Source organism: Prionailurus bengalensis, chromosome E3, assembly GCF_016509475.1.
Source record: "Prionailurus bengalensis isolate Pbe53 chromosome E3, Fcat_Pben_1.1_paternal_pri, whole genome shotgun sequence".
NCBI classification, from domain to species: Eukaryota; Metazoa; Chordata; class Mammalia; order Carnivora; family Felidae; genus Prionailurus; species Prionailurus bengalensis.
The window spans coordinates 32464179-32523946 of NC_057357.1; the positions used below are offsets into that span (position 1 = coordinate 32464179).

At 58.9% G+C, this 59768-nt stretch overlaps 3 protein-coding genes and 1 long non-coding RNA gene across 4 annotated transcripts; all 4 read left to right on the top strand.

The window, feature by feature from the left end:
• Positions 1-2982: 2982 nt before the first annotated feature.
• On the top strand, positions 2983-4373 carry LOC122471668. The gene is made up of 2 exons (XR_006294233.1): positions 2983-4086; positions 4186-4373. It is a non-coding gene; the product is annotated as an uncharacterized LOC122471668 (long non-coding RNA).
• A 2972-nt stretch (positions 4374-7345) lies between these two features.
• PRM3 (protamine 3) lies at positions 7346-8115 on the top strand. Its single transcript, XM_043559454.1, has one exon. It carries the CDS (start codon positions 7734-7736, stop codon positions 8025-8027), a length of 294 nt encoding a protein of 97 aa, XP_043415389.1. The 5' UTR covers positions 7346-7733; the 3' UTR covers positions 8028-8115.
• Positions 8116-8213: 98 nt separating this feature from the next.
• TNP2 (transition protein 2) lies at positions 8214-12838 on the top strand. Its single transcript, XM_043559455.1, has 3 exons — positions 8214-8218; positions 11443-11843; positions 12674-12838. Exons 2-3 carry the CDS (start codon positions 11501-11503, stop codon positions 12688-12690), a joined length of 360 nt encoding a protein of 119 aa, XP_043415390.1. The 5' UTR covers positions 8214-8218; positions 11443-11500; the 3' UTR covers positions 12691-12838.
• A 10034-nt stretch (positions 12839-22872) lies between these two features.
• Positions 22873-25067, top strand: SOCS1 (suppressor of cytokine signaling 1). The gene is made up of 2 exons (XM_043560527.1): positions 22873-22983; positions 23505-25067. Exon 2 carries the CDS (start codon positions 23555-23557, stop codon positions 24203-24205), a length of 651 nt encoding a protein of 216 aa, XP_043416462.1. The 5' UTR covers positions 22873-22983; positions 23505-23554; the 3' UTR covers positions 24206-25067.
• Positions 25068-59768: the final 34701 nt, after the last annotated feature.

Here is a 59768-nt window from a genome sequence, read left to right on the forward strand (position 1 = left end):
AAAGACTTTTATCCTAAAAGCACCCATTTATCGTTCACTTCTTCAACAAATGTTTGGGTTTCTTCCGTGTGCCCGGTCACTCACAGTAGGAGGCTTGTCACGGTGAACAAAATTCGGTCCCCGACCTCCCGGAACTTGTGTCCTACCTGGAGATAAAGAGCAAACGCGGCGAGTACCGGCTAGCGGCAAGCGCGACGTTCCACAGGGTAACAGCCAGCTGCTCGAACAAACCCCCAACATTTCAGATCCAGAGGAGCCCCAGGGGCCCACCTCCTTTCCCCGGCCTTACGACCTATTTGTACAGTGATCTGATTCACGCAGGGTCTCCGCGGCTAAACCCGAAGGCTTTCTTTCCGTCCCAAGCTTTTCCTGTCCCGCTGCCAGGCCTTCAAACCAGCGGACCCCCCGGTTAAGTCTCCGCTCACACGTCCCCTCCTCAGAGTGGCGCTTCTTAGACCCTGTGCATGAGCTTCCTGCCAGTCACCCTGCCCACCGCCAGCCGCCGCGTCCCTCCAGCCCTGCGACAGAGGGAGAGGGGGACACTAAAGAATCGTCGTCCCCTTCCACTCCCCTTCCTGCAGCAGCCCCCCGACTCAACCCCCAGGCCTGCCTTGCGCCCCACAGGCCACATGGTCAGCTCCCCCATGGCGTGGGGACAGAAGTGGAGGGAGTCACTCCCGGGCCAAGGCAGTTAGAAACAGAGGAGCCTCCTCTACGCTCTCTCCCTGTGTGCGGGGGCCGGACACAGAGGTCAGGACGCCCTCCACGCTGCGTGTCCAAGAAGGCTGAGCTCAGCCCGCAGCCCTGAACTACTGTGTGCTACAGAGCCACCGGCCCCCTCCCCAAAGGGACACCCACACTGCACAGATGTTGGCACAGCTGGTTCCTTATCACTCAGCCCTCGGCTCAAACATCACCTCCTCAAGAGGACTCTCCCAGGGGCGCCTGGGTGGCTCAGTCAGTTAAGCGTCCGACTTCAGCTCAGGTCAGGATCTCGCGGTCCGTGAGTTCGAGTCCCGCGTCAGGCTCTGTGCTGACAGCTCAGAGCCTGGAGCCTGCTTCGGATTCTGTGTCTCCCTCTCTCTCTTTGCCCCTCCCCCACTCCGTCTCTCTCTGTCTCTCAAAAATAAATGTTAAAAATAAATTTTTTAAATCAGATCTATACATGAATCATTGAATGAAACGGTACTGTGAACTCCCTTCGTGCCAGGTGTAGCCCTCTTAGTTATTTGGTGGACTTTAGCTTCTAATTCATGGTTTTCCCTCCTTGTGGGTTGGGGAGTAGGGTTCTGGAAGTTTCTGGCTGCACCCCCTCTGGAGCAAAATGCACTAACTGTCTATCTACTGGCCAGTCTCTCCCTCCGAAGAACCCAGCTTTATCCGCAGGGGCAGGATGCTCTTGAAGTAAGACAAATGATCAGAAGGGAAGTTGCTGGGTGGGGTGTCTGGGAAAGCTCTTTATAGAGTAACGACTCCTTTTGTCCCCCTCCTCTTCTTCCCTCTTGCTTGGACAGTGGATATGGGTGAATTTCCAGCAGGGCTGAGGCTAGCCCTGAGTGTGCTTTTGTTCGAATTAGAAAAAAGACTTCTACTGTGAGCAATTAGAAAACAGCTCCTGTGGGCAGAAGCCTGCCTGTGTGTGGCAGGCAGAGCACGGGCTGGATTTCGGTCCCCATTCAATCCCTTTGAGGGCTTTGAGCAGTACACAAAATGCACAACTGTCCACGGTGGCCCTGGCTTTGGACTAAGAGGCAACCTTGGGAACGGAAAGCACTTGTTGAGGGCAGAGCCAAAGATAAAAGAAGCCCAAGGCCCTTCGGAAAGGGGGAGCCCTTACACCAGCCCTGGAAGGCCTTCCTCCCGGGCCCTCTTCCTTTTGTTTTAAAAAATAGTTTTAGTAATTGATTTTGAAATAATTTCAAAGTTCCAGAAAAGTTGCAAAAACCATACAAAGAACGCCCCTTCACCCAGACTGGTCAAGGGTTAACATTCTATTCCATTTACCCCACTACACGCTCTCCCTCTTTCCCCATGTAGATACCTGTCCATCGCTACTGCTGTTTTTCTGAATCACTTGAGAGCATCTGGCGAAACAGTGCCCCTCATGCCCAAATGTTCCAGTCTGTGAATCCCCAAAACAAGGACACGATCGGCCCAACAACCTCTGACTTTTTTTTTTTTTAATGTTTATTTATTTTTGAGACAGAGAGAGACAGAGCATGAGTGGGGGAGGGTCAGAGAGAGAGAAGGAGACACAGAGTCTAAAGCAGGCTCCAGGCTCTGAGCTGTCAGCACAGAGCCCGACGCGGGGCTCGAACTAACAGACCGCGAGATCATGACCTGAGCCGAAGTCGGGCGCTCAACCGACTGAGCCACCCAGGCGCCCCAGCACTTCTAACTTCTTAAGTAAAATGTAAAACTCACATCCAGAAGTCAGGTACATTGGTTTTCGGTTATAACTAACCAAATTTAATGCTAATGACTACCCTCTTTATCCCTCAAACTCATGCAGGTCGCAGGAAAGATCACACAAAGCTCAGAGTGGGCTGGCCCTGTCTTGCCAACCTCGCCCGCGCTCTCCGCCCCACCCACGGGGGTCTCCTTCAATTCCATACACTTGGCAAGCACCTCTCAGCCTCTGGACTTTCCTTTTTTCAATCGAGGTGAAATTCATGTGCTGTAAAATTCACCACCGTATGTTTTGGTTTGTGTTGTAAGTAGGTTCCACCCCCAGCACGGAGCCCAACGCGGGCTGAACTCATGACCCTGAGATCAAGGCCCCAGCCGAGATCAGGAGTCGGATGTTGAACGGACAGGGCCACCCCGGTGTCCCCAAATTCACCATCTTAAAGTGGCTCAGTGGGGCCTGGCCTGGGTGGCTCAGTCAATTAAGTGTCTGGCTCTTGATCCTGGCTCATGTCATGATCTCATGGTTTCGTGAGCTGGAGCCCTGCATCTGGCTCTGTGCTGATGGCCCGGCGCCTTCTTGGGGTTCTCTCTCCTTCTCTCTCTGTACACCCCCCACCCGTGCTCTCCCTTTCTCTCTCTCTCTCTCTCAACATAAATCAACTCTAAAAAAAGTGATCCAGGGACACTTCGCGTGTTCACACTGTCATGTAACCACCATCACCGAGTTCCAAAACATTTTCGTCACCCAAAAGGAAGCCCTGTGCCCACCAGGCAGCCCTCAATGGTTCCCTGGTGCCAAGTAACCACTGATGGACTTGTGTGTTTATGGATGTCGCTCTTCTGGACCCTTCATATCAATGGAACCCACGCCGTGCGCTGCCTCTGGACCTCACAGCTGCTGTTCCCGCTCCCGACATGCTTTTCCCTCCCCCGACCCTGACTCACCCTTCAGCAATTCGCTTTACCAGCAAACCCCTGGGCAGCTTTCCTATCTCCTCCCTGAGGTCGGCTTCCCCCTAACCTATACCCTTGTAAAAAAAACCCTCGGGTTTCCCTTCTCAGCATTTTCCACAATCTTAATTATTCCGTGCGGTTCCTTCAGGTTGCCCAATTAGAGGATAAAGTCGATTAGGCAGCAACACGTCTGCCTTATTTATCGCGGTATGCCAGGGCCTAGCCCAGAATCGAGCACATACTAGGTGTCCAATAATTTTTTTGGTTGTTGACTGACTGACTGAGTGCCCCCGACAGAGAAGTCCTCTTGTCTCCCCTCGGCCGGTGACCTGGGGTTGGGTCGGGGCGCCGGGCCTGGCCGGGCCCCACCCTGCCCTCACCAAGGGCCTCCCACATGCCCATATATGGACGCGATCAGGACAGCTCAGGCAGGGTCTGTGAGGTCAAGGCCTCTGTGCCCTCACAATGCCCAGGGCCCCCCCCTGTGTCTATAAGAGGCTCACAAGCCAGGCCCCCGGCTCACAGCCCACCAAGTTCCACCTGCTCACAGGTTGGCTGGCTCGACCAAGATAGACCCCCTGCTCTGAGCATCCCGGCCGGATCCATCTAGAGCCATGGCCAGATACAGATGCTGCCGCAGCCACAGCAGGAGCAGGTGCCGTCGCCGCAGACGCCGATGCCGCAGACGAAGGAGGCGATGTTGTAGGAGGCCGAGGAAGAGAGGTGAAGGGGCGCGCCCCGGGGCGGGGTGGGGGGTGAGTGGGGCCGGGCCGGGGGTCCCACCGCCCCGCTGAAACTCCCCCTCCCCGGTTCCCTCCGCAGTGTGTTCCCGCCGCTACAGGGTGGGCAGGTGTAGGAGAAGATGATCCACGCACGGGGTACCGGTCCGCCACTCCTGCCCGGACTTCTACCAGCCAGTCAAGACCGACCTGCCGCCTCTGAACATGCCACCAGCACCATGACCTGAACAGGAGCCTGCTAACGAACAATGCCACCTGTCAATAAATGTTGAAAAAAAAAAAAGAATCGCGCCCTCGTCTCTCTGTCTTGACGGGGGGGGGGAGGCCGGGAAGAGGGGACACGAGCGGCGGTCACTGGATCTGGCTCCAAGCTCTCTGTTCCGCCCCGGTCACCACCATAATCTGCTCCAGCGCCGGCCGGCCCTTTGTGAGTCCCACCGGGGACGGGGACGGGGGCGGGTCCTGCTGGCGTCGGAGGGCCTCTCCCTGGCTCTGGACTTGCTCCCTGCCCCGCCCCCGGACAGCCGGGGAAATGCAGCTCCTGCTCAAGGTTTCACTACACCCCAAGTGCCCAGGTGTCTTCTGTTTGAGAACAATGCTGCCGAGACAGCACTGAATGTCTCCCTAGTTCAGGACACGAGGAATCTTGCCTGGCTCCTCTTGCCCCCTCAACCCACACGATGCACTGGGGGCTTAAAACCCCAGTGAGATGTGGACATTGTTCACGATGGGTTGGGAGACTGAGTCTGCTTGGCTCAGTCAGATCCCGGCAAAGCCCAGGGCATTTCGTCAGTCTCAGGGAGCTCGGTGAGAAAGTGACCGCAGAAATGTCATGGCCGTGACTTCCCTTTATTGAATACCATACATTCATCACGTCTGGGGCTCACACTGCAAGATGGGCATAAATGACCCGGTCTTTTCAGGTAAGGACACAGAATGGGACTGAACCCGCTTGCCTGACCCCGCGTATCTGACTGTATACGGGCAGGATGGCAGGACGGCTGGACGCACAACACCCCCTCACATCCCGGGGCATTTACACTTAGGGCGGCACTAAACAGCATATGAATACTAGGGTGGGATCAAGCCCTCTGTACTGGTTTCCTAAATAGCCGCTGTTAACAAATCCCCACAAACTTCATTGCTTAAAACGCAAATTTATTATCTTGAATTGGGTTTTCTGGAGGCTCCAGGGGAGAAGAACCAGTTCCCTCATCTTTCCCAGCTCCTAGAAGCCACCCGCATTCCCACACGGGACCCAGCCAGAAAGTCCCCCTGCACCTAAGGTGACGTCCACAGGGTTAGAGGTCGGACAGTTGCTCCCACGTTCTGGATTTTACTGGGATCCAAAGGACAGTGAGGCCCAGGAGAAAGGAAGATGGCACAGGCGGAGGGGAGCACCACCTGGGCTGGAGGGGAGCACCGCCTGGGGTGGGAAGGGGGTGGAAGGCCAAGGGCACAGACTGATGCCCAGCCTTGCCCCGTATTTGCAGAGCGACCTAGAGCAAGCCACGTCACCTCTTTATGGGAAGCGGGAATTGGAAAGTAAATGAATGCAGTAACAACCCATACAAAACCCCTGATCGCGGCACAGCCCCAGGGTGGGGAGGAAGCTTCAGGAACGAGTGGGTGAGAATGACACCCAACTGAGATGGATTTGTACAAAATGTTAGCACTGTTCCTGTGGCCTGAGGGACCCACACACATTTTTTAGGCAAGGCAAGGGGGTGGCCCTGCCGGCTGTGAAGGGACTGGCCAGCGTGGGAACAATGGTAGGGTGGGGCCGCCAAGTCATAAAGGGGGGGGCCCTTTATATATAAGCCCGCAAAGAGCGGCCGGCAGACCAGACCAACATTGACGGCAAGAGCAGGCGGGCAGGCCTCAACCCTCCTCCCCTACCCCCAAGGCCAGCCGTGCCCTCAGCCTAAGCCACCTGCCCCGGGACCATGGTCCGATGCTGCAGGAGGAGTCCGAGCGGACACCCACAGCAGGGGCAGGAGCACGGCCAGCATGAGTGCCAGGACAAGGAGCAGGAGCAGGCGGTGAACGCAGAGGACATCCAGGTGGACCAGAGGACCCACAAAGACTCCTGCTACAGACACAGGCGCTCTTCCCAAAGGCGGCGGTACAGGGCCTGCAGGAGGAGGAGACGCTCCTGCCAAAGGAGAAGGCGCCAGCGAGGTGCCTGCAGGTCCAGGACCGGAGGTGTGGCCAGTCTCCGCCCCTGATGCGCCCAGGCTGGCACGGGAACCCCACCCCCGGGAGGCACCCCCCCCCCCCAGCCCCACTCCTGACCCACCCAGGGTGGCCCTGGGACCCCACCCCGTGACACCCGAGTCCTGTCCCCAGAGCCCTGTAACCAGGACTCTTTTCCCAAAGGCCACAGAAGGGTCAGGACAAGGAGGTGCCAGAGGCGACACTAAACCTTCCGGGGTCCATCACACACCCCTGGATGGAAATCAAGGAAAAGTCACCCGCCAAAGAACCACCCGGTGAGACCAAAGCAATCCCCTGACGTTGGATGCTCCTTGCCAGCCCACAACATCTTGACTGAAATGCACCAAAGTCATCTGTCAAATAAAGCTTGAGATAATAAATTTGCTGTCCAGTCTCCCTCAGGCACAGATACAAAAAGTGAACAAAATAAACGGTATCCTCCCATTACCCAGAGTGGGCAAGGGTGTGCTGGGTGGCTGGGGAATGGGAAGCAGGTCTGGCATGCTCCAGCAAGAGGCGCTGGACTGAGGGAGGCCTTGGGGGCCACCGGAAATCTTTTATAATTTTGTGAGAGAGACACAGCACGTGCGGGGGAGGGGCTCGAACTCACTGACCGTGCGATCGTGACCTGAGCCAAAGTCGGATGCTTCACCGACTGAGCCGCCCAGGCGCCCCTTGAACTCTTTGGACATTACCACAAATTTTAAATCCCTGTTGTCAGGGCTGTGCTCCCTCCGGAGCAGAAAAAGGAAAAGTGCTCAGAAATGACTCCTCACCCCCCTCCCTTGCACCCCGTGCTGAAATCGTGCGCTATGGGCACGTGTACAAAGACTTGTGACCACAAACAGGAAAACTTCTAGTCTCCCAGAAGTACAGCTTATACACAGGGCACAGCTTATAAGTACACCCGTGCAGCCCTCCCCGTCGCTCCCCCCCCCTCCGCCTCCACCGCCAGGTCAAGGAACCAGACATTTCCAGCCTCTCTCCTCCCTCATGCCAACTGCCCCCCAAAGGAACCACTACTCTGACCCATCCTCACATAATGTCAACGGCTCTCTGGGGCTGGGTACTTCTGGAATGTGGGGAGGGGAGCCTATGTGTTCTCCTGCTTCTGGAAATTCTATCCCCAACTGTCATCCCAGCTAAAAGGGGGACTTTTGCCAGCACAAATGAGGCAAGGTGGCCGGCCTGGAACTCCGTCCTGGCCTATAGGTGGTGGGACCTCGAGGGGGCTGCTGGTGGCTGAGGTCTGAGACAGGTGTCAGCCCAGACTCGGCTGTCCGAGGGCGGGGGGCAGGGCTCCAGGGGCCCCTTTGTGATGTCAGCGCCCTGCCTACTGTCCTCACAGCCCCTCCACTCCCCCCATCTCCAGTGGCCTTCCCTCCCGGTCTGGAGAGGCAGCCAACGCGGGCAATGGGTTCCCGCTGTGCCAAGCTCAGCACTGGCCACAGCCGGGGCTACGAATCCCCCATGAAGAAGCTCGTGGCCTGCGTGAGTCAGGATAACTTCTCCTTGTCGTCCGAGGGGGAGGGAGAAGAGGGGGGAGAGGAGGAGGACGACGAGGAGGTGGAAGAGGAGGAGGACGAGGAGGAGCTCCCAGTGCAGGGCAAGCTGCTGCTGATAGAGGACGAGCGGCAGGAGAAGGAGGGTGCGGAAGAGGAGCCTGCGGCCCAGCAGAGCCCCGAGCCCAAGCAGACGCACTCCTGACCCACGACGGTGACCCAGGAAGAGGTTCCCACCACTGTTCCGGCGAGAAGAACTTTCCGAAAAGAGTCAATAAAAAGTCTCCCAAGGACTTCGCCTCTCTGGTCTCTCCAACCCCACGCCTGCAGTGCCGTGTGTGTGTGTGTGTGTGTGTGTGTGTGTGTGTGTGTGTGTCTGTGCGAGCGTGTGCCCTTGTGTGCGTGTGGGTAGGGACAGGGAAGAGCAGGGGTCAGGGACCCCTGTTCCTGGTGTCCAGCTGGAAGTTCTCAGGAGGCCCACACCCCCGTGGCTTCTCAACCACCCTCCCCTGCCTCAGCGAGTAGGAAAAGTGGTAGCCAGGACTGGAAGCCGGCCAGGTCTGTCGGAAATGTCGCTGGGGTCACGGTGGCTGCCTCTGGCCACCCTGGCCCCGGTTCTGGGGTCAGAGCACATGGAGGGGCCTCCAGTCCTCAGCCACTGATGCTGCTGAAGTCAGGGTGACCACCTGTGCTCCCCGCCGCCAAAGGCTCACTTCTGCCTTCATCAAGGGGTCCAGCTGCCAATGCTCCCATCACAGCAATGGGCAGTGGGAGCCCAGAGAAGGTGCCAGATCCAGACGCAGACCCGGGCCCTTACTCTGGCCTTCAAGAAGCATTGGAACGCGTCTGTTGCCACTCTTGCCCTGGCTCTCTTAACCCTGCTCTTGCCAAAAGAAATAACCAGTGAGGTCTCACCCCCTTCCCTCGGTCCCCCGAGCACCAGGCTCCTGGGCCCAAGAAGGATCCTGGTGGGGGCTGCTGGAGACAGGGGTGCGAGGCAGACAGTATTTCCAGAAGATTCTCAGTGCGAGGAGAGGCCCTGACTTACTCGAAGGGGAGGCCACCGCTGAGGCCCGGAGCAGGCAGAGGGCATGTGATGTCGGGAGGAAGAGACCCTGCTGTCCAGGGCCCCCAACTCCACGCCCCGACCAAGGAACTCGGTGAGCCGGTTCCGTCCCTCTGTCCACGCCCCATAGGTCCGCCTGCCCAGTCATCTGCCCGCAAACTCCCCATCGAGCCTCTGCTGCATACCAGGCACCATGCCAGGCTTGATGGGCCCTGAGTTGAATAAAACACAGACTCTATCTCACTAAGTACTGGAGGGCCGGGAAGTGGGGAGTCAGCAGTGGAGGGGAGGCAGGAGCGGGGAGGGAAGGGGGGAGGAGAGTGGGGAGGGGGGAGGAGAGTGGGGAGAGGGGAGGATGGGGGAGACAGTCCAGAGACCCACAGCCAGTCTTGACAGAGTGGCCCAGCACTGAGAACCCAACCAGCCCCACTGAGCTCACACAAGCAGAGCCCTCAGGACAGAGAGGGCCATGCGGGCCCTCCGTGACTGAAAGGCAGGACTAGAAGGGGCCAGACCTGGACTGGAATCCTGGCTCGGCCACTGATGAGCTGTGGGACTCTGGGCTGGTCTCTCAACCTCTCTGAGCCCGTTTCCCCTTTGTTAAATATAATAATGAGACACCCACCTTCCAGGGTGCATTAGTTTCTTAGGGCTGCCATAATAAATTATTACGGATTTGGTGGCTTCAGACAATGGAGATTTATTCTCTCATAGTCTGGAGGCCAGAGGCATGAAATTAAGGTGTCAACAAGGTCACACCCCCTCCGGAGGTCCTAGGGGAGAATCCTTCCTGCCTCGTCCGGCACACAGGGGCCCCAGGACTTCCTTGGCTTGTGGTCAAGTACCCTCATGGGCTCTGCCCCCACCTGGTTTTTCTCCCTGTGTCTCGTCTCTCTCATAACGACACTTGTCACTGGATTTGGGGCCCACCTGGATAATCCAGGATGCCCTCAAGATCCTTAATTTACTTACATCTGCAAAGATCCACGACAGGTTCCAGGGGTTAGGACGTAGACATATCTTTGCAGGGGGGCCAGCATTCAGTCTACTGCACAGCGTCCCTGGGAGGCTGGAGGGCAGGGCTGCCTACAGAAAACGTGGGGCCCGGAGGCCAGCCACACAGGAAGCGCTCAGTAGACGAGAGCGGCTTTCGCCACGACTGACGGGACATGCTTAGTAATAACCTGCGACAAAAGCAGGTGGTAGCAAAGCCTCACAACAAGAGGCAAAGCTGTGCATGACCAACAGAGAGAAGCGGGGGTTGGCTGGGGGGGCTGCTGGGGGCGGGGAGGACAGAGCGTGGGGCGTGGCAGCAGGGAATGGGAGCTACAAGCTGAGCGGCCAAGAGCAAAGCCCACGGGCACTGGCCAAGGTGTGGGGAGAGGCAGGCGGCTGCGGACGGAGCATCGAACGGACGAGCGAGCTCCGACGGGGCTGTGTGCAAACGCAGGGACCGGCTTTCCGCTCTAGGAGCTGGGAGGTCTGAGCCGGGCCAGGGTGGTGATTCCAACTGGATGGCGGGGCTCCACCATCGAGGAGGGGAGCAGGGTGAGGAGCAGGGAGTCAGGAGAGGCAGGCTCTCAAGGCGACCCCGCAGTCAGGCTCACAAGAATGCGGCGAAGGAAGGAAAGACATCCCTTTGTTAGATGAGGAAACCGAGCCTTGAAAACCAAAACACGCTACCCAAGATCGGACATAAGCCCAAACCGGCGTTTGAACCAGGTTCTAAATCCCCCGGCTTGAAACATGGCTGGGGAGGTGAGCTCACCAGGCAGACCACCCATCAGTCCGTCCGGTGACTCTTACCCGCCGTGCGGTAAGCCATCCAGTCGACTCGACGTCTGCCCACCCGCCCGTCTGGCTGTGCACTAGTCATCCACCCGATGGGCCGCCCACGAGGCCAGCCAACTGCACCAGGGTCGGAGAGGTGCTCCTGACTTCCACGCTGCGTGGGGGGAATACGGAAGCACACTGGGGATGCTTAGACAGCGGGTATGGAGGTCCTTCTGGGGGCTGGCCCGGAGCCAACCACCGGACGTAGATTCTCTAATTCATCTGACGTCCCGGGAGATCGGTATTCTTCAAAAGCCAGAGGAAAGCAAGCAGGAGACCAGGGATATGGACCCAGCTCCATCCGACCCCAGGGTCCCTACCGCTTTTTTTTGAAATTTTGTTTATTTTTGAGAGAGACGGAGACAGCGTGAGTGGGGGAAGGGCAGAGAGAGAGGGAGGGAGAGAATCCCAAGCAGGCTCCGTGCTGTCAGCGCAGAGCCCCATGTGGGGCTCGACCCCACGGACTGTGAAATCATGACCTGAGCCGAAACCAAGAGTCGGACGCTTAACCGACTGAGCCACCTAGGCGCCCCGAGGGCCCCTACTTTTAGCCAACAGATGGGACTCTCCCAGAGCGCCCCTGAAAGCGACCCCGCCCTGGGGTGAAGGCAAGGGGCAGGGGCTTTGTCCCAGCCTGGCCACATCTGTCACACCCCGGTGGCCTGTGCCATCACAATCAGCCCCAATTATATAAGCAGGGGCTGCCGGGGCCTCTGTAAAGCCGGGCGCGCTGCGAGAGGAGAAGGAGGAGGCCTCTGCCCCTCCAAGCGTGGCCTCCCATGGACACCAAGACGCAGAGCCTTCCCATCACCCACACCCAGCCCCACGGCAACTCTCGGCCCCAAAGCCACACCTGCAGCCAGTGCTGCGGCCGGAGCCGGAGCCGGAGCCGGAGCCGGAGCTCCGGCCACAGCCCAACTGGCCACCAGAGCCAGAGTCCAGACCCCAGCCCACCGCCGAGGCACCAGAAACACAGCATGCGCTCCCACCGCTGCCCCCCGCGACCCACCACTCGTTCCTGCAGCTACCCCAAGAACAGAAGGAATTCGGGAGGAAAGGTGAAAAAGAGGAAGGCGGCCAAGAGGAGCCCGCGGGTGTATAAAACAAAGAGGCGGAACTCAGGTACCTTTCAAGCAGGTGGGGAAGGGCCACAGGACCCTCCCCTCCCCCCTCCCCGACCCCAGACGAGGGAGAGCAGCCCAGCTGGACCTTAGGGGGAGCGAGGTAAAGGCAGCAGCCTCTAAGCCAGAGCACAGAGGAACCACAGGCAAGGGTGGCCAAGGCGAGGAGACTAGGGCGGTCGTACAGGTGACGCGCTCATGGACTAGCTCTTCAAACAGAGTGGGATGATGGGCAGGGGGGCCAGACTGTGGGTTAGCTAGATGGGTGGATGTGAGGCTGGCTGGGTAAACCACTCATTAGAAGGTTGGTCCACAGAGGGTTGGGTGACCAAGGTTAGGTGGCTGAGTGGACGGAGGGAGCGAGGGATAGACGGCACCTCCGTCCCCCCCCCCCGTCCCATGACTGGTGAATGGATGGTGAATGGGTTGGGCGTAGTTCGACAGCTGCGGAAAGAAAGGCGAAATGGTTGATGATGGGCTAGGTGGGTAGACGAGCAGATGAGTGGATGGATAAAAGGGTAGATGAACTGGCTGGTCAACTGGAAGCCTGACTGCACCGTGGGAGGAAGACGTTTGGACAGACAGACTGAATGGGTAGCCTGGATCCAGTTTAGTGAAAGGACGTTGGGTAATAAAGGGACTGGGTGAATTCATGGATGGTTGGGTGATAAGTGGGACAAATGGGCGCATTCACAGAAGGCAAAAGGGGGTTGACAGTCTAATAAGCCCCACCCACACCCCCCGTATTTAGTTGCCGGTGAGCAGTCCAAAATCCAAAGGAGGCGGCGACGCATTCCCAGTTAAAGGTCCTCTCCCCTTCCCGTCCCTCAGGGCAGAAATACAACTGAGACAGCACCCCATGGCTTGTTCCTGCACCGGCTGCACCCAAATGAGAAATGCCATCGCGCACTAGAAGGAAGTCAAACTTTTTGCGGGAACGCACTATTACAGTGATTTCTATGCAACGTTGATTAAAGCTTGTACGCTGGATGACCATTCCTGGAGTTGGCGTCTTGGTTTCACGAGAGGGGGCACGTGGTTGGGGGGGGGGGGCCTGGCTTGGAAGCTCAAAGAAGGAAGAGGCCCTGTAAGGAGCAGGGGCGTGGCTCGCGCCGGGACCTCGCGGAAGTGTGCGAACCAACGCGAGCACAGGAGCAGAAACTAAGGCGGGCTGGACACGCCAGGAAGCTGGGAAGCAGACGGGCGGAGCCCTCCTCGGCCCTGTACCTCCCACCTCGGTGCACACACACCCGAGATGCCCACAGGCCCACATGTTCATGTGACCCACGTGCCGTAGCCAGCACACAAGAGTGGCAGGAGACAGGCGAGGGGAGGGGTCGGGAATGTGCATTTCGAAGTCCAGAGCACCCCGAGTTTGAACCCTGGCTCCCGTTTGCCTGCTGGTGACGCTCCACAACTTAGCTAAGGGCCCAGGTACGTTCTGGGGCTGTGCTGGGCTCTGGGAACACAGAGGACACACAGGGCCCCGTCCAGAACATTCTGGGCCAAAGGAAGAGTGTGTGCAGGTGGTGGGGCAGTGCCAGGTGGGGGCCAGGTCCTGCGGGGGTTTGCACCGGGAGCCTGGCCGTTCAAGTCACAGGAGGGTCTTAACAGGGTCCGGTGCTCGCTGCCATGTGGAGACGGAGCTACAGGGAACAGAAGAGCCGGCACAGAGGGAACAGCCATCTGGAATCAGTCTCCTCCTCTGGAGGTGTCGAGGGTGTGAAGGGGCACGCAGGCCTCACACTTTGCACATAGTTTGCACTGAAGGAGCCTTTGCAAAAGTAATAAGGCAGACGAAGTACCAGATGGTGGGAATGGTTAGGGCCCCATGTAAATGACCACAAGTGGCTTAGGGTCAGACCCAAGTTCCTCCGAGACCACCCCGCTCCACGTCTAACCGGGTAATCATTTCTCCCTTCACAGTCCAGCAGCCCAGTCACTGCCTGGGAAAGTACCCAGCACAGCGCTGGGCACATGGATGCTTGGGATTCCCTTTTGTGTTTCACTTGGCATCTGGGCTAACGGAACCGAGGGGAACATGTGGAGACGGGTCAGGTGTGGAAGTGCTCGGGGGGTCTGCAGTAGACGGAAAGGAACCAGGAGGGGGCCTTACAGCGGTGGCAACTTCATGAAAGTGCCATCACACTGTATGTCAATTACAGCAAGGCTGACTTTTGCGGGACAGTGGCAGGACCCCGAAGGTCCCCCCTCAGATCTCTGCTGTGTGGCTTTAGAGAGTCATTTCCCCTCTCTGTGCCCTGGTCTCATCTCCCGAGGAGTTACCTGGAAGGGGTGGGGATGTTCCCTGAGATAATGCAATACAAGCATCCGGTACAGGGTCAGGTACACAGTGTGTACTTCCTGGGCCCCTGTCCTCCCCACAGCAGGGAGATGTTCCAGGTTGGCACCACGTACCTATGAGAGGATGTGGGGAGGGCCCGGGCGGGCTGGGGAAATTACCATTTACTGAGCACCTATGAGGTGCCAGATGCTTTGACATAAATGTTTCCACTGAATCCACACACCTAAGGCAGGAGACATTACCGCTCCCATGTTACAGATGAAGAAGCTGAGACTCAGAGGTAAAAGGGTTTGATAAGGTCTGCAGGAAGGCAGGTGTGAGATCAGACGCTTATGTTCTGCCCCAAACCACCCGGTTTCCTATTAAAAATGTAAGGCCAGAGGACGCCATGATAGTCACGGACACCTCAGGGCAAAAGAGTTTGGGGAGCCCTTCTGGGGAGCACATTTTAAGGGAGCAGGTGGAGACAGAGGGTCAGAAGATGAGGTCAGGGACTTTAAGTCCCACTCACCAAAGGACCTCCCTATTCCCTGGGCAGTGTCCTTTTATGACATGATCACTGAAGGCAGGAGATCTATTGTGGAGACACAATCTCTGTAATAAGAGAAAGTGAACTGGGAAGCAGACAGACTGGGTCACATGTTCCCATGTTTCCAACACTCAGCAAAAATTTCACAACCACACACACACACACACACACACACACACAGATGACCAGTCACATAGACAAAGGACTCGCCCTTGCGGAGAGAGTTAGGTTTACATGTGAACTCCTCAGCACGCGCGCGCGCGCACACACACACACACACAGACACACACACACACCTCTTCACATGCCGGCAGGCACTCACAGGCACACGGCCCCCCTCTCGCGCAGACACCGATGACAAGAGGAAAAACAGCAAACCACAGGCTCATTCTTTTACTTGCTTGGTTTCGGGTGGGGAGGCAACAGTTCGGGGGCAGGTCCGCTGGAAACCCAAATTCAGGAAACAGAAACAGCCGCTTTGTTCAGCCACTGGGAAGGTCGTGCAGATTCTGAAGGCAACATGTCTTGCCTTTCCGCTTGAGAGATTTCATTTGGGTGGGATATTGGGGGTGCGGGGTAGCCTGAGAAATGCTGGGACACGGCCTCGCCCGTGGTGGGGCTGCCATTCCTACGGGCCCCGGGGGTCGCTCGGGGGACCCGGCAGTCCTGGGGCACATCCTGGGTTGAGACGCCCCGTCTGAGTACAATTCAGGAGGAAAAATACTCAAACTCCGTAGCCGTACAGACCCAGATTCAATTCCCAGCGCCCTCACTCCCTCGCTGGACGACCCTGGGCCTGGCTCTTAACCTCTCTGAGCCTTATTTGCCTCTTGTGCTTTGCTAAGAGGTCCAAGGGGCCCCCTGCTCTTAACTGCTGTATCCCCAGCACCTAGCCCGGGGGCCTATCAGGAGCTCAGTGCACATACGTTGAAAAGGAGCAGGCATTAAGGCAACAGTGAGACGCCACCTGTGTGCCCACTGCATGGGCAAAAATGGCAAAGGATGGGTAATAAGTGCTGGTGAGGGTAAACGAAGCAGGGATGGTTGGCTGTGGCTGCTGAGGGCGTGATGGTGGTCACGCACGCTGGCAGACAAATCAGGCAGCGTCTATTAACCTTTGAAGCGCGCAAGGTGTTTCTCACACGTGTGCCGAGAGGAAGCCCAGGGAGGTCCAGGGTCACATTGGTTTGTAAGAGCCAAAACCTGGCAATAACTCACGGGGCGTCTGGGTGGCTCGGTCGGTTGAGCATCCGGCTCTGGCTCCCGTCATGATCTCATAGTTTGTGAGTTCGAGCCCCGCGTCGGGACTGTGTCTCCTTCTCTCTGCCCCTCCCCAGCTTGTGTGTGCTCTCTCTCTCTCTCTCAAAATAAATAAACTTAATTTTTTAAATGTTAAAAAAAAAAAAGAATGGGGGTTGATCTCTCTATTCGCAGGGCTGGCAGATGTCGTTGGGTGAAAAGAACAAGATGGGGAAAGATCTATCATTTACAGAACAAAGCAGCCTACACAAAACAACACTTTGTTTTTATGGGGCAGGGGGCGGAGGGGAAGCACGACATAAGTGCCCACAAAAAGATCTGAAAGTGCAGAGACCAAGCCGGTGCCTGGGGTTACGTGCGGGGAGGGAAAGTGCTTTAATTATTCTATCCAAGGAAACGGAAGAGTAAGTCGAGGAGAAAAACGAAATGAGCATCGGCGAAGCATCCAGCAGGTGCTCGGCAAAGCTTTGCTGACCTTGAAGGGAGAGGGTACAGGTGCGGCGATTATAAACTGAGCACAGAGAACCCATGATTATAAACTGACGGCTCTCCGGCCCACGTTTCTGGGCTTGGTGGTCCAGCCAAGGGGGCCCAGAAGGCTCTCCCCAGAGGCATTCATCACCGCAGGGCAGGGAAAGGCCAAGGACAGCACACGGCCTTCTCCCAGCCAAGCCTCTGCCTATAAACCCTTCCTGCTTAGCCTCATCTCCTGCCACCTGCCACTCGGGTCCTCAGAGTTTTGTCTCCAGGCCTCTGCCCGTGCCGTGCGCCTCCAGAAGCACACTCCCTTCTTGTCCCTTGGCCACGTCCTCCCTGGTCTTTCAAACTCGGGTCCAGGATCACCTCGTCCCAGAGTCCGCTCGGGGCCCTGCCGGCCTGGCCGGGTGCCTCTTCTGTGCCAGCGGGCACCGGGCCTCCCAGGTCACGGGCCACTGTCGAGCCTCCGGAGACGAGATGCCTCCCGAACCTGAGAACGGGGACCAATTCAAGCCGCGGTACCTGCCGTTGGCAGTAGCTTTCTCACAGTGAGCAGGGGGGTGAGGTGAGGAGTCATCCTTGGCCCCGACTCCCGATGTCCCGGCCGGCTGTGTGTGTTTCCGTGTCTGGTTTCATAGCTTTTACACATTCTCTTTTGCCCTCTGTCCACTGCCAAACGGAACTGCCAGGCCCACCATGCTTGGAGTTCGTGAGGGTTCTTGGGGCCTCTGGATTAAGTCCATTTGCCTGAAGCCATCACACTTACTGGCGGGGGGGGGGGGGAGCTGGGGGAGCTGGGCCTGGAACCAGGTATGTCTGGGCTCCGTGACCAACGCCCTCAGATACCCTCTTTCCTGCCCCTCCTATTTCGGAGTTATTAATACAATAGCCCCTACTTTCTGCCTACACTTCATCTCTGACGTACCTCTTTCCCCACCTGTCGCAGGGGGATAAAGAGACCGCTGGAAGGTTCTCATCAAGTCTCCCCAGGACCAGGGAGGAGCCCTCCTGTTGTCACTTTGGAGTCCAGTCACCACCTCGCGCTACCCCTCCTGGCCTTTCGGCCTCCTCTGCTGTAGAGGAGAGCCTTCTCCTTGGACTCGGGGGTCCCGAGGGGCGCACGCGTTCCCTGGAAGCCGCGATCTTTCCCGCTGTCGGGACCGGCTGGGACCAGGTTCCACGCCCCACAGCGAAGCAGGGGCCTCTCCAGACAGAGGCCTCAGGTGGGGCTCAGCCTCTCCGAAACTCCTGTTCGCGTTCCACCAGCTCGCTGAGTAGCGCTTTTCTCCTCTGGTAAATGAGGGCACCTAATTACTGCCACCTCATAAGACCGTGGGAAAGAGCAAGTAAGACAATATGCCAAAAAGTTGTCACCCGGCCCAGAGCTGGGGGCCCGGTAAACTGTGATTCCTCTCCCCAGGTCTCCCGGGAAGTGAGGGCTGACCCCCCAGGACTCAGGCCTTGGACTCCCCAAGCAGTGTTCTCTCTTACAATGTCCCCCGGCTGTCCTTTGGTACTGGTTTTGCACCCACTTGGGGGAATAGGGTGGTGACACCCTGGCGGGTCAGGGACAGTTGTGAGGTACGTCCCAAGGCCTCTAGTGCAGGTCACTGTGGCTAAAGACCCAGCTGTCTGGAAGGTCAGAAGCCAGAGGGTTCTTTCCATATCCAATCCTACAGTATTTCCTGGGCCTCAAGGACTGGCTCCAGCCGTCAGGGTGACATCCAAGCCCTTCCCACCTCCTAGCCGGGACCCGCCGGACGGACTGGACCCCTGCCAACCCCTGCGCTGAAGCACAGGTGAACCCCTGCGCTCACCCCCCTTGCTGTCTACACCAACACGACGCCCTCTCTCGGGTCCTCACACACGCCTATCATTCCCACCGCAGGGCCTTTGCATGAACTGCTCGATCTCTGTGCCTGGAGTCACCTTCAGCCCACTTTTAGAAACACCTCGACTCCGTCACCATCCAAAAGGCCTTCTCTGCCTGATCTCACTCTTGCCCCAAACCCGCATACCTCTCGTCGCTCCCTGTCCCCATGTTTATTTCCCCCGTGGCACTTAGCACAGCGTGAAATGCTTATGTGAATTCCCTGCCTCCTGTCTGTCTGCCTGAAGACCCCTGAGTTCTGCCAGTGCCTGGCAGACAGCGGGCACTCGACAACTAACCTGCTGAATGAATACCGAAGGAGGGAAATAGATGCGCTCTTACCCCCATCCTGCAGATAGGGAAACGGAGGCACAGAGAAACCAAGAAGCTTGCCCCAGGCCCCATGTTCATTAAGTGACAGGTTTAAACCCAGGCTGATGGTTAGCCGTCTCCACGATATAAGCCACACTGCTCGGGGCTCCCCAGAGGCACCACCTCCCATGGGAACCCGGGCTGCCGCCACAGGCTGGAGGCAGGCGGGATGGAGGAACACCGGGGCAGAGGACAACTTCAGGATCGCAGGCCCTAGCCAGGGACAGCTTTTCCCGGCAGAACTTGGCCAAAGCTGGAAAGAGAAGCTGAAAAACTGAGCCCTGTGGGCCAGGATTTTGATTCCCCACTGCTGCCGGCTGGGGCCCCACATGTCAGGCTGCCGCCCAGCAAGCTGTGGACAGAGGGCTGTCTCAACTGCCCTGTGACAAGAAGTCGCTTGTGCCAAGCACCTTCTCTGCCGGGCACTCTGCTTTGGGCTCGGTGTGCATCGCTGCTCTGCGAGGGCCAGAACTTTCAGGGACTGTTTGCAGACGGGGCAGACAAGGCCAAGAGAAGGCAAGCTGCTTGCCTAAGGTCACACAGCTGGGAAGCAGCAGGCATGGGATCCGAACGCAGCCCTGTCTCGATGTGGAGCCTGAGCTCCTCGGGGCTCCCGCGCTGCCCAGCTTCCTACGAGCCTGGGGCCAGTCCTCCGGGGAGAAATGCCAAGAAGGCAGATGCCTGTCAATCAACCGATTTCTTTTTCCCTTTTGGTATCTGGATTTGGTTTCGTTTTGAAGTCAGGGCTTCAGAAAATGAAACCAAAGCTAGAGTGGCTGTCCTGTTGGCGGTAAGTGTCCTGGCCGTGTGCTCAGTGATTTGAGCCTGAGTCACCACGGCTTTCACAAACAGGATCTGGTCAGGGTGGAGGATGGGGCCGAGCCCACTGTATGGGCAAGAAATTGGCGCTCAAGGATGAATTCAGAGCCACAGAGGGCGAGGTGGAGGCCTAGATGCTGACACCTAGGGCCTCCTCAAGCTCCGAAGTGAGAAGAAAGCTGGCAGAACCGTCCCCACTCCTCCCCAGGCAGGCTCAGGATACAGATGAATCTCTGATTTCTCTGGCATCTACTGTTTTTCTAGCAGGCAGACCAGGATTTGAGATCACCAGGAACTGGGGGAGGGAGCTGACAGCACGGTGGACACGGGTGAAAGCTTTGGGGGGTCTGATATATCCTGCAGCTCTGCCCCTTCTGAGCTGTGTGCCCCAAGGCAAGCGATTCCCCTTCTGAGCCTCAGTTTCTCTGTCTGCAAAATGGGCAGATTAGATTGTTACGCCAATTCAATGATCTAAGGACTGTAAAGCATGTGGCACACAGTCACCTCAGGCCAACACGTCACAGGTATGAGTCAAGGGGATGGAGGAGGGGGGCTTCCTTCACAGGCATGGGTGGGAGTGTGGCAACAAGACGGGGCTGTGAGAAGGGGGCTCCAGACCCCAAGGAAAGGGGTGGCTCTCCCATAGAGCCATCGAAGCTGCCAGTGGGGGTTAAGGGGGCATACGGATCATCAGCTATTTATAGATTTCCCTCTGCCCAGAGGCCTGCTGAGGAGACTGGTGGCAGGAAGGCAGATCATACAGGAGCCAGCCCAGCCTGGCCTTCTCTGGGCCCAGACCACGGCCCCCAGTTCAGGTGAGAGGGAAGCGCTACCCTTTCCCACTGCCAGCATCCAGAGCCCTGGTTTATCCCCACAAAACTCTCTTCCTTCTGCTTCGCCCATGCCTTCTCTGGCCTGTGGCCCTTGGGTTAGGGCTTCTAAAGTGGACACAGGGATGGGGCACTTGGGTGGCTCAGTCGGTTAAGTGACTTCAGCTCAGGTCATAATCTCATGGTTCGTGAGTTCAGGCCCCGTGTGGGGCTCTGTGCTGACAGCTGGGAGCCTGGAGCCTGCTTCGGGTTCTGTGTCTCCCTCTCTGCCCCTCCCCAACTCATGCATGTGCACATGCGCACGCTCTCTCTTTCAAAAATAAATATTAAAAAGGGGCGCCTGGGTGGCTCAGTCGGTTAAGTGTCCAACTTTGGCTCAGGTCATGATCTCGCAGTCCGTGAGTTTGAGCCCCGCGTCGAGCTCTGTGCTGACAGCTCGGAGCCTGGAGCCTGCTTTGGATTCTGTGTCTCCTCCCTCTCCCTCTGCTCCTCAGCCACCTGCGCTCAGTCTCTCACTCTCAAAATTAATTAACATTAAAAACAAATTGAAACGGACATGGCATGAAGCCACGTGGCTACAGGACCTAACACGCTGCCCGCAGGCACCCTCAGAGGAACAGAGCAAGAACGAACGCCTGCTGAATGCTTATTATAATGAGGGATGGCTCTGAGTGTTTGACCCATAATCCCTATAATCCCTGCTGCTAGGAAGGAGGTACTATTTTTGTTTCTGTTTCACGCATGGAGAAACCGAAGCCGAGGGGTTAATTACACGCTCAGAATCACAAGGCTGGAAAGTGGTACAGGTGAACTGGAATCCATGTACTCTGGGTCCAAAGTCAGACTTTTAGCCACTACCTTTTTTTTTTCCACCCCCACCACAGGGCACAGCACCAGCAGGTAGGTCCTCTGGAATGACCACAGCACCTGACCACTGGCACATGCACGTCTCCACACCTTGTCTCCCATGTCCTTGCACACTAACGCACGCACACACACACACACACAAACACACACACACATATATATACACACAACACGGGACAACTACGTTAGTGACGAATACCAGCTCCTGCCAACATGAATTCCGGGAGCTGATGGGGTCCTAAGCAAGGCTGGTTCTGGGCCATCCCCTTGTGTTTAAGAGGAAACGTGGGCAGCCTGGGGCCAGGGAAGGAGAGCACCAAGGGGATGGGCGGGAGGACCTAGAACCCATTAGGGCTTCAAGGAGACGAGAGGGCTGGGCTGCAGTCTGAGAACGGCCTGTAGAGGGCAGTATGTGCCAGCGGGAAGCCACTCGCCAAGCCCCCAGCCAGGTCAGTCTTCTGCGTAACCCCTGAAGAGTCTGGGACTAACCACGCACTAGCCCCGACCCTCATTAGTTCTTTCTTGCCTTCAAAAATACACGTACCAACCAGGCACGTACTCCGTGCTTCTCCACGACAGACAAAGACACCGGATCACGCACACGGATGTACAAAGTATAGCTGGCACCATCAATCCCAAACCAGAGGTATGAGTGCGGGGTGGCGGCAGTAGGGGCAGATGCTTGACCGAGTAGCGGGAGAGGACTCTGTAAAGTAGTAGTTGGGGGAGAGGAGGGCAGGCCAGGAAAACTCAAGGTAGGTTTTTGGAATCATCACATCAATGAACCATCTTTTCATCCGGCTCCAAAGTGCGTCTGGAGGTGCCCAGCTGTTTCTCTCCCCAAAATAAGAGAGGAGGGCATGCTCATCCAGAACCCCACCCCTCATCTGCCAGTCGCTGCAGATCACAACCCCTCCGCGGGGCCTCAGTTTCTCCAGCTGTCCCCTGGCGTGGAAGCGGAGCCAAAGCTGCCCTTAACGGCCCCGCCCGGTTTCCGAGGAACTCGGATCCGCAGTCGAGGCGCCCTTCTCGCGCTTCTGAAGGGTTCCTCTGAAGCCTGTGGTCAGGCCGCCGCTTCCTGGGAAGCCCAAGCCAAGACCAGGGCCAGTGACGGGCTGGGAGGGGTGCGGGGGGACAGCCGCCCGAGGGTTTGGGGCTGCGGGCGGCAGGGGGACGGCGGGAGCAGCCCCAAGGGGTCCGGGGCCGGATCTGCAGGTGGGACCCCAGAATCGGGAGGTGCGGGGAGTGGAGAACAGAGATCTACCGGAGACGGGTGCCGAGATACCTGGTGGGGGGAGGGGAGAGGGGTGTGTCGGAGCCAGTCCAGTGTATACTAAAAGGGCTTGGCTGCAGAAATCTGCGCCCTAGGGCAGTAGTGGGGGCAAAAGTAGGGGCTCCAGGTGCAAAGCGGGCATCGGAATGGCAGGGGGTCCAGAGCCCTTGATGGAGGGGTCCTAGGATGGGTGTGAGGCTGGGTCAGGGGAGGGGGGGGTGCCTCCCCGCGGAGGGTCCCTGATGGCGTGCGAAAGGTCGAGCTCGTGTGGCCCGCGCCTCGCTCCACCGCCGAAAAAGAAACCGAAAGTGGCGCGGAAGGGCGGGGCCTGCGGGGGGTGGAGCCTTAGGGGGCGGGGCCGCCGCCAGCGGGCCCCACCTCCTACCCAGTTTAAAATAAAAGACTGGTGCAGGGGCGGGCGCGGAGCAGAGCGAGCTGCGGCCGTGGCAGCTGCACGGCTCCCGGCCCCGGAGCATGCGCGAGAGCCGCCCCGGAGCCCCCCGCCGCCCCGCCCGCGGCGCCCCGCGCCCCGCCGCCAGGTGAGCCGGGCACTGGGCAAGGAAGCGGGAGGGAGAGGGGAAGACAGGAAAGGACGGCCGGGTGTCAGGCCGGCCTCGGGGGCCGCATGATGGGGTCGCGGCCGCCACACCCCTGGCCCCCGCCGGCCCCACCCTAGCAGCCCCCCGCGCGCGGGGTTCCCGCAGCGCAGCTTCTCTGCCTTGGTCCAAACCGCCCGGACGAGGCACCAGTCCCCGGCCTGGCCAGCAGGCGGCGGCCGCGAGGCGGCGAGCCGAGGGCCAGGTGGCCGCAGTCGGGGCAGGTTGCTCCCCGCACCTCTCTCCACGCCCCCCTCTCTCACCCAAACTCTGAGCGACCTGGCGGCCGGACTCCGCCTCTGCCGGGCCCCCAACCGCCTGGAGGAGCTCCGCGGACGGGGAGGCCCGTTTGCTAGCTGAGCCCCCGGAGGCTCCCGGGGGCCGCGCCGACTCGCTCCTGCGCCCCTCGGCCCTTTCGGACGGGCCCGCCCCGACTCTCGGCTCACCGCCCGTGTCTCCCCCAGCGCACCCCCGGACGCTATGGCCCACCCCTCCGGCCGGCCCCGCGTGTAGGATGGTAGCACACAACCAGGTGGCAGCCGACAATGCAATCTCCACGGCAGCAGAGTCCCGACGGCGGCCAGAGCCTTCCTCGTCCTCGTCCCCGCCCTCGCCCTCGGCGGCGCCCCCGGTCCCCGCGCGCCCGCGGCCCTGCCCGGCGGCCCCGGCCCCGGCCCCCGGCGACACGCACTTCCGCACGTTCCGCTCTCACGCCGAGTACCGGCGCATCACCCGAGCCAGCGCGCTGCTCGACGCCTGCGGCTTCTACTGGGGGCCCCTGAGCGTGCACGGGGCGCACGAGCGGCTGCGCGCCGAGCCCGTGGGCACCTTCCTGGTGCGCGACAGCCGCCAGCGGAACTGCTTCTTCGCCCTCAGCGTGAAGATGGCCTCGGGCCCCACGAGCATCCGCGTGCACTTCCAGGCCGGCCGCTTCCACCTGGACGGCAGCCGCGAGAGCTTCGACTGCCTCTTCGAGCTGCTGGAGCACTACGTGGCGGCGCCGCGCCGCATGCTCGGGGCCCCGCTGCGCCAGCGCCGCGTGCGGCCGCTGCAGGAGCTGTGTCGCCAGCGCATCGTGGCCACCGTGGGCCGCGAGAACCTGGCGCGCATCCCCCTCAACCCCGTCCTCCGCGACTACTTGAGCTCCTTCCCCTTTCAGATCTGACCGGCCTCGCACGCAGCATTAACTCGAGGGCCTTGTTATTATTAATTATTATTTCCCTGGAACCACGTGGGTGCCCTCCCCACCTGGGTTGGAGGGAGCGGGTGTGGGGGCGAGGCGCCTCCCCTTCTCGGCTGGAGACGAGGCCGCAGACCCCTCCCCATGTCTTGGGGGCGGGGGCGCACCCCCCACCCCCCGGTGCTCCCTCTGGATCTCCCTGGTTGTTGCAGCACCTTAACTGTATGTGGGGCCAGGACCTGAATTTACCTCCTACCTCTTCATGTTTACATATACCTAGTATCTTTGCACAAACCAGGGGTTGGGGGAGGGTCTCTGGCTTTATTTTTCTGCTGTGCAGAATCCTATTTTATATTTTTTACAGCCAGTTTAGTTAATAAACTTTATTATGAAAGTTTTTTTTTTTTTAAAGAAAAAAGGTTTCTAGAGCGTGTGCTTTGCTCCCAGGATTTCCCCCGGGTTCTGAACGGGTCCGTGGCAGAGCGGTCCTAAGACTGATGGGTTTGGCTGGAGGTGGAGTGTGACCTGTGCTCTGTGGCCGGGGGACCTGCATGGTTCCAGCCCTCCGGGGGAGAGGAGTAGCTGGTCCAGCGTTGGTGTTTCGTGTGGGGTTAAATGGCAGCTCCGTGTTTGAGCCCTTAACGTGTGCCTTGCCCTGTTCTGGGTTTTCCATGCCTCAATCAGACGAGTCTATGAAGCAAGACGCTTCTCATTTTTCCAGAGGAGAAAAGCAAGGCAGGGGGTGAATGTGCCTGTGGCCATTCCCGTGTCAGAGAAGACACCTGGGTGTCTTGTGGCTGTCCACCCAGAATCTGTCTGAAATGGATGACAGAGAGGAAACTTCTTTCATTCTGTGACCACAAAGACTTCCAGGAAGGTGGGGGGGGGGGGGGTGGGGGCTTGATGAGTTTTTGGAAGAGGAGGGGCACATTCTGAGACTCAGCCTCGGCGGCGGCGGGGGGGAGGGGACATTTTAGGTGGGGTGGGGGATACAGGACTGGGCCTGACTTCCTTCTTCCCATCCCGTTCTGTCTCGTGTACTTTTTCGGTGAACACCCAACCTGGAGCCAGAAAACTGCTTTGTGGTCTGTGGTGGCAGGAGGGCCCTGCTCACGGCTTTGGGCAATTCCCTTGGCCTCTCAGGGCCTCAGTGTCTTACCTCTAAAATGGGTTTGCTGGAGGAGGTAGCCCTCAGCAGCAGGTGCCTAGGTGCATCGCGGACACAGGTGAGGCGTTCAGGAGCTGGGGGAGGGAATGGGCGCTCCAGGACGCTGCGGGGCTGGCCCACCCGGCCAGGAAGTGCCCGTGACACGGGCTTTACGGCTACTCCTGTGTTGGTGGGTTGGTGGGTGGCCTGACGGATAAGCCATGCTGGCAACTGGGCGGCCCCACCTGGTGAACCGAGTCACTTTTGGGTTTAGGGTTCAGCAACCTCACGGACGTGTCGCGCTTCATTTTTAGAAGTTAGACCGGCCCTCTGCAGCTTAGGATGGAGTGTCCTAATATTTAATAATACCTTTCAGACTTGAAAGTGCAACATAAAACTAACTTGCTGGAGAACTGGAACAGCCCAGGCCTGTCTTGGGGATGAAACCGGTTCCAGCCCTCAAGGTTAAGGATGGCCTGGAGAGATTTAGGATCTGAGAGAGCCTTGGCAATTGCCTCCTTACATAAGGTGGGGCGGGAGGGAGGGGTCTCGGCTCTGTGCCTCCAAGGAGGGACTGCTTTTCTCTTCACCACCTCCCTGCCCTTCCTTCACGGCTGCGTGGATCCCCTTCTGACTCTCCCGGTCGCCCGCCCAGCTCGGGCAGTTCCTGGAGAAATCCAAGAAGGCGATGCTGGGGTATACGACAGACGCTCGGGGAGCACTTGCTGTAGGCAGGGTCCTGTGCTACCTTGTTGAGTCCTCACCGCCGGTCTGTGAGTTAGACACCTCTCTCCCATTTTACAGAGAGGAAAACTGAGGCTCAAGAGAGGCAAAGCAGGGCACACGATTGGTGGCGAGGCCAGCGCTTCAGACTGGGTACCGGCCGGGAGGCTGGATATCAGCAGGCAACACGGCCTGCCCGCGAGGGCCTAATATTTATCTATGGCGGTAAGCGTGCAGGTGCCATTCGAGGCCCCTCGCATCTACGCGCAAACGCGACCCCCCGCCTTGTGATTTGGCCTTGTGACTTAGGTCCTGTTAACATCCCCATGTGACAGACGGGGAAACAGGTCCTCCTCTAAAGAGAAACGAGTTCACAATAGTTTCAGGGCTTTTTCAGCTTCCTAGAAAAAAAATTTTTTTTTTTTTTAATTGCATCCTCCCAACACAAACCCATTCCCCTTATAAAACCTGGAACAGAACGGCTAAGAATAAAGGCCCCTCTGATCACATTCCCCAGAGGGGGCCCCTTCTCTTTGTGAGTCATTTTTTAAAGAAGCTACGCTAACATATGTACAGTGACCTGAAGTGACCCCAAAGCCCCCGGGAGCTGCACTCCGCCCCTTGTGGCTGCGATCTTGTGCACACAGCACGGCTGCAGAGGAAAAGGGCTGGGGGTGGGGGTGGGGTGGGGGAGGTGGCAATAGAGAAGCAATGTGTGTGCCATGTGGCTTCCCTGGCGGTGCAGATTCTGTGTCTCTCTCAAACCTCAGCTTCATGATTCAGCAGCACTGACGTCAATTTACAAGAATGAAAAGTGATAGGAGGGACTGTGTGGGGCGGGGGCCGGGTGGGGGGCCCAGGTGCGGCCGGGAGGGGGTGAGCTGGGCACCGTGGCGCACACAGAACACAGGCAAGCAGCAGCTCCGGAGAGCGGCAGGGCACGGGCCTTGGACCTGCGGCAAAGCCACCCCTGGGCCGGGGACTCTGGTCCCCGTTTTCGAGATGAGGAAATGGAGGCTCAGAGAAGTACAGTCACTCACTCAGGGTCACACAGCTCGAAAGTGATAGCCAAGACCGGCACCAGGTCCGTCCCACTCTAAAGGCAGTCGGGTTCTTACAGAGGGGAGGAGGGAATATTCATGGGCCTCATTGCCACCTGCTTGGTCCTCCCACCCTCATGAGCAGACGGGTTACTGCCCCACAGACAGGAGGGCTGAGCCTCTCGCTGGGGTCAAGACTGCACAGAAGCTGGCAATGTCTCCGAATGTAGCAGTGCTCACTACGTGATCGCTGAGCTCCGCCCAGCGCACGTTCCCGAAGGCCCTACTATGTTCCAGGCGTTACTGTGAGCCCGAAGGATACGGGAATGAACGGTTCCTGCTCCCCTAGCGTTCACATCCAGGCGTCCAGAGCCTCAGGTGGTAAATAGCAACACAAGAAACTAAAGGAACAAGAACATTCCAAGCAGTGACAGTACTCGGATTAGAGGTCAACAAGGTGGTTGGCCAGTGAGTGGGACTATGCTAGAAAGCAAGCTCAGGAAGGCTCCTATGAGGGGACACTGAAATCCTGCCTGGAATGACAGGAGGAGATAGCCCAGAGGCCACAGTGCAGGCAGAGGGAACCGCGGGGCCATCTCAGGAAACCAGTTCAGCCCGTCAGAGAGCAAGGGCTGGCCAAGCTGGAGGGGACGGGATGGGGTCACGTGCAGGAGATGAGATGGAACAGGTGGCCAGGGGCCCTACAGGCCATGGCGAGGACGGGGGGTCTGACATGTGACGAGGAGCCCGGGTGACCTGATGGAGTCTGTGTTGTGACCAGACTCTGACTGCCAGGTAGCGACAGACTAAGGCAGGGACGGAGGCCTGGGGAGATCACTTCAGGCTTCTTGCCTTATGATGTGTGTACTCAGGAGGGGGTGGCATGGGGGAGCAGCTTATTCTTTTTTTCCTTGTTAATGTTTTCTTTATTTTTGAGAGCGAGAGAGACAGAGCATGAGCGGGGGAGGGGCAGAGAGAGAGAGGGAGACACAGAATCCGAACCAGGCTCTAGGCTCCGAGCTGTCGGCACAGAGCCCTGCACGGGGCTCGAACCCACGAACCTTGAGGTCATGACCTGAGCCGAAGTGGGACACTTAACCGACTGAGCCACCCAGGCGCCCCAGGAGTGGCTTGTTTTTTAACCAGAGCCCTCAGCTCTGGGCAGCCAGGCAAGGCAGGGACAGCCGCAGGACTGGCCTGGCTGAATGCTGAGTGTGGCCCAGGCCTGGAGTGACAAGCCCCGGACAGGCCTCAGTCAGAAACCCCAAGCCTGGGTCTGGCCCCCCAGGCTCCAGTGAGGGGCTTCCCGGAGCACGACCGGTACGGGGCAGGGGCAGAGCCGGCCTCAACGCTGGGGAAGGGGTGCAGAGCACCCAGAGGAGGTGGTGAGGCGCCGGACGCGGCCGACGTGGCCCATGTTCCCTGCAGGCAGGCTTTGGAGCCCCGTCACCTGGGCAGCCCTCACCTGGCCTCCGCCACCATCATCCAGAGACTCCCCAGGGCTCAACATGGACTTGGCCCGATTCTGGGCGGAGGGGGCGGGGCTCAAGGTCCCGCAGAGAGTGCAGTTTTCAACCAAGCAAATTCACACAGGGGCAGCGGTGGCCGAGGCGGGCGCTCAAACCGCCCCTCCCAACCGTGGTCTTGGCCCTGAGACCCGGCTGGCAGACGACCTCATGGGCAATTCGGATTCCGGCTCTCCCCTGAGCGCTTCCCCACAGTACCAACTACCCCCCCCCCCCGCCCCCGGCACGCACACTCACAGGCCCCGTGTGGGGTCGCCCCGCCAAGCCGCAGTCCTCCCATACTCCCGCTGTGCTCAGGAGGACGCCCCCTGCCCACAAGGCCTCGCGAGGCCTGCAGGTGGCCCACGTGCCTGGCCGCCGCACTCACCGCTCCCTTCTGCCCCCGGGACTTCGCACACGCCGGGCCGCGCTCCTGGTACGTCGTGGGTGGTTCGCCGGCCTGGGCACCGTCTCCCGCGCCCGAGAACCCCGAGGGGCTCCCGCGCTCCCGAGCAGCCACGAGCAGCCACGTGCTGCGCGCCCGTGACGTCACCGCTCCGCGTCACCGTCACCTGCAGGCAATGGACGGGGCCCCGGGCTCTGTGGGCGGTGCTCTTCGCCTCCGCTTGGTCCTAACGCCGCCAGGTGCGGGCTGCGGGCGGGCCGTCTTGGGGCTCCCAGGGCTGTGACAGTACCCCTGTGGCCCGCAGGGTCTGGTTATGCCAGATCCAGGCCTTAAAAGGCGGTTCTCGCCACCTACTCCAGTCCTGGGGGACCCAGAAGCACTTCTACCCGATCCCGGCCCACACCGACCCTTGCCTGCCCCAGCTCGCCCGGCCCTTACCTTCCTCGCTTGGAAGCGACGGCTAGCTGTACCCGCCCTGTAGGTGAAGTTAAATAAAGGGGTGCCTATAAAGCGCTTCACACGTGATAGTATCCAGTAATGGGGGCTGGCCCTCTCCGCTTCTCGATTCTTGAATTTCTATTGTTTTGAAATATGGCCATTTCCTAAGCACCTCATGGGTGTTAACACTTCACCCGGCCTCCAAGGCAAGTCTGGAGCGGGTCCCAGAAGGGTGAGGGAATAGCCCCCATCCCTGCAGGCAGAAATGGCTAAGGCGCTCTGACTGCAGGAACTTGACGCCCAAGCCCATGATCTTACCCACTGCGATGCTCAACCGCTCCTATGTTTATGCTTCGTCTCTGACACTGAGGACCACCCTGGAGGGCGTTCAGAGCCACAGGAGCGGCCAGGGCTCGGAGCATCTCACTTGCCTGCCCGTTCCCCACAGCACAGGCCGGGAAGTCAAGAGAGGCGGTGGGTTGGTAACAGGTGCACGACTGAATGAGAGTTTGGTCAGGAGAACAGCCAGGGCCCCTTGATCAGAAGGGACCCTGGTCGGTGGCTCTGGGGGCAGCCCCTGGCAGGTGGGGGATTGGGATGCCTGATGAGGACGGGTAAGGTTAGGGACGCTGTGAGCCACATCTCTGCTGGATCCTGTGCAAGAGCAGGGCTGGGAGGGAGACATGCAGGGCTGGCCCCGCCTGGGGGCCTGCGGGGGCCTGTGTGGTGAGACATGTATTTCCTACCACACCTGGGTGCATCCGGGAAAGGCAGCCAGAGAGGTATGATGAGGCAGAGGAGGGCACAAGGCCTGTGTCAGCCAGCCTTGGAGGGCCCCTCCCCACCGATGTTTTGCTCTGGGAGGCAGCTTGGAGGAGCAGAGAGAGCCGGACCCCAGGGACCTGGGTTCGAGTCCTGACCCTGTGGACGGTGTGACTGCGGTGGCTTCATCCACAAAATGAAAATTAGACCCACTCTGTCCTGCTTCACGGGGTCTGGAGGATCCAGGATATAAGTAGAAACAAAATAGATCACCATCCAAATACAGGAATCGCAAGAATAACTGTTATTTTGCATCTCACACACTTCCCAGGTCTGTGGAATCGGCATGGCCGTTAAAGTAGGCAGACCTGGGTTTTTTTTCTCAGCTTGCCATTTATTAACATCAGCGGCTCCCTGCTCACCACCATCAAATGCTCCCTGGACGCTGGGCATCGTTCTGCATAATTCCTACACAGTATCTCATCTAATCCTTACAAGAACCCTATGAAACAGGTGTAATTATTATTACCCTCATTTTGCAGATGAGGAAACTGAGGCACAGAGAGGTTAAATATAGTGCCCAGGGTCCCACAGCAGGCAGGTAGTGGAGCCCAGGGGATTCTCACCTGGGGAATTCTGATTTTCCAGCCATTTCCCCATTTGAAGCTCCAGGCCGAGGTGGTTAAGCCGGCAGACACTGGAGCTCCCCTTTTATGATTTCTGCCAAGTCTATCCAGGTTCCGGCTGTTCTGTTATTCAGTTATTATTTTCTTCAAATCAAGTCACTTGGTTTCCTTAAGTAAGCTTTATTTACAGGGAAATGTATCACTAACACACACAGAAAGCCACAAAGTGGTAAACTCTAAAAAAAAATGCACTGGGGGCACCTGGGCGGCTCAGTCGCCTGAGCAGTCGACCTCAGCTCAGGTCATGATCTTACCGTTCCGGTTCCCGAGTTCGAGCCCCGCATCAGACTCTGTGCTGACAGCTCAGAGCCTGGAGCCTGCTTCAGATTCTGTGTCTCCCTGTCTGTCTCTGCCCCTCCCCTGCTCACTCTCTGTCTCTGTCTGTCTGTCTCTCTCTCTCTCTCTCTCTCTCAAAAATAAATAAACATTTAAAAATTTTTTAAAAAGAAAATGAAAATAAAAAATTCAGTGACATCCAAACAATGTTTGAATTGTAGCTGGATCTTGGTGTCTTTGCTCTGCTGGGAGAGAAGGTCTGCTCTGTGTTTGCTCAGGAGAGAGGGAGGAAAGGAGAGACAGGGAGAGAGAGAGGGAGGGAAGTGTCCAATGTCAGAGAGAAATATATATATATGTGCATCCAAAGCACCAACAGCACCCATCTCAGATCTTCTGACCTTAAGCAGAAAAATCACAAGAGAATGAAAATAGGAAATTGTCATTGCACGGCAAGGGGAAGGCTCAATGTTTTATAAAAGTGTTCTTGGGTCCCGCCTGAAATCGCCTTCCAGAGATTCTCCAGGACACCTGTCCCACACCGGGGAAACACTGCCCAGTAGGACTGCCAGCTGTGTGGCCTGGGCACGCAGTCCCTTCACTGACTCTGAGCCTCAGTTCCCTCACCTGGGAAACGGGTCAAGTGTCTGGATCTCAAAGGACACAGAGGAACAAAAGGAACTGATCATATACATACATAATATATGTATATATTTTAAGTTTGTTTATTTAGAGAGAAAGAGAGGGTGTGCAGGTGAGCAGGAGAAGGCCAGAGAGAGAAGGAGAGAGAGAATCCCAAGCAGGCTCCACGCTGTCAGCACAGAGCCCAACGTGGGGCTCGATCCCACCAACTGTGAGATCATGACCCGAGCCGAAATCAAGAGTCGGACGCCCAACTGACTGAACGGCCCAGGCGCCCCTGAAAGGGAGTGATTATAAACTGTTAAGCGCAGAGCACGAGCTCATTAAGAGGCAGGAGTGGGCAGGGCAGGCTGGGCCCTATGTCAGAGGACACTAAAAGTGAACCCAGCCCAGGCTCCTTAGTGCCATCGGTCTCATCTTTGTCCTCCTTACTAGCTTGGTGACAGGAAGGGCCACAGTTCCTGGAAGGTGAGTCAAAGTGAAACTACCTCCGGTCCAGCCAGGAAGGGCCTGCCAGGCTCCCCCAGCCAGGTGGGCAGGGCTGTGGGGGCAGGGGGCAGAATGCACCCTCAAGCCTTCAAGTGGGCTTCCCCTTTACTGAATTCGAGATGGGGAAACTGAGGACCAGACATGGATGCCCGAGCCCCCTCTGTAGGCACCAGGGAGGGAATTGGGTGTGATTGCCCATATCGAAGACTTCATCACCTCACACTCCTGGTCCTATACACCCTTAGCTCCCGCTGCAAATGAGTGTTACTATTAGCTCCCCTTTATCTAGCACTTTCTAGGTAGGTACCATTCTATTGTCTCATTGTACAGACAAGGTACCGGGGGCCACTAGACGTGAAGTTCCTCGTCTACAATCTCACAGGTATTAAAAGTAGTGGGGGCACTTGGGCGGCTCAGTCAGTTAAGTGTCCGACTTCGGCTCAGGTCACGATCTCACTGTCCGTGGGTTCGAGCCCCGCATCGAGCTCTGTGCTGACAGCTCAGAACCTGGGGCCTGCTTCGGATTCTGTGTCTCCCTCTCTCGCTGCCCCTCCCCCGTTCACACTCTGTCCTGTCTCTCTCTCTCTCTCTCAAAAATAAATAAACATTAAAAAAAAAAAAAAGTAGTAGACGGAGCGTTTGAACCAAGTAGAATGAATCCAGAGCACCTCAGTGGCTCCTAACTGCTAGCTACTAAAATATGACCCCTTTCCCAGGGGCTCTGAGGTCCCCTCACCACCTGGCCCCAAGGTACGTTTCTAGTCCCACAACCTTCCCTTCACATTCCCCATCTCCTTTCATCAGCCCCAATTTCTCATCATTTCTCAGGCCTTTTGAGCCACCTAGAAAGACGCCTTTGATGTTTCTCTTGCTTCCTTTTTCATTCGGCAAACTCCTATTCGACCTTCAAAGCCCAGCCCAGTCCTCGCTTCCCCCAGCAAGGCCACCTTGACTCTGCGGAGCCCCCACTGCCTTTGTGAAAGCCCACGTCAGAGCGCCGAGAGCTTTGCTCTGTCTTCTACGCTGCGAGCGTCAGCAAGACAGGGCACTAGTTAGCTGTGTGATACAAGCAAGTTACTTAGCCTCTCTGTGCCTTAGTTTCCCCGTTATTATCATCGCTATCTCTCAGGACTGCGAGGGGAGTAACGCATTAATATCTTAAAGTGCTCAGAAGCACGTCTAGGACAAAGTTCTCTAGCAATGGAATGACGGTCCCATGGTGAGTACATATGCCAGGCTAAACTGGGGAGCAATGGAAAGAGAGAAGGATGTTCCAGGGCGTGCAGGTGTAGGAGGCTGTAGGTGCAGGCGTGCCGCCCCGGTGCCCCCCCTCCCCACCCTGTATGTCAGGCACAAGACTGGCAAAAATTCTCGTACATGTTTATTTCTTTTTTTTTTTTCAACGTTTATTTATTTTTGGGACAGAGAGAGACAGAGCATGAACGGGCGAGGGGCAGAGACAGAGGGAGACACAGAATCGGAAACAGGCTCCAGGTTCTGAGCCATCAGCCCAGAGCCCGACGCGGGGCTCGAACCCACGGACCGCGAGATCGTGACCTGGCTGAAGTCGGACGCTTAACCGACTGCGCCACCCAGGCGCCCCGTACATGTTTATTTCAATGTGCATTCGGGAAAAATGTACCGCATCAAACACGAGATGTTACGGCTATTATCAGCTGAGACAACACTAAAGGAGGTATTTAGATTTTTTAAAAGTTGGGTGAGGGGCATTTGGTTAGAAAATGTGGTAAACATTGTCTTAGGTGAATAGTGGGGTTTGAGAAAGGCAGGCCGAATACAAGAAAAAACAAAAAACGGGAGAGACAGATGGGGAGGGGCCAAAGAGACGGGGGCGGGGCCAGAGCCAGGGGGAAGGGCCAGAGAGACAGGCGGGAGGGGAGGGGCCAGAGAGGTGGGGGAGGGGCCAGAGACAAGGGGAGGGGCTGGAGAGAGGAGGAAAGGGACCGAGTCCCAGGTAGAGAGAAGGAGCCAGAGACAGACTAGGAGCCACAGTGGGGAGGGGAGAGGATGGAAGGGGAGGGGAGAAGAAAGATGAGAAGGAAAAAGAGGACAGAGAACAGAGGGCCTAAGAATAAAAGAAAGGACCCCTGGATGGATGGAGAGTGAGTGAGTGAAGAAATAAATAATCCAAGGCATGTATAAAATAAAGAGCAAAGGAATGTAGGGGAAACGTTGTTGGCCAAGCAGGGCGGCAGGCCCTTAGCCCTCCAGCCCCTACCCCTGCCCTCACGGCTGCGTGCCTGGGGCCCTGCAGGACCCCTCTGGGCTACAGGCCTGGTCCGTGCCCTGAAGTGGTGACTGTGTCCTTGACCCTCGACCCTGGGAAGCCGAGCCTGCCACACCCTCCCCTCCCAACCCAGAACCTCAGGCACCTTCTGCACTCCAGCCCCGAAAACTGAAAGCAAAAGCCATCCTGAGCTTTGCCCCAGCCTTCCTGTTCGTCTGCTGGTTTCTTAGAAATCAGCTGCCTGGGCTTCCAGCTGCCGTCTGGACTTCATCCCTCACCCAATGGCCCTCTCGCCCTGGTGGGTGCCACGCTACCTGAGGGACAGGGCCGGAGGCCTGTGCTGGGGCAGGGGGACCCCAGGAGGCACGGGGGTCATGCCTCCACCCCACGGACGTTTATTCATGCTTCTTAAGTGCTAAGCTTCATAAACTCTGGGCGGTGCAAAGTTGGGAGGACTTAAGGAGGGTTGCTGGGTCTCCGGATCCAGGCCCCGACAGGAAGGTGGCTGTGGGGTTTGTGGGAGACACCTAGAGGACAATCACTCACTGGGCCCAGGAATCGTGGGGAGGAGGGTGCATCAGATGCAGAATCAGGGAAGGCTTCCTGGAGGGGTCGCCGGCACAGTCTTCAAGTGTGAGTGGGACGGGGTTCACCTGGGCAGCCTCCGTGGGAAAGGGCGTCTGAGGCAGAGGGAACAGAGTATTCAAAGTGACCTGCGTTGTTCCCCACGATCCTTATGTAATGTCCCCCGAGTAGGCACGTGGCTCTGTCTTTTGCAGGTGAACAAACTAAGACTCAAGGACGTGTTGTCATTTATCTGCCCGGGACTCGCAGCTAGAGGGCAGGTCCGGAGGCAGCCCGTGTGCCCAGCGTCTCCCGAGCGACCCTCAAAGAGTACCCAGATCCTCACCATACCTTTGGCGCCCAGAGCCCTCCCTCTGCCCCAGGCTCCCGGGGCTCCCACACACTTCGTTTAAATCCTCGACGCCGCTCTGGGGGAGGGAAACTAAGGCCCACGGAGGTAAAGTGGTCTGCCTAGGTCACACAAGCTCCTGCTGGGGCAGATTTAGGATTCGCACCCGGGTGTGGGGGGGGTCTCTTCTTACGTGAAGCATCTTACAGAACGCGGACCTGAGCTGACAGTCTCTGTCCCCACATTCTAAGGACATGGAGGGGACAGAGAGTGCAAAGTCTCGGAGGCTGGAAAGCAGGGGTCCAAACTGGCCACAGGTGGAGGGACGCCAGACACGGCCCGTCAGAGTTCCCCATGCCTGAATCAGTAGGCACAAGACTGAAGCTGGACCGATCAGAGACCCTTCTGGGGCTTTTCTGCTGAAATCAACAGAGCCCCCCCACCTCCGGCCAGCCATGGTGGCAACAGAAATGAAGAGAAGGAACACAAGACGGACCCTTTATGCACCATGTGAACCCTGTATCCAGCCGCACCTGAACTCCACCTCTGGTTACACAAACCACAAAGTTTCCTTTCTGGCCTCTCCTTGTTGGAGTTATGTGTCCGTCCCGAGTAGTCAGAGAAGCAAGAGTCAGGGGGCAGGTCTGGCTGGAGGGAAGGGTGAGCCGGTGACATGGAACCAGGAGTCCTGAAGCCTCCCGTCTGGAAGAGCAAAGATGGTTTTGCCAGGATCTGGGGCCCACAGTGATCCCCACTCTCCCTGGAGTCTGCCCTCGGGGAAAGCTGGAACCCGGACGCTTTCACGGCTCCCGCTTCACGGTGGTTGTTAATAACCGACGTGGTTTTTTTTTTTTTTTTTTTTTAACTTTGGAAAAAAAAATTCCACACTGAAAAAAACCCATTTCCTTCCCATTTTTTAAAACAGACTATTTTTAGAGCAGTTTACATTGAAATTGAGTGGAAAGCAGAGTTTCCATATACCCCCCGCCCCCGACACAACAGCCTCCTCTACCAACATCACAAACCAGTCCACATTCTTTCTTAATGTCCACATTCGTTTTTAAATTTTTAAAAGAATCTACCAGTGATGTCAGTATTAAGTACTATATATAAATATATATATATGTGTGTGTATATATATATATATATATTTCCTGATTTCTACAGATACGTGCATTTTTTTCTCAAAAAAGAAAAAAAAAAGACACCATTCTTGGTGACCCATATTGCAAACCACTTTTTCCACTTAGCGTCTCACGGGCAGCCTTCCAGATCTCTCGGCGACAAGGTAGGGATGATCATGCCCGTGTGAACAGTGAGGCAGCGCGGAACAGGGAAGGGACCCGGTGTTGACACATTTCATCGGATGCTCTCAAGGCTCTGCTGAGGGTCTGTTCCCTTTTCATGGACGGGAAAAGTGCAGTTCAGAGAAAGGAAGTTACTCCAGCGAGGGGTGGGCGCGGGGGTGGGGGAGGGGCCGCTGGTCGGCAGCCCTGGAAACTTTGTCCTGAGAGGTAAGGAGGCTGGTCCTCCTCCAGGAAGCCCTCAGAGCCGACGGCGTCAACCTGCATCAGTCAGATCGCTGCTTCTGGGGACACGCTGCTGCCTGGAACCTTCCAGGAGCCGTCTGGTGCAGCAACGCTTTATGCCTCTGGCTCATTCACACGCCTGACTGTGCGCTCAGTAGCTGCTGTGTCCCAGGCACCGGTGACGGCTGCACGCACACGGTCTCAGTTAATCCGTCTTACCACCCTAGAGGGGTAGGGCTGTGATCATCCCCGCTTCTCAGATGAGGAAACTGAGGCCCAGAAATGTGACATGACTTGCCCGGGGTCACACGGCTAATATGTGGCAAAACCACAACGAGACGTCAGTGAGTTTTGAATCCAGACGGAAGCGTCAGCGTCCAGGGTGGGTCTCTGACTTTGTGAGTTGTTAACTACACACACACACACACACACACACACGCATGCCAACCGGCTGACTGGTCTTGAGTGGTGCCCCACAGAGCTCCAGCCTCCGCTGTGTCCTGCCTTCCGCCTTCCTGGACGGCTTCCAAAGACGGTCGACGGCCTGCCTCTTGCCAAGACGGTGCGCCCATTCGCTGGGCGAGAGTCGGAATCCCAAACAAGTCCTGGATTGAGACGGGCAGGTGCGGAGGTGAAATCGAAGACGTTCGTGGGCAGTCCCGCGTGGCGGTAAAAGGAATCAATTGCCCCCCGGACCGGGTGACTTCCAGCCTCAGCGCTGGAGTTGAGGCCAAGCTCGGAATGACCCGTGAGCTCAGTCCAGTGTGACAGCAGCTGCCGTGTGCGTGAATGGTTTGTCCTCCCGTCATCCCTGCCCGGGGCGTGTGCTCGGGAATCGCGGGCGACACTGAGTGTGGGTGGCAATGAAGAAGGCTGACACTCGTCCTGGGCACGCGCCTCACGCTCAGGAAACGCAAGTCGCTGCGGGCTGGAAAGGGGAGAACGAGCCCAAGCACTGGCGTTGGCATGCGTGTGCCACGATCGTCACTGGTGACACACGATCAGCTAGGAGATATAAAGTTGGTACCGTGATATACTCTAAGGGCTAGTCTCTATCTTTCTTTTCTGTTTTAGAGACAGAGAGAGGAGGCGCACGAGCAGGGGAGAGGGGCAGAGGGAGAGGGAGAGAGAATCTTCAGCAGGCGACTCGGTGTCAGCACAGACCTCCGCCCCGGGGGACTCGATGCCACCATCCTGGGATGTTGACGTGAGCCGAAATCAAGAGTCAGGGGCTCAACCCACTGAGCCACCCGGACACCCAGGTGCCCCTCTTTTCATTCTTGAAACAAACTTCCAGGCTAATCCTGTTTCGGGCTGAATCACACGAACCTGCCGCTTTTGTTAAGTCAAGAGACAGAAGTACCGGCAACTTCTACAGTTCGACCCCCTGGCACCTTCACTGTGCCATTAAACCGCCCCTGGCAGGGCCTGGAGGTTTCTGCCCGCTCAGGGGACTCAGCTTGCGTCCCTGGCTCCTCCTCTTCACTCATCCTCTCCTTCTGCCCCCCCCCCCCCGCCCCGGGCACCCACCACCCCGCCCCACTGCGGCAGGGTCTATCTTGGCTGCAGGGGTTTCTGTGAACTGAGGAAGTGACTTAGCCCAGAGTCATCGTAGCCACGCACAGATAACAGCATCCATGACCTCGCCTCTGCCAAAGCGGGATTTCACCCCCTTGTCCGGATTCCCAAGGCCCAAAGCAGCGAGACAAAAAATCAACGGGGTGCCTGGCTGCCTCGTGGCTCCTGCCCACCGGACAGATGAAATAGGGCAGGAGGTTTGTGTCCATTTACTGCCGGTAACACTGAGGCACACGTACGCCCGGCCTGATTGCCAGTTGCCCGTGTCGCAGGGCAGGGAGGAGAGGGGAGGGTTTCTGGACGCCCTGGGGGGTCCGGGCCTTGTCCAGCCCAGCCCAAGCATCACAGAGGCTGTCAGGAGGATGCTCTGGACCCCCTGTGCCCACTGCTCCTGGGGTGTCGCCGAGCTGCGGGCCGAGCTGCAGGGGCGCAGGCCGGAGCGGGGGGGGGGGGCGCGTTTCCAGGTAGTCAGACTGAGATGGGGGGCGGCGGCTGCGGGGACAGCGGAGGAGGAAAGGGGCAGCCAGTCCCGGCGCTCACAGCGGCTCTTCGGGGAAGCCGCCCAGTCGGAGTTCCAGGAAACGATAACGCTTGTTGAAACCTCTTTCTTGTGGCCTGGTCGCGTCACATGGCTTGGTGGGGACAAACGTCAGGCAGGGCCACCGCTCTGGGCTGGCTCGCACCCTGCCAGCTGCCGGCGCCCTCCACGCTCCCCAGAGGCTAAGGGGGCAGGAGGGGGCCGGGCAGGAAGGCAGGTACCTGCAGGCCCCCCCAGCGACACACACACACCTGGCACAGGCAGGAAGCAGGTGTATTGTCCTCCCCTCCCCAACTCCCCTGTCCGTTCTCCTCCTCCTCTCCCCTCCCCTCCTCCTGTGGCTGGTTCAGCCTCCGACTCCCATCCAGCAAATGGGCTGAAGATCCCTAGGCCAAGGGCTGCCCTGAACGCATACGGCAGGTGCCGAGGAAGAATTTAGAAACCCTCTGCCACCGGCCCACGAAGGCATTCTCAATCCCAGCACTGTTGCCTTTCGGGACTGGGTCATGCTTGGCGGTGGGGGCTGTCCTGTGTATTGTAGCATCCCTGGGATCCACCCACTAGACACCAGTAATATCCATAGCCGCCCCCCGCTGCGCCCCCCCCCCAGTTGCGACACCAGAAAAAAATCTCCAGGCACAGCCAAATGTTCCGTGAGGGACAAAGCCCTGAACTAGATTCACTACTCAGCACATAGGAGGTCCTGAGAAATTCGCAGGTCTTCAACCTTGGCAGAGAGCATGTCTGGTTAATTATACCCCACCACCTGGCATGGGGGGGGGTGTCAGGGGATAATCTGGGAAGCCCTCAGCCCTCCAATCTTTACCAACCTCTCACCACACACCCTTGATAAACATACCATCTAAATAAAAGCTGTTCAGGAGGACTTCGACTTGAGGGTGACAGGCTGAATTTGGGGGGGGGGGGCGGCGAGCCTGACACAGGGGTGAAGGAAAAGGCCACATGCCTGCCAGCAAGGCACCCCTTCCCCCATCCCCCTGCTTGGTATCCAGGGGGGTACCTGCCTGCAGGCCAGCAGCCCTGCTCCCCACCCCACCCCACCCCACCCCACCGGGGGCTGGGGATTGTCTTCAGAGAAACCAGCCTGCCCGGGAGAAGACACTTCCCCTGCTGACTCTGGGATCCCACAACGACAGCCAGCCCCTGCCCAGTCTCCTGGGTGAGACTCATCTGTCCACGCGTCCTGCCCACCAGTGTGGAACTTCAATACCCTGTTCTCAGCTCCCTGTGCCTTCATACGAACTCACGGCCAAGGACCCCTGGACACCCGAGCTGGCGTGTCAAATGAGCAGGGGCGCCTGGGTGGCTCAGTCAGTGAGGAGCTGGGAAAATCAAGATGACAAGAAACCCCCAGAGAAATAACCCATGTTGCCTCTCTAAGACAAGAACACGAGGCTTTGCAAAGGAACATTCAGATATTAGCGCCGGAGCAGAAGGTTCCGGAAATACCCGGAAAAGCAAAGAGATCGAAAATACCAGACACTGGATGAGAAAACGAGAGCGTTATTCCACAAGCCGTCGCAGCAGACTCGTCGGCGTTAAAGAGGGAACAGAGAAGACGGAGGGAAGAAAGGTCCTAAAACTGAAAGACGGGAACTTCCGTGTTGGAATAACTCATCAACTACTGTGTTCGTATTTCATTTCTGCGGAACAAATGACCCCAACTGTTAGCGGTTACGGCAGCCAGAATCCTAAGACAGCCCTGTCATTTCCCGCCACCCTGCTGGATCCCCAGGACGCGCGCGGACTGGATTCTGCCCGTGGGATTGTGTTATGGGGCGAGGCTGGCTCTACACAAGGGGCATGACCCAGCGGCACTGACTGAATGACACGAAGCCTTTCCCCTGGCTGGTGCCGGAGGGGAGGCGGTCAGAGGTTTGAAGCACAAGAGGTTCCCCGGTCACTGTCGCCGGAATGGAGCGGAGCAGAGGTCACCTTGAGAAGCGAAGCAGCCCTCGGCTGATAGTCGGCAAGGAAATGGGGACCCCGGTCCGACAACCACAGGGACTGACTTTTGCCAAAGTCAAGAATGAGCTCGGAAGCGGAGATGGGGAGTCACCTTCCACGAGAAAGATCAGAATAGGACCAAGAGGGATCAAAACAGCAGCCTCAAAGGACCCAGCACGCCTCTCCCGGGTCTGAGGAATGTTCTTTTGTCCCCAGCTCCCACCCTAATAATAATAGTCGTGCCCAAATCGCCCCTGGGATCTTAGGCTCGAGCACCAGGGGCCCAAGGCGGGGAGCTCACAGAGGGTCTGGGGTCTGAATCGAATGTAAAAGAGAGTCTGACCCCTGGACGGTGAGGGACGCCGTCCTCTCTGGGCTGGTCCGGTCCCTGGGGTTCCCTGCTGTCATCTGCCGGCTGCTCAGAAGGCCTTTGTCCACTTGGGTGACCCTTGGTGACCCATGGCTCTGCTCCAAGTCTCTGTGGCTCTGCCTGTCACGTGCCACCAGCAGAGGACACACGAGACTTCGCAGAGGTAGCAGGAGGGAATGCGCTCTGAATCTGGCCCTGTGTCAGGCCCCGTCTGGCGGCTTCCGGAGCAGGGACGTGATGGAGGATGGGGCAATCGGAGGCCGGGGCTGGGATGTGAGTCCTGGTCCCGAAGTTCAAGGCCTGGAATCTGCCAGCTTCGAGTCCCATCATGGCTGCTGGCCAAGAGCCAGCTGGGAAACTTGCTGGGAGCCAGTTTCCTTCCCTGAGCTGGAAAACAGGGGTCACACTGGCATTCACCGCACAGGGTCACGTATGTGCTCGTTCTCTCAGCCAACATTTATTGAGCACCTACTATGGGCCAGGCATCCTTCCTGGCTCTGAGTTCTTAGCAGTGACAAAAACAGACCAAGTCTCCTACTCTCGAGGATCTTATAGTCTAGCAGGGAGAGACACAGACCCTAACTATTAACCATACAAAGAAAGGTTCCAGATGCAGCTAGGTGCTGGCCGGAGGGCCAGCAGGTGCCAGGTGCGGGCTGCCGTATATTTGGACGGCCGGGGGAGCCTTTCTGAGAAGCAGGTAGCTAAAAGAGGTGAGTGAGCTACCTATTTGCATATGGTAAGAACATTCCAGGCAGAAACAAGAGCAGGTGCAAAGGTCCTGAGGCAGCATGTTCAAAGAAAGAGGCAAGTGTGGCCGGTGCGGTGTGAGTAAGGAGGTGAACAGTAGATGAGGCCAGAGAGGTGGGGGCGGTATTATGAAGGACTCGTGGATCCTTCAAAGGGGTTTGGTCTTTACTCAGGGTGGGATGGAAGCATGGGGGTGCTCTGAGCAGAGGAGCTTGCTGGGAGTGTTAAATGAGGTACATCTAGAGTTTTCAACTTGCTATTATTTTTTTTTTTAATTTTTTTCAACGTTTATTTATTTTTGGGACAGAGAGAGACAGAGCATGAACGGGGGAGGGGCAGAGAGAGAGGGAGACACAGAATCGGAAACAGGCTCCAGGCTCTGAGCCATCAGCCCAGAGCCTGACGTGGGGCTCGAACTCACGGACCGCGAGATCGTGACCTGGCTGAAGTCGGACGCTTAACCGACTGCGCCACCCAGGCGCCCCTCAACTTGCTATTATTAAGCACTGACCATGCAAAAGGTAGCTTTTGTTTCTCCATCTCGTGCAGAGCCACGTAAGGCTCAGAGAGGTTAGGAGACTTGCCTGGGGCAGCACAGTAACTTCTGAACCCAGACTGACGGCCGCTGGTTCAACCACAGGGGCCGAGTGTTTGGTACAGTGGGCAGGTGGCGATCTCAGGGACAAACGGAAAGGCAGAAGCTTGGGTTCCGCCTTGGGGACCCTCGAGCATCGCCAAAGAGAAAAGCCTGGGGCCCCTGAGCTCTGAGCTGGCCCGTTCCAGCAGAGAAGGTTTACAGAGTCCAAAAGAGGTCCCAGGGCATCAGGGAGGACGCCTCTGGTCCAAGCCACAGGAAGCTTGGTGTAGAGCGGGTGTCTGGATGGGCTGATTCAGCAGCGCCATGCGGCCACCCTGGACGCAGCCCCCTTCCACGTCTCTGCTCCAACATCTCGGCACCGGTTTCACCTGAGGAAGGTCCTAGGATGGCTGATGCGGGTCCAGGTACCACATCTGGAAGAAAAACAAAAGCCTTCTTTCCCTGGGACTCCCTCTTAGGGGCAAAGAAACCCCCGGCAGGCTTTCTTCGTGTCTCATTGGCTAGAATTGGGCCGTCTGCCCATTGCAGAAGCCATCTCGGACGTGGGGCCTGAACTTCCTTAGTTGACACGAAATAAGCATGGGATTGGACAAAATCCATCAGAGCGAACAAAATCCCCTCCGTTCCTCCCTGGATCCATGCCTTTGATGATATGACCTAGCTGTTCTTCCCATGAAGAAGTCAGTATCCCCATCCTCCGAACCTGGGCTGCTTTAGCCAACAGGAAGCAACAAAGGTGACAAACTGCCACTGTGCCACTCCCTTGCCTAGGCCACCTTCTGGCTTCCACCCACAGGGAGAACAAGCCTGAGCCGGCCTGCTGGATGATGACAGGTCACACGGAGCAGAGAGGGGCCCGTCCTAGCAGAGGCTCTCCCCGAGATCAGCCCCCGCTGGGTGCGCCAGCCAAGATGAGCCTAGCCCTGCCCGGACCAGAAGAACCACTCAGCTGAGCCACAGACTCCTAAGCGATACATAGTAAATGCTTATTGTTTGAAGCCACTCATTCTGGAACGTTGGTTACGCAGCAATAGCTAACTGATACAGGGGACCGAAGCCTCAGCCGTTGCCTACTCGCTGGAGGCGAGGCCTTTTAGCGGACCAGGAAATGTCACTTATTCATTGACATTCCTTCCGCTCCATGTAGGCTCTGTGCCGGATGCAAGAAACTCACGGACGGACAAGGTCTGGCTTCTGCCTCAGGAAGCCGGACTTGTCAGCTGGAGCTTAGAGCCTTCCAGTGGCTTCCGCCCGCTTGGGGAGCAGGACCTGACCGAGGTTTAGCAGGCTGTATGATCTGCTCCTGAAGACCAGCCTCATTCTCTCCCCCTCCTCCCAACCCCCTGCCCCTGGGCCTTTGCACCTGCCAGCTTCTCCCTCTGGACCGCCTGGGCCCACCTTCCGTGACTTATGTACACCCTGGAAACTCAGCTCAGGTGCCCCCTTCCCCAGGAGCCTTCCCGGGACCACTTCCCACCCGAGTCAAGGGCCCCTCAAGGCTCCCACAGCCCCCTGGGTTTCTTTTAGCTCTCCTTTCATCATCGTGCGTCGTGGCTGTCGATCCTCAGTCCAGATGCCTCACTTCACAGATGTGAAAACTGAGGCCCGCAGAAAGGGGAAGTGACTTGCCCACGGCGGAGCAGAGCTGGGGCCCAGCCCGGGGCTGTCTCGGCTGCCCCCACCCCTGCAGTTTTTGCTGTTTTTCTTTCTCAGCAGCCCGAGCCTCGGCGGGGGGGGGTGGGGGGGTGGGGGGGGTGGGTAGGGGCGCAGTCCAGTCCGGGGCGGGGCGGGGCGGAAGGCTAGCTGCGCTCCCCCACCCCCCCACCGTGTGGTCCCCCCTCAGGGGACACTCTCCCAGGAGCCTCCACCCTCCAACAGCCCCGCAGGGTGGACACATCAGCACCTGCTTTCCGGACGGGGACATGAGACTCAGAGGGAAGAGGCTTGCCAAGGTCACCGAGCCAGGGACGGACGGACGGATGACTGAGACCCGGACCTGCCTGTGCCTTGCCTCTGGCCTCCGTGGCTTGGGGGCTAAGGCGTGGGGAGAGAGGGGCATGGAGGGAAAGCTGAGGCGGGCGGCAAGGGGGAGCGCGGGATGTCGGGGAACCACCGAGGCAGGAAGAGGCAGAGCAGAAAGTGAAAGGGGCCGGAGGCCGAGAATAGCTGTGGGTGACAACCGTGGGGACTACAGTGTCGCCAGAAAGAGAAACCAGGCTGGGTTCCAGGGAGGGAGTGGATGCCACTCCCTGCCTGGGGAGGTGACTCCGGGCCTGGGGAGCCGTGCGGGGGGGGGGGGGGGGGCTGTGAAGTGGAGGGAGGCAGGGGGCAGGAGGGAGGGGGGACGGGGAGCCTCAGGGGGTATAGGTGGGGGAAGGGGGTGTCTACCTGGCCGGGGACCTGGTGGACACCCCAAGCTGTGGGAATGGAGTCGGAGGTGGCGGGGCTGTCTGGGGGAGGGGAGGTGGCTGCGGACTCCTGCGCCCCCCTGTATCTGCCACCGTGAGCTTGGAGGGTCCGCTGGGTGACAAAGCGGCCCGTGAAGCCAGAGCCCGGGGCCGCAGAGAGAACCCTATGTACTCCGGGGCCCCGTCTCCGGAGGGCGCCGTCCCCCGGTTAGGCAGCCTGGGCTCCCTCCGAACGCTGCGGCCGGCTGCTGTGCGACCTCGGGCAGGTCACTTGGCCCCTCTGGGCCCCTGTGTGCCAGGGCCCTCCTCCAGGGGGCTGTCCTGAGGGTTAGCTGAGCGAGTACCTCTAAAGCACATGGAGCGGCTCAGAGAGAGTGCTCCACAAACAGCTTCCCTTGCACTCTGTCGCCTCCACCGACCGGCTGTCACACACCCGCGGAAAGTCCCTCCGCGGTGGGACCGGTAGGAGAGCAGAGGCTTGGTTTTGGTCACGGCTGTGTCTCCAGTGCCCGGCATACAGCAGGTGCCCGAGAAACGCTTGTGGCAAGAAGGGAGGGAGGAAGGAGAGAGGCAGGGAGAGGCAGTGTCCCCCACTGCCTTCGGGTACGGGACGTCCATTCTGTTGCTCTGTATCTTATGTTTTTGCACGTTGCCTCGCACCCCTGGGATTCTTTGGGGGAAAAAAAGAAACCGTTTTCACGGAGAGCCGGGAGAGGAGGTGTCTTGGAATCTATGAGGGTCTTTCAGCTCGGGAGGCCCCGAGGACCCCCCCCCCCCGTGCCCCCGCCCCGCCCTCGCTGGGAGCATCAGAGACAGGCCACCAGGCGGCAGGGAGGGTGGGGGAGGTGACAGGAAGCTTGTCAGGACAGGCTGTCCCCAATGTACTGAGAACCTCGGAGCAAGACGACCCGCTGTTCAGGGCTCAGATCTTCGTGTCCCGGCCCCACCCTCCCAGGGAGGGGGGGAAGTGTCACCAGCGTCCAGGGTGGGGACCTCTGCCCCGGCCTGAGGATCTTGTGGCTCTTCTGATCTCTACAAGGAACCCGGGGCCAGCTTGCTTTCCAGGAACGCTTCCTGCAACGGCGGGTGATGGCTCACGGCCAAGGTCGAGGAGGGCTGTGTGACCTCGGACAGATGGCTCCCCTCTCGGGGCCTCGGCGTCCTCACCTGCAAGACGAAGAGAAGAGGGCCGCACGCGGGATCGCCTCACCATCAACTACCTTTTAAAATTCTGCAGCAAATGCATGACATATAAGTCCCCATGCTGAAGTGGGCATTTGCAGAATGGTAGAATCATCACCCGTGCCTGGTTCCAGAACATTTTCGTCACCCCCAAATAAAATCCCGTCTGACTTCTTTCGCTCACCACGATGCCTGTGAGCTTTAGCCTTGCCCTCGCCCAGAGCGGGAACCTGTCCTTTCTCACCGCTGGGTAATATTCCGCCGCAGGGCTGTGCCCACCGTGTGTCCATTCTCCCACTGGTGGCCACGAGGGCTGTGTCCAGTCGGGGAGGCTGTTCTGGCCATGCTGCTCCGAGCCATGCTGCTTAGAACATCCCTGCACCTGCCCGTGGGGGACGGGAGCGCTCGGGTCCGGGGGTTAACCCGCAGGGGTGGGATCGCTGGGGCCCGAGGGCCGTGCACGGTCAGCCAGAGTGGCTCCTGCCAGTTTTCCAGAGGGACGGAATGGCCTCTGTCCTCCCCAGGGGTGCTCAGCGGGGCTCTGCACCCCAGACTACACTCGGCGGGGTCAGCCTCGCTGATTTTAGTCCTCCCATTCTGAGTTACCACTCCTTTATTTATTTACTTAGTTGTTTGCTTGTTTATGTATTTATTTATTTAGAGAGAGAGTACATTTATTTAGAGGCAGACGGCACACAAGCAGGGGAGGGGCAGAGAGAGAGGGAGGGACAGGGAGAGAATCCCAAGCAGGCTCCACACCGCCAGCTCAGAGCCCGATGCGGGGCTCGAGCGCCAGCCGGGAGATCACGACCTGAGCCGAAACCAAGAGGCAGACGCTTAACCGGCTGAGCCCTCCAGGCGTGCCGTCACCACGTCTCTACACAAAGTAGAGCGATGAGAGAAAAATGGCAAGACAATACTTTGCACATCTTCTGAAGCAAACAGAGAGCTATTTCCGAAGTGAGCTTTAACCCTGAGGATAGTAAGAGGTGACACACACCAGTTCCCCCACCCCAGCCCTGGGCCAAGCACCATACAAACACTAACCCCTGGAATCCAACACAAGCGTCCTGAGCTCTGGTTATTATCTCCAACTCACTGGTACGGAGACGGAGGCACAGAAGAGGTTACGTGGGTTGCCTAGATCACAGATTCAGCAAGAGGCAGCTTAGTCTCAGGTAAAGGAATCCTCGACCTTGGCCATAGCTTGGCCTCCAAACCCTCTCCCAGCTTGAGTTCATACAATTTTTTTCATGTCTATTTATTTTTGAAAGAGAGAGAGAGAGAGACAGAGCCTGAGCAGGGGGCAGGTAAAGAGGGAATCAGAAGAATCCGAAGCAGGCTCCTGGCTCCAGGCTCTGAGCCATCAGTACAGAGCCCGATGCGGGGCTTGAACTCACGAACCGTGAGATCATGACCTGAACCGAATCAGACGCTCAACGGACTGAGCCACCCAGGCGTCCCTCCTCCAGCTTGATTTCAGAAAGGATGGACCTTGACCCGCAGCCCCACCCACCCCTACCACACGTCCCCATACACCACAGGCACTCATGCACATGCACACTCACACCACACTCTTACGCGCACACACACACACACAGGCTTTAGACAGCAGAGCCTTGTCTGTGACAAGCCTACAAAAGGCAGGTGGCAGTTAAAGGGACATTTTGCCACCATGCCAACCCCTTCATCCCACCCCCACCCGTCCTCAAGTCTGAGATGGGTCCGGTGGGAACGATGCCCGGTGGGCAGCCCCTGGCAGGCCGGGCAATCGGCCGCAGGGCTCCCTCCCCGGGAAGTCCGTGAGGTGGGATGCCATCCCTCTGGAAATCAGGGCCCAGAGCAGAAAGCCACTTGGCCTGTTGTCTCCTGCCCGAGGTGGCATTTAGACAGCGGCCGTGCTGGGCACTCGCTTGTGCCATCAGACCCGCCCGCACTCACCCCTGTGTGGAGCTGAGCCACGTTGCTCAGGCTGCCTTGGCCACGGGCTGCGATCGGGCCCTGCCATCGGGAGGGGCGGCAGGAGACTGGAAGATGGCGGGAAGGGAGAAGCAGGGTGTTCCTCTGTCTCTTTCGGGGGGCACCTTTGGCAGCAGCTGGGACTTCTCTGTGGCACCAGTTCCTGTGACAAAGTCCCTTCACACTAGCCCGGGAGGCCCCAGCTCCTGGGCTCCCGGGCACTGTCTCTTCCTGTTCCCCTTTGGGAGAAAGGGTGCTCACCTCCGGGGGGTCACGTGGCTCACGTTGACCTTTTTCCTTTGTTTGAAATAGCTGCCGTGGTCTCTGCTTTCCTGACCGACACACTGCAGGGATTTGAACTCGGATCATCGGACCCCCGAGACGGCAGGTGTAACCGTGACGCAGCACTGCCCCTGACTCGCGCCACCCGTGGAAGCGTGTCCGCATCCCTGACGATGGCCCTGGTGCGTCTGTCTCTGGCGCTTCGCTGATGTCTAGTGGAGCTGAGCTGCAGTTCCACCCGCTGCCAGCAGGGGGGGGCGTGTCCCACCTGCTTTGACGGAATTATTCTTTTTCTTAAAAAAAATTTTTTTTAATGTTTTTGAGAGAGAGAGAGAGAGAGAGAGAGAGATAGGGCATGAGCAGGGGAGGCGCAGAGAGAGAGGGAGACACAGATTCTGAAGCAGGCTCCAGGCTCCAAGCTGTCAGCACAGAGCCCGACGCGGGGCTCGAACTCACGGACCGTGAGATCATGACCTGAGCCGACCATGACATCATGACGTGAGCCGAAGTGGGACGCCCAACTGACTGAGACCCCCAGGCGCCCCCTGGAATTTTTCTGCTTGGAGAGCTTTCCTGCTGCTGAAGGAAGGAATACCTTCATCTGTTTGCTAATCAGAGGGGTCACGAAGGTCTGGGAAGAAACTCTGACCAGCCGAGACTCTCAGCGAACAGAGTTCCTGGCAAGGATAGAGAGCCGACACGTCCCTCTTGGACTAAACTACATCGGCAGAGGGAGGGAATGCACAACTTCCAAGTGGCTTTTGCCAAAGAGAGCTCACAGAGGTCCCAGGCATGGGCCTCCAGACCTAACGCAGCGTGTTCTTTGGATCTAGAAACTCCGTATGGTTGGAATTCTATAGGGCACGTTTGGGACGGTGCGTTGATTCCCTCCTTCGACGGCCCTGTGCCTGGGGGGGGGTGGGAGGGAGGGGTGTCTGGAGTCAGGAAAACCCAGGTGAGCACCTCAGCTCTTTCGTCACTGGCCGGGAGGTCACTCACCCTGAGTTTTACTCCTCCAGGTAGACCGGAAATCATTCCGGTACAAAGGCAGTCACCTCAGCTCCCACGGTAACAGCAAAAGATCCAGAACGACCCAAAGAGGGGACTCAGTAGGGGACTGGATAAATAAACCGGGGTGCACCCACAGGCCACACTGTGCAGTTGAAAAACGTAACGCCCCCGGGGTGCCTGGGTGGCTCGCTTGGTTGAGGGTCCAGCTCTTGATTTTGGCTTGGGTTACGATCCCGCTGTTTGTGGGATCGAGTCCCGTGTCGGGTTCTAGGCTGACAGTGCAGAGGCTGCTTGGGATTCTCTCTCTCATCCTCTCTCTCTCCCCACCCCCCACTCGTTCTGTCTCTCTCTCTCTCTCTCTCAAAATAAATACAATCAACATTAAAAAAATAAAGTAAAACAAAACAGGGGCGCCTGGGTGGCTCTGCCTGTTAGGCGTCCAACTTCATTCAGCTCAGGGCATGATCTCACACTTCGTGAGTTCGAGCCCCGTGTCGGGCTCTGTGCTGACAGCTCGGAGCCCGGAGCCTGCTTTCGGATTCTGTGCCTCCCTCTCTCTCTCGCTGCCCCTCCCTTGCTCATGCTCTGGGTGTCTCTCTCTCAAAAATGAATAAACCTTTAAAAAAAAAATTAAAAACAGACAAAACATAAAGCCACTCTCTGTGCATCGATCTAGAACTATTCTGGAGACCACTGTTCGGTGGGGAAAAAGAAAGCAAGGTGCAGGATGATATGTGGGGTAGGCCGCCTCCAGGCGACCCACGGTATTTCTTACGCCCTGGGGTTCGGGCCCCCGCGTGGTCCTCTCCCGCCTCGGGTTGGTCCGTGTCGTTAGTTTGTGCCTTCTGAGGCTAGGTCGTACAAGGTACTGTGGCTTCTACCTGCCCCCCCTTCGACTCACTCACTTTTGAGGGAGCCAGCTGCTGCGTCGTGAGGCCACTCAAGCCTCCGTGGCCTCCTGCCAACGGCCACATTCGGGTGCCATCTCGGAAGCGGCTTCCACAGCCCTCGCGGAGCCTGCGCAAGGTCACGGCCCCGGCCGACATCTTGACGGCAGCCGCCTCGTGCGGGACCCTGAGCCCGAACCGCCCTGCTGGGCTGTTCCCAAGTTGCCGACCCTCGGGGACTGCCAGCTGATGAAGGTTCGTTGGTATTTCAAGCTGCTGCACGTTGGGGTAACTTGTTACGCGGCAGCAGATACGCGGTGTGTCCGATGCGTAACCGTTCTTGGAGGAAACACGAGAAACTGACGTCACTGGGCCGCTGAGGCACCGGGGGAGCCCTTTGGCCTCTTTGGCGTTTGAACCATCTTTTTTTTTTTTTTTTTTTAATGTTTCTTTCTTTACTTTGAGAAAGCGAGAGTAAGTGGGGGAGGGGCAGAGAGCAAGGGGGAGAGAGAATCCTAAGCAGGTTCCACGCTGTCAGCGCAGAGCCCCACGCGGGGCTCGAACTCGCCGGCCGTGAGATGGTGAGCGGAGCCAAAACCTAGACTCGGACGCGTGACCGACTGAGCCGCCCAGGTGCCCTGGCCCCTGAACTACCACCAACCGAATGTCAGAGAAGTTAAGTAACAAGGCAGCCAGCCCTCGGAGCAGCTGCCGGGATTATTCATGCCACAAATATCTCTCCAGCTGCCAGGAACCTTCCCCCCCATCGCCCCGCCGCCTCGAGTATGCGTGGCTGAACCTGCAACAAGCTTTTACGGAGAAGAGGAGAGAGAGGCTGGGGTTGCCACTCACGTAGGGGCCCCACCGCGGACTGGCTGTGTGCCTTCGGGTAGGTCAGTTGACGTCTCTGAGCTTCAGTTCGCTTCTCTGAAAACTGAGGGTCACGGGCACCACTGGAGCCCAACTGCTCAGCCGAGGGCCAGCCAAGGAGGAAACACTTCATACATTTGGCTTGTTATCACCAACGGGATTCAAGGATCCTGCCGTGGAGCCCCCCAGCCCCACCCCTGGAGGTGGGTTGCGGCAGGTGGCCCTCAGGGGAAGGTAGGAGCTGAGTGGAGGGTTATGGAGGCCAGGGGGGACCCGAGGGGGAGAGAGACCCCATCGCGGGATCACCTGCCCACCGAGCCCCCCCCCCCCCTGCCGCCCCATCTGGTTCCCGCACGGGACCTGCGGGTGGGACAGCCCGTGCCTGCAGCAGCCTGTGCCCCCCATCAGGGCCCGGGGCGGGGGGCGGGGTAAGGGCACAGCTCCGGCTCCAGAAGGAAGGGGTGCAACCTCTCCCCGGCCCCAGGGTGTGCCGCGTGCTGGGCTGTGGCCCCGCCCGAGGCCTCCCCAGCCAGGAGGGGCAGGGCAGGGGCCCACCCAGCACGAGGCATCCCTCGGAAGGGCGGGAGGGTTGAGGGGTCCGTGGAGCCCTGAGCTTGGCCGTCTCCCGCTCCGGTGCCGGGAAGCGTGTGTGGATGACAGGCACCCGAGCTCTGCGATGACTCCGCGGGGTGCTGGGGTGGAGGGTGGGGGAGACCGGGGAAATTCCCACATGGGAAATCTGGGCATCGGGCTGCCGGAGCAGAAAGGTGTCAGGAAGCTGGGCCGAGGCTCTGTATCAAAGCGTGACTTCGGTGAATCCTGAGGCACCGCCCTCCCCCTCCCCCTCCGGCCACCCGGTGGGCGCACCCCCGGGGCGCTGTGGGGGTTCACGGGCTGCCTGGGATCAAAGCAGAGATGGCGGGAGGGGTGGCCCACCCCCTGCCCCGGATGGGGGGAGCGGCTCCCTTGGGTTGCTCTGCTCGTGACTCATGCTTTCTGGGACCAGCCTTGTCCCTGGGGAGGCACTTTCCGGGAAGGTCCCCCTCTGGCCCCCTCTGCCCTGTGCAGATTTCCACACCTCGGCCACACCCGGCCCGGGCCAGCAAAAGGCTGGTCAGCGCCCCGCTGGGAGGGGAGCCTCGCTGGGACAGGGGGCACCTTTTTTCCCTGGATGGTGAAGCGCCCGGTGCACCATGGACGACGTGCCCCACACACCGCCTTGTGCATAAGGACACATGGGGGTCACCTGCCCCCGTTCAGTGATCCCAGTCCAGAGCGCCCCATCTCGGGACAGCCTCCGAAGCCGACACCTGGACTCAGCCCCTCCCTTCCTCTCGGCCCCCTGATCCGATCAGCGACTGTCCTCATGCGGATTCCCTCGAAGCAGACCGGAGAGAAAGGTTCTGCGTGTTCCCAGGAAGGAGGCTTAGCAAGGGGACGGACCCCACAGAGGGGCTCGCGCTGCAGCAGGGAGGGTCCCCCTGTGGGGGTTCTGATGAGGGCAAGTGAGTTGGAGGGTTTACACCCCACGTCCCCCGTCTCTGGGGGCATGAATCCCCGCCTCTCTGGCTCTCCATGGAGCCAGCAGTGGACGCGGCTGGGACAAAGAGGGACAGGTGCCAGCTGCTGCGGAGACGGGTCCCGGTCCCCGGAGGCGCGGGCGCAGGGCCGGGGAATCCAGGCGGGGCACCCACAGAGCCACTGCAGCTGCCCAGCGCACTCCCTGTGGCCTCCGATTGTTTCTGGAAGACGTTGGCTTCTCTCCTCCCCCACAGCTGCCCTCATCTCTCACTGGGATGCCCGGGGGGCCTCCTAACTGGGCCCCTCGCCTCCCTCCGGCCCCACGAACCACTGTCCACATAGCAGTGGGGACTTTCGGGGTCTCAGAGGCTCCAGGGCTCAACTGCCTCCAGGTTCGGTGGCAGAATGAAGGTGACGTGGAAGAATGAAGCGGGGGGGGGGGGGGGGGGCTGTACAAGCCCACAGTGTTCCCCAGGCAGGGACCCCTTTAGACGGAGGCCGGGGCAGCCACGGGTGGTGGGGGGCATGGCACTCTGCCCAGCCCCGTGGGGCTGGACCCCGGACATGACCATCAGCAAGGCAGGACAGAGACGGGCACTGTGACGGGGGGCAGGTTTGAGATGGGGGCAGGGCTGGGCTCACTGGCTCACTATGGGGAGAGTCTGGGTTGTTGGGGGAGGAGCGGGGACCATCCATCCCAGAAAGCTCCTTACTGTTGCTTCCGGGAGCCCCCGGGCCACTGGAGCAAACAAGCAGGTGGCCCAGCGCCCCAGGGCCCACGGTGGGAAGGGGAGAGGTTCGTCAAGGTAGGAAGGGGGATCAGAGGGTGGGGGGCTCAAAGGTGACCTAATCTGCGGTGTCCTCCCGCCCCCCAGGGTCCCCAGTGCAATATCTGGTCTCTTTGACACCTCACTCTTCCTCCCTCGTCAACCCTGTAGGACAGGAGGCGCTGGCCCTGCTGCGGGGCGGGTGGGGGGGGGGCATCCGGGAAGGCTTCCTGGAGGTGTGGATGCTGTGCTTGAAGGATGAATAGGAGTAAGAGAAACAGAAGGAGAGGCAACGCCTTCCCAGGAAGAGACAGCAGCTTGAGCCAAGCCACAGAGGCACAGGAGGGAGCACTGAGGAGTTCTGGTGCCACGTGGGGCACCTGCGAGGCAGGGGTGCCAAGGGACGAGGCCACTGGGGTGACAGGAGCCTGACTACGGGCCGGCTGTGGGGCCCGGATTTGAGCGGGGCTCGGTGCCAGGGCCGTGGAGTGATGTGGTCAGATGTGAGCTTGGAGGGTGGCACCTGAGGCGGGAGGCTGGGCCCCGAGGCCACTGAGGCAGCAGGGACAGGAGTGGGGGGGTCGGGAGGCCCAGGGACCGGTGCCAGTGAGCCCCTGGTGCTGGGTGTGGCCAGCTGATTGGAAGAGAGGCGACAGCCAGGCAAGGCTTCGGGCCCACCTGGTCTGGCGTCCTCAGTTTCCTCGTTTGTAGCCCAGGGGGTGGGGTGGGGTGGCCTCTGGGACAGGGATCGTGAGCCAGCAAGGTCACCCCTGCTTCCTGCTCCCCACCTGCCAGCTAGAGACGCTGCTGCTGGCATCCGAGGCCGGTCCAGGTGGCCTGGAGATGGCCCCGGCAGGAGCCTCCCTCATTCAGGGCCGAGGGAGAAAAGGGATCTTAGCCATTTACGGCCCCCGCCTCTTGCAGGGTGGAGGGGGGTGTGCCCCTGGGGCCAGGTTTCTCAGGACAATCGATGCCATCATTCCGGGAAGCCGGCTCCTGGAGAGGCCCTGGTCCCCCCCCACATGCACATTTGCATAGCCACAGTAACAGGAAACAGGACTCCGTGTTGCCTCATCAGCACTGGCTGGGCCCGGCCGGTCCGCTCCAGGCTCAGCTCCGACGACCCAGCCTGGGCTGCCCGCACCCCCACCCCCAGCCCAGCCCAGCCCTCAGCTCTGCAGGAGCCCCAGCTGGGCGCCCTGCGCGGCAGCCGGACAGGTGGCCGGATATGCGCACCTGGACGTCAGGCAGGGACACTCTCAGCGGGCCAGCTGCGTTTCCCGGGAAAGGAGGAAGGAGCCATGAGCGGGGACAGCTGGGTGCTCCCCTGGGGTCAAAGGGCGCCAAGCTATCACTGAGCCGTCCCGGTTCCCAGAAACGCTGGGTAGACTTTCCTCTTGCAGGAAGTGTGCCTCTCGGCTACCTGGCCCCTGTCTGTTCCTTCCCAGCTTCCCGCAGCTCCTTTCCCGAAAGCAAGCCGGACTTTGCGCAGGAAGCCCGTGTCTCGGATGCCCCCAGGAGGTGCCAGGCAAGGCTCAGACCTCCGTGGGCTCGGCTGGGCTCAGAAACCAGGAGAGCGGGGGCGTAGCCTCATCAGCGCCGGGTGGGCTCGGGGCCCCGGGCCGTCTGGACCTCAGTCTCCCCACCTGACAACAGGGATCCCCGTGGGCACCTCTCAGGGTTGGCGAGGAGGGGGGGGACGGTGAGGGGGGGGCGTCAGAGAAAAGCCAGTTACTGGAACTCTAGGGTTCACAGCCCCCCTGGGCGCCAGCGCTCCGGAGCTCTTCATGGCAACGGTTGAAAAATCAAATCCTGAGATCTAATGAAGCGTGTGCAGGAGGGTGGGCGCTCTCTGAGATGTTCTGCAGACACAGCCGGGACTGGGTTCGGATCCTGGCTCTGGGTCACCGAGCAGGCTCCTTAGCGTCCTTGAGGCTCAGTGTCCGGGTCTGTAAAATGGGGATAAATGGGGGTGCCCTTCCTCCCTCCCCCAGGGTGGACAGGGACCGCATCGGGTGGACACGAGAGGGTTCCGGTGGGAGGTGACATGTGATAGGGCCGGGTCTGCGGTCCTCAGAGAGATCAGAGTTGAGCAGAGGGGACTAGAAACACCAAGTCTTATTATACGAGGAATCTGAGGAAGGAGAATGCCCGGCGGGGACATCCAGGGAGGCTTCCTGGAGGAGGGGGTGTCTGCGCTGGTCCTGAGGACCAAAACAGGTTTGCAAACGAGGGTAGCAGGGGAGTCGTCCCGGGCACTCACTGTGCCTCCCCCCAGACCCTCCCTTGCCCCAGGGCGCCTGACCCCCCCTCACCTATGCGCTGCCACTCTCTCCCTTGCTCTGGGGTCTTCAGACCCCCATCCATGGGGACACCCATTTCCCGTGACATGGGAGCCACTGTCACAGACAAAGCAGGACAGCTTGATGGCGCCACACCTGGTGCCTTTGGCTCCGATTTCTGATTCTGACTCCACTTCCCGGAGCTGTGTGACTCTGGACAGGTTACTCAACCTCTCTGGTTGTTCTTGGCTTCCGGGAAGATAGGGAAAGGGCAAGGAGCCTCTGCTCACGCCTTGTGGGGATGCCTCCTGGACACTCCGTGTGCGAGGCCCTTAGTTAAGCACGGCGCCGCACAGACAGACCAGAGATGCCCCACCCATGGTGTGAGGGGCAACGGTGGCTGTGGTAGTGTTCCTTGGGCCCTGAATTCACGGTCTGGGGAGCGAAGGGTTTGCTTGTGACCACAGTGAGGAAGAGGCAGAGGGAGAACCGCTCCAGGCCTGCCTCCTCCCGTCCCCACCCCTTCCAGAGAATGCCTCTGAATCTCCTTGACTGTGGCTGGTCTCCAAATTCCCAGAACCAGCTGGGGCTGGGGGGCCCACGTGTGTGCTTCGGCCCGTGAGTCCCAGCACCCTAGAAAGGCACCCTTGGGGGAGAAAACCACACTCAGGGTGGAGCTGCCCTCTCCCTGGGTCCCCCTCCCGTGTGCGAATGAATGCCGCAGGGAGGCTGTGCGGACCCGTCTAGCGAGGGCCACCACTGGGGACCGAGGGGCCCCCTGGATGGAGGGGGCAGGACGGAGGCAAAACCGCCCCACTCCCGAAGAGGCCCCAGTGAAAAAGCAAGAAAGCCCCAGCCTCAGCCTCCAACTGCTCAAATCCCCAGCACCAAATTCCCCTGTGGCGGGGGTGGCCGCAGGTGGACTTCTGTCCCCAGAGCCCTCGCCACAAGCCTCCTTGCTTCTCTTGTTTGAAACAAAGTTTTCACGTTTATTTATCTCTGAAAGACAGAGACAGACAGAGCGTGAGCAGGGGAGAGCAGAGAGAGAGAGGGAGACAGAACCCGCAGCAGGTTCCAGGCTCCGAGCCGTCTGCACAGAGCCTGACGCGGGGCTCGAACTCGCGAGCCGTGAGATCGTGACCTGAGCCGAAGTCGGACGCTCAACCAACTGAGCCACCCAGGCGCCCCAAGCCTCCTTATTTCTGCCCCTCTTCCCCAAGTGCTCCCTGAGGACGTCCCAGTCCCAGGAGGCAGCGCTGTCCCCCCTCCCAGCCCCCTGTCCCGGCTGCTCAGGGGCTCACAGCCTCAGCTTCCCGCAAAAGGCCGGGAGCGAGACCACCAGCAGGAGCGACAGACACTGCAGCTGGTCAGCCGTGTAGGTCGGAATCAGGTGTCACGTGGGCAAAGTCACGGCCTTCCACCCCGCGCCCGCCCCTGGTGGGAGGAAGAGCCCAGAACCGAACCGAACCGCAGAAGAGAGCAGCGCCCTCAGCTGGGTGCCTGGCTACGTTTATTGCGGTGGGTGGGGCTGACTGTGGGGTGGGACCTCAGCTCCCAGAAGCTCGGCCAGAGCCCCCCAGGGATCCGCGAGGCCCTTGACGCGGGCCAGACACTCCTTGCCGCATCTTCGATTCTCATTTCTCCCGAACAGCCCTGATTCATGGTCCGGTGGGGCCGGGAAGGGCTGGGAGGGGACCCTGTGAGTTGGAGGCCCCGAGGCCGCCTGCTCAGTCCCTTGGTGTGTTCCCCGGGGCGGGGGTGATTAAGCGGAGAGTCACGGTGAGCGGGGAGCGCCAGCCTGGCCTCTGACCTCCTCCGACTCGGGGCTGGCCGCCTGCCCCGTCTCCGCAGGGCCGGGAGGCGGGTACTGCCCCTTTTGCTCATTGATTCACGTTTCTCGCCGTCCATTCACGGAGTTGGATCAATCGGGAGCGGCTCATTCAGGCGACTCATCAGCTGGGCCGGCCGTTCATTCATCAGTAATAAGGCCAGCAAGCCTTCTGTGCGCCGTGCTCCAGGCAGCTGCCTGCCCCCTTTATACAGACAGGATGGAGGCCACCGTCCCTGCTGGGTTGGGGACGCCCCTCTGTAACAGCCGGAGGGCAGCTCAACCCAGCTCGTGTGCAAAGGGAAGCCGTGACTGGGTCCGCCTTGCCTCAGACCGCGTGACATGTGAGGGCTGGGACCTAGGTGGCCGCTGTGACCCTGGGTGACTGCTGCGACCCCGGTGACCACTGTGACCCCAGGTGATTCCGTGACCCTGGGTGGCCACTGAGCCCCGCCCCCCCCCCCCCCCCGCCGGAAAGACCGCCGTGCCCCCGAGCGGCCGCCATGCGCGTGGATGGCTGGGGTGACCGCCATGCCTCCAGGTGACTGCCGTGACCCCAGGGGGCCACCGCGCCCCTGGGACCCTCACAGGCTTCCTCATGCTCCACTCTTGGAGATTTGCCTCATGAAGGCCAACCGTCCCTCGAGGCTACCCCCCCCCCCCCGCCCAAACCTGCTTTCCTTCCCACCCGCAGGAAGTCCAGCAGCTTCCCTCCAGTTCCCGGAGAACTTCCAGAAGCTTCCAGTGTTCCAGCTGTCTCTCTTCTGCACGTGCCCGAGACCCAGGTGACACACTCAGCCCTTCCTTAAACTCAGAACCAAGCCCACACCCCCACGAGGCACTGGGGAGCAGCAGGGGCTTCCCAGGGTTCTGGGGGTGTAGACAGACGGGTCGGCGGCAGGGGTGTGGCTGTGATGTAGACCGACAACCCCACGGCAGATGGCAGAGCGGCGGAACCCTCTAGTAGAGACCACCCAGGGGAGGGTCCTCCCGCAAGGTGCGGTTTCTCTGGCAGCTTCTAAGGGTCACGGGGAGCTCGCCTCGAGCGGGGAGATTTGGGGCGCCCCTGCCTCAGGGCGGGAAGTTTCCCCGCGGGACCCTGTCGGGTTGGCATTGGCTGGTGCTCCATGGGGTTCACCAGCGGGACGTGGGTTTTCCTAGCGGCGCTTGGACTCGACATGGCAGAAAACCAGGGCGGTACCGATCCAGTTCCCGGGGCGCCTGCCCCGGCCCTGCCCTGCGTGTCCTAGACTCAGTTTCTCCCCAGAGACATCCCCTCCCTAGGGTGCACTGCGTCCCCAAGCCAGTGGGCAGAGCGGAGCCCCCTTTCTTGGAGGGCGAGCTCTTCGAAGTCCTGCCTTCATGCTGGTGCCCTGTTCCTGCCCCCTCCACGTTCCGTTCCAGAAAAGCTCACTTTTAGGTCGTGTCCACTTTACCTTGAATTCCTTTTTTTTTCATTAAAGTTTATTTATTTTGAGAGGCACCCCTTGAATTCCTTCTTTATCCCTGGGTCCTGGGATCTCCCTTTCTTTCTTTTAAGCTTAACAATATCTATTTGAAAATTAGTCCTAGGGCCACCCGGGTGGGCTCATTCCGTTGAGCATCTGACTCTCGATGTCGGCTCAGGTCACGATCTCGAGGCACGGAGCCTGCTTGGGATTCTCTCTCTACCTCTCTCTCTGCCCCTCCCCTGCTCTCTCTCTCTCAAAATAAACAAACATTAAAAAAAAATTAAAATCAGTCGTATTTGTTTTACTTTATCCCCCTAACCACCTTCCCCCCCAAGGGCTTCAGGGTAAAGTCCAGCCTCCTTGGAACGGCCCTGCCAGCCCCACGCTGGACTTCATGTGATTTACACAGTTCCAGGAAAGTGGCTGTGTCCACGAACCAGATGAAGAAACTGAGGCACAGGGAGGGGTACGAGGAGCCTGCTTGGTGTGGCCAGCAG

Bases quoted from the DNA above. Each gene is read 5' to 3' on its own strand.
- PRM3 (XM_043559454.1), top strand. From the start codon at position 7,734: ATGGGTTCCCGCTGTGCCAAGCTCAGCACTGGCCACAGCCGGGGCTAC.
- SOCS1 (XM_043560527.1), top strand. From the start codon at position 23,555: ATGGTAGCACACAACCAGGTGGCAGCCGACAATGCAATCTCCACGGCA.
- TNP2 (XM_043559455.1), top strand. From the start codon at position 11,501: ATGGACACCAAGACGCAGAGCCTTCCCATCACCCACACCCAGCCCCAC.